Here is a 72,089-nt window from a genome sequence, read left to right on the forward strand (position 1 = left end):
TGGTTGTGGAGTTTATTCTGCCAGTCTCCAGTCATTTTCTGGGTTACTTACACTGATGTGAGTGTTACCTAGTTGTATCCACGGAGTAAGGTGAGCCTAGGGTCCTCCTACCCTGCCATTGTGCCTGGAAATCCAGTTTATGTAATATTCTAAATCCTTTGTTGTCATTTCAACAATCTTCACAGCATCTTTATTAGGAGTAGATCCCATCTCAAGAAACCACTTACTTTGCTCATTCATAAGAGGTAATCCTTCAAAGTTTTATCATGAGATTGCAGCAATTCAGTCATACCTTCAGGCTCCTTTTCTAGTTCTCTCACTCTTTTACCACATCTGCAGTTACTTCCTCTACTGAAGACTTGAACCCCTCAAAGTCATCCATAAGTGTTAGAATCAACCAACCAAAGAGTTCCAAACTCCTGTTTAATGTTGATATTTTTATCTCTTCCCATGTGTCAAGAACGTTCTTAATGACATCTGGTGAATCTTTCTTTTACAGAAAGTTTTCAGTTGACTTTGCCCAGATCCATGAGAGGAATCAGTATCTATGGCAGCTATAGCCTTATAAAATAAGACTTGAAAGTCAAAGTGACTGCTTGATCCATGGGTTGCAGAATGGATATTGTATTAGCAGGCATGAAACAACATTACTTTAATTGTACATCTTTATCAGAGCTCTTGGGTAACCTGCTGTATTTTCAATAAGCAGTAATATTTTGAAATTTTTTATGGGGGGGGGCGGGTCTCAACAGTGGCTTAACATATGTAGTAAAAGATGGGCTCTTATCCAGACTTTGTTGTTTAATTTATAGAGACAGAGTAATTTAGCATAATTGTCAAGGGTCCCTGCATTTTCAGAATGGTAAATGAGCATTGGCTTCAACTTAGTAACCTACTGCATTAGCCCTTAAGAGGATCAGCTTGTTCTTTGAAGCTTTGAAACCAGGAATTGACTTCTCCTCCCTAGCTGTGGAGTCCTAAATAGTATCATCTTCCAATATAAGGGCGTTCCAACTACATTGACAATTTTTAGTTTAACCTCCTTCCTTAATTATCTCCACTAGATCTTCTGGATAACTTGCTACAGCCTCCATATCAGTACTTGCTGCTTCACCTTTCCCTTTTAAGTTATGAAGATGGCTTTATTCCTTAAAGCTCAGGTACCAATCTCTGCTAGCTTCACACTTCTTGTGCAGCTTCCTCACCTCCTCTCTGAGCCTTCATAGAACTGAGTGAAGATAAAGCCTTACTCTGCAGTAGGCTTTGGTTTAAGGGAAAGTTGTGGCTGCTTTGATCTTCTATCCAGACTACTCAAACTTTCTTCATAGTAGCAATAAAGCTATTTCACTTTATTATTTGTTCGCTGGAGTAGTATTTTTAATTTCCTTCAACAACTGTTCCTTTACACTCACAACTTTGCCAACTTTCAGCCTCTCTTACCTTTTGACATGCCTTCCTCCCTAAGCTTATTTCTAGTTTTGTTTTTTTTATTTAAAGTAAGAGACATGCAACTCTTCCTTTCACTTAAATACTTAGAGGCTAACACCTGGCCTCTAGTTAGTTAACTGCCTGCCTTTAGCTCAGGTCATGATCCCAGGGCCCTGGCTTTGAGCCCCTCCCTCCAAGTAAATCCTTAAAATGGACTCTATTTTTTTAGTGTTATTAATGGGTCTGATCTCAATATTGTTGTGTTTCAGGCAATAGGGAAGCCCGAGGAGAGGGGAAGAGATAGGGGACTAGCCAATTGATGGAACATTCAGAACACACAACATTTATCAGTTAAGTTTGCTATCTTATATGGGCATATTTTTTGGCTTCCCAAAATAATGGCAATAGTAATAGCTAAAATCACTGATCATTGATCACCATGACAAAAATAATAAAATTCAAAAACGGGGAATTATCAAAATGTGACACAGAGACATTTTCACAATGATGCTGGAAATATGCTGATGAACCCTCAATGCAGTGTTGCCACAAACATTTTGTAAAAAATGCAATAAGGCAAAGCACAATAAAGTGGGGTATGCCTGTATCAATGTGTCTATATTTATATAAATCAATGATTGAATAAATAGATAGAGACAAATATCGCATGCAGAACAATCCCAAGTAATTAATGTAGATAGTCTACCCTCAAGGAGGGGATATACATAGTTACTTCTTTCTAAAGAACACAGTATGCAAAGGCTAAAAAGTCATAACTTTATAGAGACTGGACAAACATCTCATACTGATAGTATGTACCTTTGATACGATATGATGCAAGTAGCACTTTATGAGAAAAATATCAAATTTCAGTAGAGAGCCATTCTTCAAAACCTAACCAGTACTCCTTAAAACCATCAAAGTCTTCACGAACAAGGAAAGTCTAAGAAACTGTCACAGCCAAAAGGAGCCTAAGGAAACAGGACACCTAAATGTAATATGGTATCCTGAATGTGTTACTGGATTGAAAAATGACATTAGATAAAAACTTAAGAAATCTTATTAATGATAATGTATCAGTTTTGGTCCATTTGTTGTAACAAATGTATGATATTCATATAAGGTATTAACAGGGAAACTAGGGGGTATGAGGGAACTCCCTATACTGTTTTCTCAATTTTTCCGTAAATCTAAAACTGTTCTTGAAATTGTCCATGTAAAAAAAAAAAAGTAGGGGGCAGAAGTGTTTGAATAGCTGAGTTGGGCTGCAACAGGAACTATAGTGGGAAATCAAGGTGCAGGTTATACCATGGAAGCCATTAGATGACAGTGGAGCTTGGCTACACTAAAACCCATTCACAACCCACTTCTACTTTGCCCATTTCCACCTTAGAGGCTGGAAAATGAAACACTTCCCTGACTTAGGGAACGGATAAATGGCACAGTTATAATGAAAATTCTTCCAGGAAAAGGCATCTGGGAAAATTGTTTTCTTCAAATATGGGTTAGATTCATTACCACTTCTGCCTTCAATGCCTCGAATGTATACATGCTGCCCAGTTGTATTATCTTGTACTAAGCTAACATGGTAAGGGTGGTGAGGGTAGAGATAAAAGTTTTATCTTTGGGGCACCTGGGTGGCACAGTGGTTAAGTGTCTGCCTTTGGTTCAGGGCATGATCCTGGCGTTATGGGATCGAGCCCCACATCAGGCTCCTCCACTATGAGCCTGCTTCTTCCTCTCCCACTCCCCCTGCTTGTGTTCCCTCTCTCACTGGCTGTCTCTATCTCTGTCAAATAAATAAAATCTTTTTTTAAAAAATTTTATCTTTGATACACCTCTTAGCACCTACTGGGTAAAGACAGCTCTCCTCCAGGCTTCTTGTTATATGATCTAATGGAGTGTCTTTAGTATTTAAACTACTGATTGTGTTGTTAGTTGAATCTGAAAGTATCTCTAATAGAATGACTTTGAAGGCTAGAATGAAGAGAGAGGACTTCATGCACTAGACAGTGAGGAGCTCGTCGCAGCACTTTTATTCACTCATGGTTGCATGCATCTTTCATCATTGGGGCATTTAAGTTTTCTAGTTCAGCCAATGTATTAATAATCAACTTCTGCCAAGTGCAGTTCTGGTTTTAGGGAACTAAAAGAAATTTCTTATTCTCATCAAACTCAACGTAGTTTAGGGAGGCAGATAAAGCAATCAATTGAATTGGTTTTAAATGCTAAGAGAAAGATGAGTGTGTTTGAGATCAGTTGTTCAGGGAAGTCCTCATGATAAGTGTCCGTTTGACAAGAAACCATGGAGGTGGCCTAAGGGAAAAAAGATTCCAGGCTGAGGGAACAGCAAGGGCAGAAGGCTTAAAGTGCTTGAGTCACTCCTACGTTTGAGGAGCAGCAAAGGGGCAGTGGAGTCAGATCAGTGCAGTGAGAGGACAGGTGGCAGGACATTATGTCACACAAACTTGGCACGTGGTCATAGAGGGTCATATAGGCCATGGTGAGGACTTTTACTTTGATATACAAAGCCACTGGGGGATTTTCAGGAAATGAATGATAGAATATATAAAGGGGTATCAGGACTATGGCTATAGCAATAATCCAGGCAAAATATAATAGTGACTTCAACAAGAGCAATATGGTGGAGGTAAAAATAAGAAATCAGAATGAACAAGGAACCTATCTTAAACTTCATTCACCTCTTCTCTAGTCCTGGCACATTGACTATGGTCATTCAATAATCCTGAAAAGAATAGATTCTTATGGGGGGAAAATAGAGGAGGAGGACATGGAGGTTGGCTTGAAGGATGGTCAGGAAACCAGATATGGGCATTGCCAGGCCTTACACTTTTTTGAGCCCATCTGGCCAACCATTCATAAATAGATCCTGCATTCTGAGCCCAGCTCAGCCAGAACTGACTCTCTGCATGTTCCGTAAAGCTGTGCCTACAAGAGGGGCTGCCATCTCTAAGGCTAAGTGGAAGCAGCTTGGAAAAAATTTGTTTGAGAAGTGTCGGCAGATACAATCCCCCCAGCACTTAGTGATTCACAATTGCTTGAAAATGCGGCTGAGAAAATGTATGATCAATTTCCTGTAAGTGTGATTCGTGAGGGTTATTTAGGGCAATCAACATGTTTTTCTGCAAGGCTTCCTTCTGAGGCACAACTCCAATTTTGTTTGATGAGAGTTTTCCTGAAGGCCCTTGGAACATGATCTCTTATTATGTAGATAATCAGCAGAACCTGCTCATGCCTTAATACAAGCAACTGAGACCAAGAGCCATAACAGCTGAAATAAAATCATAGCTTTACTACGTAGCCCATTAACTGGGAGAAACTGCATCCTGAGGTCATAAATAGTTATTAGCCAGTTAATGACAACTATAGTCAAATCATTGCATTTACATCTGATGAATAAAAATGAGTCCTTCTTGGGCTTTTAGCACTCAATTTACTATAGTGTTTTAATACTCTGAACAGAATTTCCAAAATTAAGAAGACCAATCTTTTCCCCTACCTTGAAGAAATACAGTATATAGGTAAAGAATTACATGTTTCCTAGACTATTCCACCTTGTATTAACATCCATCATCTCTGTATTCCATCTCATTGGAGATAGAATTGAGGCTAAAACCAAGTCTCCTGACCACACAACTGTGTGACTCTGAGTGCATCATTTCATACTTCCAAGCGTCAGGTACTCCCCTGTTACTTACATAAGGAAATTGGACTAGCTCACCCCCAAGCTCTTACAGCTCCTCCATGCTATGCACACAAGACTTTATTCTGGGTGACAATAACGAATTAGCATTTAGCCTTTGTATGTTCTCTCTTGCACTGTTTTTTAAAAAGTAGTTTCATGGACTGTCCTATTCCCCTAAATGGTCTCTGAGATTGAGACATTTTTTTAAATATTTTTTTATTATGTTAGTCACCATATACAGTACATCCCTGGTTTCTGATGTAAAGTTCGATGATTCATTAGTTGCCTATAACACCCAGTGCACCATGCAATACGTGCCCTCCTTACTACCCATCACCAGTCTATCCCATTCCCCCACCCCCCTCCCCTCTGAAGCCCTCAGTTTGTTTCTCATAGTCCATAGTCTCTCATGCTTCATTCCCCCTCTGATTACCCCCCTTTCTTCCCCTACCGATCTTCCTAGGTCTTATGTTCCATAGATGAGAGAAATCATACGATAATTGTCTTTCTCTGCTGAGATTGAGAAATTTTAAAAAACATGTTAAATCTAGCAGTAATCCTTCTCCACTGGTAGACACAAATTAATCCACGGTATATTGTTTTTGGTTGATTTAGCATCCAAGGATATGTACTTTGAGCTTATTTTCCAGTTTGTTTAACTAAGGGCTTCTGCTTTAATTGGAGCTATTTGGACTAGGACATAATATTTGCTCAGGCAGGCTCCCTGATAAGTATAGAAAACAAAATATGATCCACAAATATCACTGAAAGGTTCCGAAGTCAGTGGTTAAGAAAAAAAAAATATTTTTGAAAACACTAGCTCTAGAAATAGATGGTTAAATATTACATTAAGAGTGACTTTGCAACTTCTCTTTCCTCATCAATAGTTATTTGCCCAAATTTGAACTTATGTGCATAGGCTGCGTGATAAAGTTTTACATGTGTATCACAACTAATAGGCATTTATCAAGGTTCATTTATCACTTGCTATGTGTCCAGGCCCCAAGAAGTGACAGATGATGTAAGGTGATGACAGTGTGATCATTGCCCTCAAGAATTCTGAGGTTTAGTTGAGACTACAAGACTAATTAGAGAAGAATAAAAGTGCATATATATAATATTTGTTTGTTGAGTTCTGACATTAAATGCTATTGGTGTTTTCTGAAGAGTTAGGGAAGGCTTTCTTGGCCTTAGGGGACCTTTAAAGAGGCACTAGCCTTGGAATAGGGATGGGGAGAGGAAAGGCAGGGAAGCCTCATCCCTAAATGTATACTTGAACCCCTTTAAAAAAACGTTTCCTTACAAAACAGTTATAAATAATGATAATCCTTTCTCCAAGTTACTTCCTGCTCTACTTTCTAGAATGAAAAGAAACAGGGTTAGACTGAGGGCCCCAGTTCTCATGGCCTGCTCATTTTAAGCCACCACAATTGTAAATGCCAGATGCTTGCTCCAGCATCACACCGACTCAAAATGACAACAGAGACCACTATAGGAGCACTGACCATTTACTAAACATTTCCCCTTACCCTCTTCCCCTTCCTACTTAGAACCAAAAGGACTTCTCAAGCAGTAGACCCAATAAAAGGATTCAACTCTGCATCAGTCAAAGCAAAGGGACACACAGAACACAATAATCCTTGTCTTCTTTCTTGCTAAGGTCATAACTGCCCCTCAAAGTTGGTAAACTAGTAGATCGTAGGGGATGAGGTGGTGAAAGAGGGGATAAGCACAGTGTTCTTTTTAATATAGGAAGATTCCCGTCTTACTGCTAATTTACCACCTCTGAAGCCTTCTAATGAGCTGCTTCCAGGGGCCACTTAGAGTGTGGTATGTGAGACCCTCACACAGTTATGTAATGTTTAGGGGTAGAGATGAGAAATCTCGTATGTGGATCAAGCTAATTTCCCTGAAATTTTAGTTGCACAAGTAAGGAAATGTTAATATCATACAATCTCTCTAAGCCTCACTGTGCCAAACAGGGACATGTAGATACCCAGCTCACAGGATGTCTATGAGGATAATGGAGGAAAAGCGCTGTTAGAGCACCTGGCACACGACACTTCACTACATGTTAGCAGTGGGTGTTGGCATTGTGCGGGAAAATGCAAACAATGTGGAATTTGGAATCACAAAACCCCTGCTTTGAGTCTCAACCTTGTCAATTACTACATGGAATGCGGTTAGCAACTATCTGTGTGAACACAATTTTTTAAAAACTGGAAAATAGATATATCTCCTTTTAGTCTTACCTCATAGATTTGTGTACAGTCTCAAATGAAATAATGAGCATGAATGTGCTTTGTAAACTGTGAAGTACTCTGAAATTGTACTCACTTTGTCCTCCACCACACACCGGCTAAGACTAGGCCCACACAGCACTGGCTGCTTCTCCATGAGCATTTCCTATTCCTTCTTTCTGGAAAGCTGCCACTGCCCAGGACCCCAAGAACTTCTCTGTGAAATGGCTGATTAAAAGTGCCCAGTGATTTGCTTGGCAGACCGCCTGCAGTATTGTATTTGGAAGGCGTGGAAATCTAATCAGATTTTCTGACTCGCGAGATTGAGCAGCTGCATATATGATTTTTTTTTTTTTTGAGCATCTCTCTGGAGTAACTGATGGGTCAGTGGTGAGAGGATGTCTGCCTGGCATCAAGAACAGGTGGGGGTAGTCAGGTGGAGCGGAGGAAAGAGCAATCAATGGGAAACCCAGGGAGCAAGGAAGGGCCTCTTTGTGGCCTGCTGGCTGCTTTTACAGTTTCCTGGGCTGTGTGATACTAACCTCCGAAAGGGACTCCTTCTGGAGGAAGGGTCAACATTCCACTCTGCTGGTAAGTTAGATATAATGGAATTTAAATCCTTTCTACACGGTAAGGATAAGGGAATCCAAATGTAATACACATTTCAGCAGATAATCTAATCATTCCAAAACCTGGCTCTTCTTGCCACCGTAGTGAGTAGAGAAGCCACTTTCTGTTCTGAGAAGGAAGGGGGCTGACAGATGTAAATTGCTTTGTCAGAGCACTGCTTTGTAGGATCAACTGCTTCGAAGTGATAGCAGGTTTCCCTCCACGTTAGTTTATGTGTGGAAATAAGTTTCCTAAGCTTGGCTTCAAACCCATGCATATTTTCAAATCAGGCACTGCTGTCAGACTCAAATTTATGTAACAAGAGAGAATACCTTCTAAAGCCTTAAGTTTTCTATTTCTAAACTTTCTAGTTTTTAAGAATAGGAGTTGCCTTCAAAGTGTATTGTGGACTGGAATGATGAGGCCACTTGTTTTACAACTAACCCACTTATATAACATTGACAGTGGCTATGCCATTCTGAGTTTTGGTACATTCCTCTTTATTTACCATGTCACTCAGAGGCTGAGAGTTCTACAGAAGTCTTCCAGAGCCACTGTACAGTGGGAAGAGAAGAAAAACGTCCAATAGAATGGGAAGCCTCTGACTCCCACTAATGTCCAGCACCCCCCCCCCTTTGTAATCACAGCAGCTCACCTTCTCTCTGTTCACTGTATTGTGGCTCCTTACCAGGTTTCCTGTAAAAAAGGATTCCACTTCAGGGTTGGGTAATTTTTTTGGTCTTGATACTAATAATTTTTGATAGTTTTTTTTTTTTGGTAGCATCTGTTGTGCTTTTTGTGTTTCGCCTGGGTCTAGCTCAATCATGGGATCATGGTGGCAGATTGGAAAGAACACTCTGCATAGGTAAAGAGGCAACCCAACTACTGGTTCTATTCCTGCCCCTGGTTATCAAGTCGCCTTGAAGAAATCCCTTCCCCTTTCTCCACCTGACTCTCCCCAACTGATCTCTAAGTGTCATTCTTCTATGGCTCTTGTTAGATGCAGGACTAAGGCATAGACAAGCATGGTTGTGATTTATGTATAATTCCTAGAATCTACTGTAAAACTATTCATGTCCGAAAAGTTACAAGTCCCTGGTATTCCCTCACCACTCAGGGTGTGAGCTGTTGGATAAGATCAATGGTTTTTTTTAACATTTTTTTATTATTAATAGCAGAAGCTATTTTTTAATGGAATATTACATGGATATCCTTATCTCTAGCATAAGAAGGTGAAGCCACTGTATTTGGAAGGAAGGTTAGAGAATCCCAAGTCTTTACTATTCTCTCTTCCCTTCTGATTCCCACAGTGACCCTTAATGGGGAACCAGGGGCAACCAGGAGCATGTTTTAAAAATGACTGGTGGATGGTTTCCAGGGACACTTCTGGCTCTGATGCTCTATGAATCTATGAGGCCATACCCTGGGATCAGCCAAGCATAATGCCATAGGATATCTGTATTAATCAAGATCTTATGGAAGGTGTGGCAGCTATGGAGGTATGTCCCCTGGGTCAGCCTTAAAAAAGAAGAACTTGCTGTACAGCTGCAAGAAATGTAAATAGCTGATTGATAATCTCCAGTCATTAGTTCCTTTGGGATCTGCCCCACCTTTCCAGCTGAGGCCATATTCCTCCCAGGCATCCCAGCCAATGATGGAGTATAATGGGGCTACCAGGATCTGGCTGTGTCTGCTCAATATGTGTCACTTCTTTGCTTTACATTTCCTCATTGGGTTGGTCAAGACTTGTTAGATCTGCTTAATCCTACTTCTTCTACATTTTCTCCTTCATGGGCATTAATCTCACCATCTCGACAAACCTCTTGCATTACTAATTCTCAGTATTTGCGAAGCTTTCAGATGATCATCAGAACTGTTCTGAAAAAATATCCTATATTAATTTATTGAAATAGAAATGAAACTCCTTTTCTACCACAAATAAGGAAACAAGGATCAGAGTGAGAAAACAGGGATGGGGAAGAGGAAAAGAGAATTCAGGCTATAATTGTAGTATCTTTTATGTGGTTAATGGGTGGTAAATATTTTTCTTTTTGTCTCGCTACCCAAGATTGGGGCCTACAGTTTGACTTTAGTACTTAGAAAAGAACAGTCTTTCTATTCCCAGCACTTACCTCCCTTATTCCTTTACTATAGAATCAGTTGTCAGTGAACTGATTCACGATCCTCCTTTCTTTCCTTTTACTTATACATCTATCCATCAAGAAAATGTCCTTCTGAGCTACAGTGTACAAAGTGGTATATTAACCCACATGGGGATAGAACACTCATTTGGACATTAATCTTGCCCTCAAGGAACTTAAAGACACAATAGACACCCACAAATTACATTCTGCCTTTTATTATAGTTATAAATACCAGTAAGAAGTTCAGATGATGAGCCTACCATTAGTACTCAGAGGAGAAAATTTTAAAAATGTAATTCCAACTTGCAGTATCAGGGATGACCTCCGGGGTGGGGGAAGTTACATCTGCAGTGGGGCTAAGAATTACCAAGTTACCTGTAGAAAGCTTATAAATAAGCCAATTTAATATAAATTGCCATATGAGTCAATTATCTTCTCCTACTCCCTCTTCCAAGGTGGCAGCAAGGAGAAAAGCACAGATCACAGACCTGAGAAAAGGCTCACTAGAACCTCTATGAAACCAAAGCAGATGCCAGAAAATGTCACCACTACACACATCTTTATCCTCACAGTTTTATCCTTTTTAGTTACACAGGGTTATCCTCACAGACCATCAGCACAGCCTTCAGACCACTGCGTTATTTCTGTAATCTGTCATGTATTATTTTTTCCCAGATGGTACTTTAAGAGGAATAGAATGAGGGTAGGAAAAATGAAAGAATAAATCTGGAGAGTGAGGCATTCTGGAAGAGAGATGAAAATAAAATTTTAAAAGAAAAGAAAGAACTTTCAAAGTGGTACCCTCACTATGAGGTGAACAGTTTAGTGGAGGAGTATCACTTGGATACACTGTCCTGGGTCTTCCCACATGACCCAAACATAGATAAGGGCAAGAGAGATCCCGCCTCCATTGCCTGTTCTGAAAGCCCCATGTAGGAATAGTTGGGGTTGGGATAGAATGTGAAGAATGGAGAAGGGGGTGACTCCTAGCTCCTTTTCTCAGTCTCAGAAGGAATTAAGAGAGGAAGGAGACTCAAGTGAGCCCCATATTACTTCCTCTAGAAATGAGCACCAAGAGTTCAAATGATCTTCCAAAGGCCACTTAAGAGACAGAATGAGTGGGTGAAAAGGTATGGAACTACTTCCTAAAGATGGGGTAGGAGAGAGAGGGAGATGAAGAGTGGGTTCAAAGAGATGGTAAATTCAGACAGAATGGACTAAATCACATCATAGTTTTTTTTTTCAGGGTTAAAGCTATTTTCCAGGTATGGTTACTAGTTTGAGAGCTGAACATGAAGACATATCTCACATTGAGATATTAATTTGCAGACTGAAAAACTAAAAATGAGAATCCCATATACTCTGGGTTCCTGATTTCCTTTACCATTATTTCTATCTTTCCATGTGTTTCAAAAACCTATGGCAGCCAATGGAGCTATAAACTCTCCTTATAGGTAGAAAAATATTTCAGTTCTCTAAACTGTACATTAAATGTCATGAATTTAACTTACATTTACTTTGGGGAAATGTGCTCCTCTGTCAGCTGTGGGTTTCCTTCTAATGTTGGGAAATGTGGCTCATTTGAACTGCCGAAGTTCAGCCCAGGAATACAATTTTGAAATGAGAAGTACAGAGCTAACCTCATAATTATGTAGAACAGAAGACTAGCTTCATGCTATGGTTTTGAGAGGAATCTGGATTAGGATTCCTTTGCTCTCCAGCCCGGGAAACTCACAATGGGATAATCCTAGATGTACAGGGTCCAGAGTAATGAAACCAGAATTGGAGGTCATTATGGAGCATGCTGTACATACTCCTTAATTTCGTTTTAGCCAGGGTCACAGTTGACCTGGAACATACACAGATGTCCAGTATTGCTTCTCTCCAACCTAGCCACAAATAATTAATCTCATTCCTCAGTATTACTTTACAGAGAAAAAGAAACTTCATTCTTTCCTGCCTCTGCTCATAACAGTGTTTCCCTAATTGCAGAGCACTTACAGTCAATTTTCCCAGTTAGGGTTAATATTGCTATTTCTGACTTCATCTTTTACTTTTTTGAGATGGAGTTGTCATAGTATAAAACTTAACCTTTAAAATATGTAATTCAGTGGCTTTTATAATATTTACAAAGTTGTATATCTAATACCACTATTTAATTCCAAAATATTTTCATCACTACAAAAGGAAACTTCTAGTCACTCCTCATTCCACCACTCCCCAGCCCCTGGAAGCCACTAATCTACTTTCTGTCCCTATGGATTTACCTATTTGGTATATTTAATACAAGTGGAATCATAAAATGGTCTAGCTTCTGGCTTCATTCACTTAGCACAATGTTTTCAAGGTTCATATTATAGTATGAATCAGTACTCCCTTCCTATATGTGGCTGAGTAATACTCCACTGTATCAATGTACCATATTTTGCTTAACCATTTGAGTTTCCACTTTTTGGCCATTATGAATGTTGCTCTAAGTCTGATCATAGAAAAACATCTACTATAATTCATCAATATAAAAAGGATCTGGTAGCTAGGTCTCTAATATGGAAATGAAAAATGTTTTTAGAGAAAACAGATTAGAGGATTGTAGTTGAGTTTGCATTTTTTCAGTCTTTTTTTTTTTTTTTTGGCTTAGCTCTAATCCTCAACTATTTTATATTGATATTTTCAGTCAATTAAAATAAGCACAGGAAAAAAAAAAACATGTACTAGACTTTGTGCCATTTGTTTTCATTTGTCATTGAGGAATCTATTGGGGAACTTCCAAACTGTTCTACAATGAGGCTGCATCATTTTACGTTCTCACCAGCAATGTATGAGTGTTTCAATTTCTCCATATCCATTCCAATCCATGTTATTGTTTTTTAAAATTGTTATTTATCCTAGTGAGTGTGAAGTGATATCTCATTGTGGTTTTGATTTGCATTTCCCTAGTGACTGATGATGATGAGCCCTTTTCATGGCTTATTGGCCATATGTGTATCTTCATGGGAGAAATGTCTTTCTTTTTTAATAGAATCATTTACAGCTATAAATGTCCCTGTAAGGACTATTGTAGTAACGTTCTTTTATTTTTTATGTTGTTATTTTGCTTACATTCATCTGGAAGTATTTTCTAAATTCCCTTTTGATTTCTTCCTTGGCTCATTTATTAGTATTTTTTATATTATATATATTTGTGTGTGTGTGTGTGTATATATATATGATTTATGAATTTTCAAAATTTCCTTCTGTTATTGATTTCTGATTTCATTCCATTGTGCCTGGAGAACATAGAGTTTTTTTTTTTTTTCCCAATCATCTCAAATTTATTGAAACTCGTTTTATGGCCTAACCTATGGGTGTCTTGTGGATAAGTGTCCACTCTTGATCTCAGCTCAGTTCTTGTTCTCAGGGTCGTGAGTTCAAGCATCACATTGGGCTCCAGGCATGGAGCCACTTAAAAAGTTACTCTTAGATATAATGTTCTATAGATGTCTTTTATATTGTTCAAATTTTCTATTTCCTTGTTGTTCTTCTGTTCAATCCATTACTTAAATTTTCTATTTCCTTGTTGTTCTTCTGTTCAATCCATTACTTAAACTGGAATATTGAAGTCTCTAATTCTATACATTTTACTTCATGTATTTTGGGGCCCTGTTGTTAGATGCATATATATTTATAATTGCTGTATATTCTGGATAAATTGACTCTTATTAAATATTGTTCTTTAATAACAATTTTTGTCCTAGAGTCAAAATATTAGTAGGGCCTGATAATAGTATGGCGATTTTAGCTCTCTTTTAGTTACTGTGTAGTGTTTCTTTTTATATCCTTTTACTTTTAAACTATTTGTGTTTGAATCTAAAGTATATGTCTTAGAGACAACATTTAGTTGGATCATGGTTCCCTTTTAATCCATTTTGCTATTCTCTGCCCCTTGAGAACTCAATAAATTTAAATTTGATGGGATTACAAATAAGGTGGAATTTATATTTGTTATTTTGCATATCCTCTGTCTCTCGTGTTCTCCTACTCCTTTTGTGTTAAATACATATTTCTAGTGTTCAGTGTTTCTTTGATTATATTATCAAGTTATTTCTTCATGGTTTTCCTGGTAATTAAAATTATCATGTTAGTTTAATTTCAATAGTATGTACAAATTATACTCATATAGAGCTTTGTTCCCCTCCTTTGTGCTATTGTTATGCAAATTACTTCTTTAGACGTTGTATGAACAGTATATGGATCAATAACTATTGCTTTATGCAGTTTTCCTTCAAATCAGATAGGAGAAAAAGAGTTACAAACAAAACTATGTATATACTTTCCTTTATATTAATCTATGTAGTTACCTTTACCAGTGCTCTTTAGAGTTACTTTCTAGTGTAGCTTCACTTCATGAAGGACCACTGAAGTATTTCTTATAGGTCAGGTAAAGGCGGTGATGAAGGATCTTGGTTTCTGCTCATCTGGAAATGTCTAAAGTTCTTACTTTTTGGAGGATGATTTGGCTGGATGTAAAATTCTTGGTTGACGGGTTTTTTTTTTTTTCATTTAGCACTTTGTGGGGTTTTTCTTATTTAAATTCAATTAGCCAACATATAATACATCATTAATTTTTGGTGTAGTGTTCAATGATCCATTAGTTGCATATAACACACAGTACTCTTCCCATCACATGCCCTCCTTAATGCCCATCACCCAGTTACCCCATCCCCTCACCCACCTCCCCATCAACAGCCCAGTTTGTTTCCCAGAGTCAAGAATCTGTCACGATTTGTCTCCCTCTGATTTCTTACCAGTTTCCCTCCATTCTCCTATGATCCTCTGCATTATTTCTTATGTTCCACATGACTGAAACCATATGATAATTGTCTTTCTCTAACTCATTTCACTTAGCATAATCTCCTCCAGTTTCATCCATGTCAATGTAAATGGTAGGTACTCATCCTTTCTGATGGCTGAGTCATATTCCGTTGTATATAAGAACCACATCTTTATCCATTCATCTGCTGAAGGACATCTCAGCTCCTTCCACATTGGCTATTGTGGACATTGCTGCTATGAACATTACGGTGCAGGTGCCCCTTCTTTTTCACTACATCTGTATCTTTGGGGTAAATAGTAGTGCAATTGCTGGGTCATAGGGCAGCTCTATTTTTAACTTCTTGAGGAACCTCCGTACTGTTTTGCAGAGTGGCTATACCAGCTTGCATTCCCACCAACAGTGTAAGAGGGTTCCCCTTTCTCCACATCTCATCATTTGTTGTTTCCTGTCTTGTTAATTTTAGCTATTCTAACTTTTTAACTTTGAATATGTCATCCCACTGCCTTCTATTTTTAATGATTTCTAATGACAAATTAGCTGTACTTCTTATTGAAGGTCCTTTGTGCATGATCAGTTTCTTTTACTTTTGACAGTTCAATTATGAGTTTGAGGTTGTATCTCTTTGTATTTATCCTTCTTGGAGTTAAGCGAACTTCTTAGATATTTGAAGAAATAATTGTTAAAAAAATAAGTCTGATGTCTTGGCTCAAGGACAATCTATATGGGCTACAGTTTCTTGTATCTCTGCACATTTTTTTAACTTAACATTTTAAATAATGTGGCAACTCTGGAAATCAGATTTTACTCCCTATGCAGACTTTATTGCCGTTTGTTTAGTGACTTTTATGAGCTAAGTCTTTATTGTGTAGCCACTCAGGTCCCTGCTCAGTTAGATTCGTTGTCAGCTAATGATTAAGTAGTAAAACTCCTAGTGGTTGCCAAAGAGCTCTGTCTGCATGTGGGGGCACACCTTTACCATTGTGCTAGGCAATTAATAATTCTGACATAGCCTCTGCTTCTCCTGAACCTCGAAGTAAGCCAGAAATAAGAGAATAAGGCTTTCCTGGGTGTTTCCTGAGCATATATGCAGCCCTGAGCATGAGCCACAGCTTTCTAGATCCCATGGAAGATCTCATATCAGCATTTTTCAAAGCCTTCTTTGGCCATTTCGTTCCCCAGATTTTCTTGTAAGCTTTTCAGTTACATTATTTGCCCCAGCTATTTGCTGCCTTTATTATGTCCCCAGTCTTTTACTTTTAATGTACTTCTAGGGCACCAATGAAACTAAGTGTACATACAATGATAATAGAATCTCCTCTACTGAGAGTAGGGACTTTAGATTACTATGCGCTCAACAAATTGATGAAGTCAGGTTACAAAGGCAAATGAGGTGGAGAGATAGGAGATGGTGGTTTGTGAATGAAATGATTGGAGAAATTGTGATTATTGCTGGTCATAAGGTTTAAGGAATGGGTAGGAGGAAGAGATTGACGAAGGGAAAGTTTAGGAATTGAAAGACCAAGGGGTTTAAAAATCCCCTATAGTGAATTTTCACTTCCCTAAAAATCCAAGAGAAAGGTTAAATAAGAAAGACAACAATCAAATTTTTTAAAGAATGAGGGGTAGTGACAGATTCATCTGGCAATAGCATTAAGGAGGGAGTAATATGTATTTGAGCCTAATAATAGGAGTTTAAGTGGGAGTTTTAGGGAGAAAAAGGGGTCTGGAAGTAGCAAGGACACTTTCCCTAGAAGACTCACCATGAGAAGGCTTCAGAGGAGATCCAGGTTTCTATTAGAGTAAGAAGGTGATGAACATTTCCTGAAGCCATTGAAGGTATGGGGAATTTGTGGGAGGAGCACACAGGACACAGTTAGATGGTTGCAGGATATGGGGGAGAGCTAGAAGCTGGGGCAGCAACAGTGATATACAGAGTCATGTGGGCATTAGTGTCTGGAGAAAAAGGAGTTCCCGAGGAGGCCTGGCTTTTTTGTGGTGACAGGTGTCACCAGGTAATGCATGCAGGGGATGGAGAGTGATTGTTTCCTGGGGGGTAGAAAGAGATCTAAGATTCAGGTTGTATGCTTGCTGAAGGCAGGGTCTGGCTGAAGCACCTCTTAATGAGTGTACAACTCTTGCCCTGTAATGATAGAAGCACCAAGCCCCCTATGCCCACAAATTCCTATTCCTGTATCTGGGTTTAGCACAAAGCCCAATGACAAAATCTTTAGATATAAGCTCTCCTATCTCTGAACTAGACTTGGAATCAGTATTTCTTTTTGTGCATTTTCTGCATGTAAGAACAGATCTCTTCAACAATGTGTCAGACTTCTGAAGTACAGAGGGCAGCCTTAACTAAGCAATTTCTTACACTTATTTATACCTCACCATCTGGTCTGGGAGGACTCAACCCTTTCTTCTGCTTCAATATATATATCACATGCTATTACAATGAATGACCATTTCCCATGGGTAAACCCGGATCTCGATGAAGCCTCAAAAACCGGTATAACCGTACGATCACACCTTGTAAGTGCTACAACAATTGGCACAAATATTAATTACCCAGCAGTAATCATCCCCTGCTAAAGATTGTTCTCGCATGGATACTGTCCATCAGTGGTGATTCTCAACATCCTAGCTGTGACTCTATCCCCTCCTCTCTCTGTTTAGAAAGTATATCACAGTAAGAGAGGCTTAATTCCAGTGATAATCCACTCTAATGTTTAAATCATTTTTCACATTTTAACACTGTGACCTGTCCTGGTTGTTACCAGTCATCTAAATCCTTTAGGCAGTGAATTGAACACATCTCATTACACCTTAGGAGCATCCAATGAAAATTGTTTCTTTTATTATAGTAGCTATGCAATTTCATCAGATTTGTATTCTGGTTTCACCACCACAGTTTCCACATCTTTAAAATGAGAATAATGGTATCTACAGGATAGCTTTATTGTGAGGCTTAAGTGAATTAACACATATAAAGTGCTCAGACTAGTGCCTAAATATTTTTATGCCTACAGGTTATCTTATGATATAATGGCACTAAGAGGTATTTTGTAAGGTACAGCTGCTTTAGTTAGAAATGGAAGGGTTTTCAGAGTTTTTCATAGTGTCCCTTTGATCTTTCCCCACCAGAATTATTGAGGTATAATTGACATGTGATGATTTGATACATGGATATATTACAAAATGTTTACCATAATAAGATTAGTTAATACATCCTTTACCTCACATAGTTACCATTTTGTTGTTGCTGCTGCTGTTATGGTGAGACTATTAAAGCTCTACTCTCATAGCAACTTCTGAATATACACTATAATATTATTAACTATAGTCACCATGCTATATCTTAGGTCCCTGCAACTTATACATGAAAGTTTATACCCTTTGGACTCTCTTGCTAATCAGAAGTGTGATTGTTATCTTCATCCTTATTGTTGTTATTATTAATGCCACTTGCATAGTGCTGGTTTAAGCCCTATAACAGGCACTCATCTAAAGTACTCTGTGTATATTGACTTATTGAATCTTTACAACAACCTTATCAAATAAATGATATTATTACCTTCATTTCATGGATGAAAAAAGAAATGAGGCCCAAAAGATGCATTAGGAACTTAACAAAGTGCCAGTAAGTGCCAGAGGTGGAATCCATACCCAAGTCTTCTGGCTTCAGAACTGCACACATAACCCCTACACTCTACTGCATCTCCCAAGTAAATGGAAATATTATAACCAATCAGGTTACAGCCACAGTTTCTAATACTAATCCAGACAGCACACAAACCCACTTAAAAGATGGATCTATAACTGCCATGTCATTTCCACCCCTCTCTGGTAACAATTACTAAGACTCATTCATTCATGCAACATAGTCACTTAGCAATGTTTGCAACACTGTTCTAAGTTCAGGGATATAATAGCAAAGAAAATAGACAAAACCACTGCCTTCAAATACTTAGCATTCTAGTTGAGGGGAGCAAACAGTAAACAAAACGCAGAAGTAAATTATGTAGTATGTTAAAGAACAATAAATGATTATGCATGAATACATGAGATGGTGTTCCATTTTAAATAAAGAAGTTAGAGAAGGCATCACTGAGAAGGAGCCATTTAAGCAAGGACCTAAAGGACAACATGGGAGCAAACCATATTTCCAAGCAGAAAGAACAGCCAGGAGGCCCATCAAGGAAGCCAATATGTCCAAATCAGAATGATTCAGAGATGAGATTGGGGGGTGGGTGGAGGATATGGGACATGTCCTTTAGATTCTTACAGACCTTTGTCAAGACTGTGTTTTAGGAGTTAGATGAGGGGCCACTGAAAGTGTTTTATGCAGAGGACTGACATAATATGCTGGCAAATTTTAAGTCTCATATGGCTGATGTATTGAGACTAGGATAGAGTGGGGCAAGGGTGGAGGCAACTGCAATGTTCCAGGTAAAATACGATGCTAACAGTGATCAGAGTGCCATCAGTGGAGGTGGTGAGTGGTAATAAGAGTATAGGTATAACTGAAGATGGAGCCAACAGGATTTTCTGAAAGAGCAGATGTGGGGTATGAGAGGAATCAAAGAGGACTTAATGGTTTGGGCTTGGGCAAGTGCCAGGATAGAGTTGTCATTAACCAAGATGTGGATGATTATAGATGGGTCATATTTGGCCAGGAATTATGGTGGTTAGGTATCACTAGATAAGACTGAGATATACTGAGTTGCAGATGGCTATTCAAAGGAAGCTATTACATAACAACAGGATATCAGGAGGGTTTCATGCTTGAGATACAAAATTCTAGAGGCATTGGCACAAGGGAGTGAGTGAAAGTCCTAGGAACCAGCCCTGTATTACTTCACCATGAAAATTTCAGGAGATGAAGGAAAGCCAAGAGTATGTGTTTTTGGCAGCCAAATATAGAAAACGTTTCAAGAAAGAGGGAGTAATAAAGTGTCGTAAGCTATAATGTCCAGGTTACCATTAGAGCAACAGGATCCAAAGTGGTGGGATGTAAATCTAATTAGAATGGGTCCAGGAGAGAATGGGAGACAGTGAGTATAAACAAGTCTTTAAGTAGTTTTTCTATAAGGGAGAGCGGAGAAGTGGGATAACTGGAAGGGAAAATGAGGTCAACAGAGGTTCTTTATCAACAGAGGTTCTTTAAAATGGGAGAAATGACAGTATTTATATATGCTGGCAAGAAAGATCCATTGTGAAAGGGAAATTAAATATCTCAGGAGAGAGTGGGGGAGAATTACTGGTTCTATGTTCTTATTAACAAGAGCAGATGTGGTCTAGTACAATGGTGAACGATGGAGGTGCAGATAGCTCACTTTGGGGAAGGCGGTCCAGGCTCCCAGGGTCAAATCTGAGTTCAGACATGCTCTCACCTGACACCTTTGAGCATGTTACTTAACCTCTCTAAACCTTTGTGGGGCTTAAAAAATACTCAGCACAGGGCTCCATGAGCTGTTGTAGAAGACAAAATAATGCTTAATTTTGCTAACGACAGAAGGGAAGCTTTCAGCAGACCTCCTGAATTGATCGTCTACAGCGCATTTTTCTAAAATTAATACTTCTCCCTCTTCCATATTTTTCAGTGGCACACACAGACTTGTGTGTTTTGCCACACTTTGCCTTGTACATGACATGGACTGTTCAGGAAGGTAATTATCCCAGCAAACTAAGCTGCGTGAAAAGATAAACTGCTTAGTGGATTAAAATTGCATATTTTATATAACCCAGTGGCACAAACATCCTCGTTCTGCTTATTGCATGTCTCATAAATCTACTGCTTTTGAACTTTTCCTTCATCACCTTCTTGTCTCTGGTGGTGGTGAAACAGACTCAGAAAACCTCTCCTCTGTCACCACTGTTCCCTGTCTCCAGGATAGAAGCTGCGATGAAACCCCCCTCTCACAGAGACACAAGGGTGGTGACAATTTAATAGACTAGAAAAATTGAGAGAGAAAAGCAACAATTCTTCCCTCCCTCTGGGGGAAGATGATGGGGCTTCATTAAGGGCTCAGATGCTTAGGAGCTGTTGGCTGTTATCACAAGGGCTTTCCACGGGCAACCTTCTTGGACCAGTGTTAACACAAAAGCCAAGTCGAATCAGGGCCACACACTACTGCAGCAACGTCTCTGGCTCAGCTGCACCTACACTATTGCTGCCTCCACACGGGCCCTTGCAGTTTTGCAACAGAAATGGGAGAATCATTTGATCAGATTGTCTATCTGACTGCCAGACAAAATAGGAGAAAACAGAACTAAGTGAGGCAAGAGAGATCATAAGTCAACCACAAAAAGTCTGTAGTCTGTCCACAGGGATCTTGCATTCCTCCGTTTCAGAGTTTTTCCTTGTGGAAGGCTGGGGATAGATGAGGGACCTAGAAAAAGTTCCTTTCAGTTTTAGGATTCTGTGTTCTAAACTTCTGACAACTGTGGTATTTCCCCTCCCCCAAGCCCATGACCCACCTTGGCCACCCCCCAGTGTACGCAGTAGGAACACCTGAAGTCTAAAAGATTTCACATTTTTACCCTTTTGTTCACTGTCTCCGTTGACCTGAGTTTGCTGTATTTCCTTACTACCTTATTTCACTTCAGCACCTACGGTGACGAGCTTAATGTGGGTACCTAGTACGTACTGGCTGAATGCTGAAGTCTTGACACAAACTCAGTAACTTTGTTACAAAAACCAACACTTGCAAAAGCCCAAAACCCCACCAAGAGTTCACATAATCAATTCCCTACTATCTAGACTGGAAATTTCCATGACTCTAATCTCCATAAGTACAGTATCTATACTCCCCATACTCAGAACAGAACCTTGTACATCACAGGTACCAAGGGAGTACTGATTGGCCAAGTGACTTCTACAAAAGTTCTGGAGGGACCAGAGTATGCAAATAAGAAGCAAGAGCCCAAGAGAGTCTCAGCACATGAAAGCCTGTCTCCAGACTTTGTCAATGTGCTTGCATTCCAAACATGTTATCGGCACTGTCTAAAATGCCAGACCTTTCCTCAGGCAGAGCACCTCTCCATCCCTCCCTCCCTTCTCCCTTGCATTAGCTCTGACCCACACACACAGCACTTCCATCTGCTCATCACCGCACCGACCTCCATAAAACAAACTTTGACAAAGTATATGGAGAAGAGGGCATCCAAGGTCACTCCAGATTTGAAAGCTGACCAGAAGAGTGATGATGGAGGGCCTGGGGTACTGGCACTGGAAATGGTGTTCCTAGGGCTGCCAGGAAGGCTACACTTGTCAGTGGGAAAAGAAAACTGAATGATTTGTTCTGGTCCGGGAGGAAGAGATAAGCAAAACTTACAAGAATACAAATCTTAGTTTAACTGAACAAACTGGCAGAAATTTAAAGCTGCTATGCAATATAGTGAATTCTTCTAATGAATTGTCAGACAAGGTCTAGGTGACCATCAAGAATATCAGAAAAAGGAATTCTGAGTTGGGGGAGTGATCAGTTAAGACCTTTAAGATTCTTTTAAACTTGAAAAAACAAGCATGTAAGAAATACACAAATCTATGATAATTAGAAATATTATAATAGTTATATGTATGTGTGTGTGTGTATATATATATATATACACACACATATGTATATATATGTACTTAAGATGTGCCAGGAACTATGCTAGCTTTTTACATTAATTAACATCATCCTTCTAACAGCCTTATGAGGTAGGCACTATTCTTATACCCATTTTAAAGATGAGAAGAGTAAGTTCAGGAAACTTTTACCAGGTCACGTAGTAAAAAGTATCAGGGCTGAAATTCAAACCCAGGCAGTCTAACTCCAGAGACTGTAAACCGCTATACTTACCGCCTCTTCTTATGAAAGAAAATAATTAGTTCCTATGAACCTCAAGTGAAGCTCTTACTTTTAAATTAGGAAAATCAAAAGGCTTGCATGAGTGGATATTTTAGCTGCCACCTGGAGAGCAGAAGCTAGATAGTTGTGGAGGGGAAGTAAAAGCCTTCTAGGAACAGGGAATATCACATGACACTGGAAGAGTATAGCGCTTCCACATAGCCAGGAGACGGCTGTCATAGGAGCAAATTTAGGAAGAGAGAATGAGATTCACAATAAGACCAGAGTTCTGGGCAGGGGTGAAGTTACACAGGCTATGCTTAAGGACCATGGATTATAACCAGTATAATGGGAAAGTCTATGAAGTAGGAAGGGTAGTATCATTGGCCTGTTTTATTAGATGGAGGAGAAAGCCCAGTGAAGGCAACAAATTTGCCAGGATCCTTAGAAGGCTATGTGAGAGTCAAAACCAGATTGAGAAGCTTCCTGTTATTACTGTAAGCCCTTGTGATGGGGGGGTTGTTTGTCATTGTGGTATAACCAAGCAAAAACAGTACTGGCAGCAGTACTTACTGGCAGTAGAGTTACAGAAGAGCTGGGAGGGTGTAAGAGGCTGAAAGGAATGGTATTTGCGAAGGCCCTGAGGCAGTAAAGGGGATGATAGGATGCAGATCCCAGAAGGCTGAGGTTTCCTATCAGAGGAGCAAGTGGTACAAGAGGAAACACAAAATGCAGCTGGGGCCCATTCGTGCAGGGCCCTGTAGGTATGCTAAGAATTTTAGATTTAATCCTAAAGGTATCAGAAAGCCAGGGGTCAACAAGATAATGTTTGTGAAGATGACAGCTTTACTTTGCAAAGCTGTAAAGTATTAACAAACATATTTTGCGTTAAAAATAAAAGAAACCTTCTTACCCTGGAACACTGAAAGGTGCAGTCGTCACAACATCTCCCTCCTAGCTTGTCCAGCATAAGTAAAAAAAGATCTTCTAAGTAGGCACAACACCATTATCACATTTAACAAAATTAACAATACTTAATGTCTGGAAATTTTTATAATTTTTTTTTGGAATGAATAAAAGACTGAGCTTCACAGAAAAGAGAGTTCTAACACACACAAAAAAAATTTTTTAAGCCCTATTCATTTGATAAGAAACACTTTCATTTAACCAAAACATATCAGAGCTTAAAGTTTCACAGAAATCATGTAATTTTAAAGCCTTCATTCTTGGTGAGGAGACATAAATATGTCACAAGCTATTGATTTACCATTTACAAAGATGGTCTTAGAAATGCTGTTTCTGACCTCTACCTCAGTCCAATACCATTGCTCTAAGTGCCACTGGGAAAGCTTAGGGATCCTCCCTTGTCTTAAGGGCAACTAGGGAATCAACACAGACCAAGTTCTACCAAAAATCACTGCCTCTCCAACTAATCCTTTTTTAAAATATCAGTCTGAAGCATAGCACTCCATCAACATGTTTCATCTCTGTCAACATTCTGGAGAGCTTCAGATGGCATGGTTAATTCCCTAGCATCCATCTTACCTCTATAACAAGTGGCTAAGCCCAGACATAATCTAGGGTCCTGGACCTAGTCATGAGGCACTGTTTGAAGCTGGTATTTTATCCATAGACCCAATGGGAATATTGCTTATGACAGTTTAATACAACTGCAGTATTATAGCAATTTATTTTTAGACACCTGTACCAATGCCCTCTTTCCACTTCCCTAAATGCCACAGTGAGATATGTTTATATGAGCCCTGAGAAAGGACCATGGTACATGAGAGAGAAGACGAGGACAATCAACCATTGCTATATTACCTACAAGCTGCAGTAAATGTCAGTTTAACGTAATAATAAATGTATATGCATTTCAAAATATACATTGGCTTAGAGCTTCCCTGCCTTCCAATAGCCCAGAGAATATATTCAAAACAACTTAATCAGGAATTTTAGACCTTCCATCATCTGTCCTTGTGCGCTCTCTATTCATTAGCTCTTTTGAATTCCAGACCTGTATTTCTAACCCCTCATGGACCAACACCCAGCACTTGTGTTGGAAGGTGGTTCATTGGACATCTCCCCACTGTGAATGTTCTATAAGCTGATCAAATTCAGTAGGTTTTGAGTTCAATAATTGATTGCCACCCTCCCCATCAAGTTCAGAACCAATGGGGAAAAACTGGGGGAAGAAGATGAGGCCCAAAATATTAGCACATTCCTACTAAAGTTGGATAGGAGAAGGAGCCCTAGGGCTGATTCCAAAGTGGGATTTCTAACCCCCTCACACATCCCAAATTATATTTAACTACCCAGTCCCATGCCAAGTAGCACAAACACTGCCAGCTGCTTCAACAGCTCTAATATGCTTGGGTGAAAGTCAAGCCTAAGCCTGCCATAGGAGAAGTATCACATTGAGAACAAGCAATCGTGTGTGTGTGTGGGAGAGAGAGAGAGAGATGCACATCTCAAAACAACAAATCAGAAAGGGAGTTGAGTATGCATTTTCCAATTGTCTTTTTACTATCTCAACAAGATGATTTTCTTTTTGAAGGGAAAAAAATACAGAGGAAGGAAAGAAGGACAGGAACTTTTCCCCTGGACACATCCTAAGTTCCTATGTTAAAAGCCAGCAGAAGAAATGGAGAAAATGGCTCTCTTTTACAGCCCCAAACTAGCCCCAATTCACATATTTCTTCTCTGGTTAATATCATCACTCCTTACCCAGACATCAAGGGCTAGAAACCTGAGAGTTCATTTCAACCCTCTCCTCTCCTTCAGTCCAAACATTCAGTGAATTTCTGGGTTTTAGAAACTTTTACCTGTGAAATTTTCTTGATATCCTTCCTTTATGACTCCATCACTTACAGCCCTCACCCTTTCCCTTCTGGCCCCCTGAATCCATCCCCCTGGCACGATCAGAACATGAGCTGTGAATCAGATTCCATGAGGTCAGAGCCCAGCTCCATTATTTACCAGCTGGGTGACCTGACCTTAGGAACATTATCTAACCTCTCTGACATTCCCATCAGAAAGGTTGGCTTCTTGACTTTCATGTCTTGATATGTCCTTGTCAGGTTCTGGTATGCGGACTACATAAAACAATATATACACAAAACCTAACTCAAGATGCACCAGATACCTAAATGTGGGAGCTGCAAACATAAAACTTCTAATGAAAGCCTACGAGAAACTCTGTGCTTAAATATGACACCAAAAATATAGCCATTAAAGAAAAAGAAGTTGAACTGGATTTTATAAAAACAGAAATATTTTGTTCTTCAAAACAGCTCAGCTCAGTAAGTAAATAAAAATTAAAACTACACAGTAGAAAAATAGCCACAGGCTATTTGCAAGTTATATATCTAATAAATAACTTTTATTCAGAATATATAAAGATTCTTACAACTCAGTAAGATGACTAAATTATTTTAATGGGCAAAAGTTTAGAAATTCCATCAAAGAAAACACACAAATGGCTAATAAGCACAAGAAAAAGCGTCCATTAGCATTAATCGTGAGGGAAATGCAAATTAAAATACAAGAAATGCTACATCCTCACTAATATGGCTATAATCAAAGAGATTGACAATACCGAATATTGACGAGGATTTATAGAAATTAAACCCTCACATAGTGCTGGTGGGAATGTAAAGTGCTATAGCCCATGTTGTAAAGAGATTGGAAGTTTCTTAAAATGTTCAAGACATACTTAACGTAAGTTTTCACAAAGACTCGTGCAGGGGAGTTCTTGCAGTATTATTCATAATAGCCAAAAAAGTGAAAGCAACACAGATGTGCATCAACTGATGAATGGATAAACAAAACCCACACAACAGAATGTTATTCAACCATTAAAAAAATAATCAGTACGTGTTAAATATGGTTAAACCACAAAAGCATCACACTGAGAGAAGCTGGATACAAGAGAACATATAGAGTGTAATTACATTTTATAAAATTTCCAGACATGGCCAATCTATACAGACAGAGCAAAGCTGAGTGGTTGTCTGGTGTTGGGAGTGGAAATAAAGGTGGGGATTAACTGGAAGCAAGCAGAGGGGATTTTTTAGGATGACAAATATATTCTGAAACTGGATTATGGCAAGGCCTGCACAATTCTATAAATTCACTATAAACCACGAAGTGTATACTTTGGTGGTCACCAGGGGCCATGTAATCTAGAGGCCCCCATCATACTTTCCCCCTCTGGAGAGGTCTATGAGGCCCTGCATGGGGAGACTTGAAGCAGCGTGTTATGAGCTGCTGGTAGGCATCCCACGCACCAGGCGAACAAGAGATGAGCATTCCAGGTGTAAATAATTAGAGCTGCTAGTTAAATTTGCTATGTAAATTGTACCTTAGGAAATGGTTAAAAAAAAAAAAAAGCCCCACCAAATCATATCCACCAGTTCAAAACAGGCAAAATTAATTTAAGGTGACAGAATTAGGAGAGTGGTTTTCCTAGAGAAAGTCGTGTTGACTGGAAGTAACAGAAGGAAAGTTTCTGGGGTGCTGGGAATGTCTCATTCCTTGATCTGACTGGCAATTACATGGGTTTATTCACTTGGTAAAAAATATTCAAATGGCTACTAAGTTAATACTTCCCAAAATAAACAAAAACAAGAAACTGTGGCCCATTTTAGAAGAGGGAATCCTGTTGTGGTCTATTCCTGGAATTTCCCCAAACTACAAGCTTGCTTTCATTTAAGGATCTTTATTTAAAAGATTAATGACAATAACAGGTTAAAAACAAATCTGGCCAGCTCATTCTTTAAAACTTAGTGGGCTTTCTCATGCACCAGAGAGATACATCAATTTCAAACATTTGGTTTCTAAGTAAAACCTAAACTTCTACATTATGAAGACATACAGGATAGGTCTGTTAAGGGTACCCATTCAGTATTTTCCCTCTTTTAGAATACTATTAAATTAATACTGGCATGCTTTTCACAATGACATTTTAGAAATTCCAGTTCTATAGAGCACTTTAAAATGCCCTTGTCCTCTATAGCACCATGAAGTGAGCACAGGTCAAGTGGCAGTAGCAGTCATTGGGGATAATGAAAATAATACCAGATTATGATTTGCAATGATAGGTCCCAGTTACGAGCTTGCTGTGGGCCTGAACATGTCACAGATTTTCAATGCTGCTTGCACTGTCCCCCAAACTGGAAGTCATTAGTCTAACTTTACCTAAGTCATCAGTGTTGTGAAGGTCAGATGAGATGAAGTGTTTCAAGATGCTTTCCCATGCATTTAGTGTCATCCAAGGCCACTTCTTGGTATTATTAACAGCAGCAAATATACAAGTTAGAAAATTTAACTTGCTTTCAGTTGTGCAGCTTTTAAAATTGAGGTTATAATGAGTTCCTTGAAAAGTGCCTTATCGGCAAATATTGTTTCTCCATTTGGTATAGAAATGGGTTCTCTAATGATCTGCATACCAAGCTTGAATTTGATATGATCCCAGTGGCAGTGCAATTCTGCAGAAGGAGACTAGATATAAATGTGGAAGTCCACCCCCACCGCACCTAAGGTGGATAAAACACACCACGGCTTGCTGATGATATCCCACAGGCTGAGTGGGTGGTTGGGGGCAGGGGATGGTAAGAGCACTTCTTTCCTATTGCACTTGACCTGATGTTTTGGGGTTAAGGAATTAGTGGTTTGCAGCCCGCCCCCCTAGGGAGGAGGCACCTCACTAGGAACAACAATAATGATATTGATGAAAACAGCTAATATTTCTCAGTTACTACAAGCCGTACATTGTACTAAACATTCTGTTTGCATTTATTCCTAATTAGTCTTCTAAAGAGAAATTAAAAAGATTGTTTTGTAAGTTAGATCATGTCACTCCAGTGCTTAAAACCTTCTCATAGATTGCCTTAGCCTATCGAGTAAAATCCTCCTATACCTCACTCTGTCTACGAGGCTCTTGTGTGGTCTAGTCTCATTTATCTCTCTGACCTAGCATGGGCACTCTTCCTGTGGCTCATTTGCTCATGCTGACTCAAAGTTTTTGCCTTTGTGGTTTCTTTTTCCAGGAATGCCTTCACTTGTGCTTATCACGGAGTGAGCTTCCTCTGTTCCCAGCTCAATGACATCTGTACAGAAAGGCCTTTCCTAAACATCCCCTCTGAGATACACTCAAAAGGATTAAGTCATTTGCCCATGGATGCACAGGGGCAAAGCGACAATTTGAATCTTAGACCTTCCAAAGTAGCAATCAAAAGTAGGTATCACTGAAAGAATCAGAGTAGAGGTTTTATCTTTATCCTAAGAAGACAATTTAAATGGAAACTCTCAACATTGCATCAAAAACTGGGGATGTACTGTATGGTGACTAATATAACAAAATAAAAATTTTAAAAAATAAATAAATAAATGGAAAACTCTCAGATTCAAGTTGAAGCAAAAATTCTTCAGTCTGGGTTGGGTGTCTTTTTCTATTTAGTCCAGAAAGAACTAAAATTCATTAAATAGGGTCACATTTTAGAGTGACAGAAAGGGAGAAAGTTATAAAGGAGATGAAAATGAAGGAGAATTTAGATCTGGTACCTGCCTTTAGGATAGCTTCATTATTTCTCCTCATTAAAGTAATTGTTGGTTTAATGCCAGATCTCTCCATCAAACAGGTCCAATGAGACATTGGAAACTGAATAAACACACTGCCTAATAACAAGTGATGGAGGCAAAAGGTGAAATTCCCACTTAGAAATAGCTATTACTTGTTGAAATTTCCCAGGGGCAAAGGGTCACCTAGCAGAGATAATTGCTAATTAAGATTGGACAGTCCAGGCAAGAAGCCAGACCAGTACCCTAATGTTACAAAGGGTCAGCCATTGATTGGATTCCTGGCTCTTGATTAAATGTCACAGAATGATTAACTGATTAATCCTCAGGCCTTTCTGGAAGGGACCCTAGTTCAGCATAACTAAGCTACAGCCCAGTAATTCTATGGGTCTTCTCTTTGGCACAGAATCCTTTTTGGAAAAAGTTCCATGACTCACTCTATTTTACTTTCTCCCTTGCAGGCTTGTTCAGCTTCTGTTTTACATGGTAATGACTAATGATTGTGTTCCCTTCTTTGCTAAAGGTATGGCTTGCTTAATTTAGTATTTCCCTCTGTATCCTTACCTATCTGTAGGACCAGTCAGGTGAGAATGCCTTGGACCAAGAAAGCATAAAGCAAATGTTAAATACCTGCCTATGGACTATCTGGGGAGGCAGTATACTCCAACTACCTGAGTTCACAGCCCAGCTTTACTACTTAGCACCTATGTCACCTTGGTAAAAGTACTTAACCTCTCTAACTTTCAGATCTCTTATATATAAAAGTAGGAAAATACTATTATTTCAAAAAGTTCTTAAAAATTAAATGAAATAATGTACATAAACAGTTGGACATACACTGAATCTTTAAAAAAAATATTTCTAGAATGAGCTTAAAAAGGAACTAGGAACATTGGACTACAAACATTAGCTTCTTTCCACATCTGACTACTCCCAGAGGAATGACTAGGAATATTCTCATTCTCCTAGAGTTCAAAAGAAGCAGAAGCAGATTCCACTAGCCTGAAATAGACTAAATCTGATAATAAACCCCATATGATCTTGGAAAATGTGTGTTTATATCAAGTGATAGAAGAATAATAGCAACTACCAATTACTGAGTTTTTTCTATGTGCCAGGCACTGATCTGTATACTTTATATATGTGGAAACATTTAATCCTCCTAAAACCCAACAGAGTTAGTACCAAGAGTGGCAGAGACAGTAGGCAAACTCAGGCCACTGCCATGTGACTCCAGAGTGAGGTAATGTGAGCCTTCCCTTATATACTTTGAATTCTTATCTAGTTAATCCTTATACTTGTGGCCTGAATGCACAAAATTCTGGTGTTATGTCCTTGTAAAGATAGAAGATGGTGGCATTCTCTAATACATCATCAAAGGGTTTTTTTTCCTCCTCTCTACTGGATCTTTCCCATCAGATTATAAATATGACATTATTTCTTCCATCTTAAAAAGCAACAGCAGAACAACAAAACAATTCACTTTATTCTCCAGCTGCCTCCCCATTTCTCTGTTCTTTACAACATAATCCCTAGAAGGTCTTCTATGACATTCTTTCCAAAGCTTCTCCTCCAATTTTCTTGAGCCCACTCTCATTAGACTTTCACCCGTCCTTCTAACTTTTTTGTAAGATCACCATTGCTCTATCATGTTGCTAAATCCAGTGTCCCATTCTCCTTTCTAATCTTACTTGACCTATCAGTAGCATTAGATATAAAATCAGATCTGCCTTGATAAACTCCCTTTACTTGGTTTCCAGGATACCACACTGTCCTGGTTTTGCTTCTATCCCTTCTATCTTAATCACCTATACTATTTTTTCCTCTTCTCCCTAACCTCTAAATGTTGGAGCAAGCCATGGACTAATCCTTGGTTTTCTTTTCTTATCTATTCTCATTTTCTTGCTGATTTTACCTCTTTTTGGTATATACATACCACCTCTATATTGATGACTATCAAATGTATATCTCCTGTCCAGAACACTTTCCAAAATGTAAACTTGATTAAATAAATGCAGGTCTTAAAAGGTTGGCATGCCACCTTCTGACATTGTTTCTTCTTTTACTTTCAAAATGCTTACAATCTCTTATTATGCACCCCACACTGATGGGTTCCAGAGCAAGGCAAATTTCTTATGCAACTCACTGTATTATGCTAGAAATGCTCGTATGCCAGTTCTCTATGGTTTTTAAGCTCATACATAAACTATTCATATAGTAATTGTAAATATCTATATACTCAACATTGGAGAACCTAAATACATACAGCAAACAATAAAAAACAAATAAATTGACAGTAATACAAAAATAGTAGGTAACTTGAATACCTAATAGCAATGGATAGATCATCCAGACAGAAAATCAGTAAGGAAAGTGTCTTTGAATGACACTTAGACCAGTTAGACTTGACTTAGCAGATATATACAATTCAGTTTCCATTCCAAAACAATAGAATACATATTATTTTCAAGGGCACATGGAACATCCTCCAGGATAGGTCACGTGTTAGGCCATGTAAACAAGTCTCAATAAATTTAAGATTGAAATCATATCATGAATCTTTTCCAACCACAATGATATGAAACTAGGCATCAATTACAAGAAAAACCACAAACATGGAGGCTAAACAGCACACTACTAACCAAATAATGGGTCAATGAAGATATCAAAGAGAAAATTTTTTAAAATTACATTTAAAAATATATGTATATATGTGTGTATATGTATCCATCTATCTATCTATGGAGACAAATGAAAATACCATGGTCCAAAACCTTTCAGACATAGCAAAAGCATTCTAAGAGGGGTATTTATAGCAATACAAACATACCTCAAGAAACAAAAAAATCTCAACCAACCTAAGCTTACACCTAAAGGAACTAGAAAAAAAAAAAAAGCCCACAGTTAGAAGGGAGCAAGTAATAGAGATCAGAAGAGAAATAAAATAGAGACCAAAAAAAAAAAATCAAAAAGATTAATGAAAACAAGAGCTGGTTCTTTGAAAAGATAAAATCTATAAATCTTTAGCCAGATTCACCAAGAAAAAAAGAAAGGACCTAAATAAATAAAATCACAAATGAAAAACAAAAAGTAACATCTGACACTGAGTAATATAAAGGATTATAAGAGAATACTACAGACAACCCAGAAAAAAATGGATAAGTTCCTAGAAACACAATCTTCCAAAACTGGAACACGAAAAAAAAATCTTAACAGACCAATTACTAGTAACGATATTGAATCAGTAATTAAACAACTCCAAAGAAAAGTTCAAGACCAGATAGATTTAAAGGTGAGTTCTACAAAACATTTAAAGAAGAGTTAATACCTATTCTCCACAAACTATTCCAAAAAATGTAAGAGGAAGAAAATCTTCCATATATGTTCTTGAAGCATTTCTGATACCCAAAAAAACTTTCCAAAAAATAAAGAAAATTACTTATGCCAATATCCCTGATAAACAAATGCAAAAATTCTCAGCAAAGTATTAGCAAACTCCATTTAACAATATATTAAAAAGATCATTGACCACAATCTAGTGAGATTTATTCCTGGGATACAAGGATGATTCCATATTCACAAGCCAATTAACGTTATATACCAAATGACCAAAATGAAGGGTAAAAAATCCTATGATCATCTCAATCAATGCCAAAAAGCATTTGACAAATCCACATCTACTCATGATAACTCTCAACAAAGTAGGTTTAGAGGGAACATACCTCAACATAATAAAAGCCGTATATGAAAAACCCACAGTTAACATCATATCGGAGATGAAAAATGAGTGATTTTTCTCTATGATCAGGAACAAGACAAAGCTACCCACTCTTGCTACAAAGGAGACAAGAATATACAATGGGGAAAAGACAGTCTCTTCAATAAATGATTTAGGGAAAACTGGATAGCTACATGCAAAAGAATGAAACTACACCTCTTTCTTATACCATACAAAAATTATCTCAAAATGGATGTAAGACCTAAATGTGAGAATTAACCATGTAACTCCTAGTAGAAAACATAGGAAGTAATAGCTTTGACATTAACAGTAGAAACATTTTTATAGATATGTCTGTCTCCTGAGGCAAGGAAACTATTGGAACGGAAGCCATCAATAAAATGAAAAGGCAACCTAATGAATGGGAGAAGATGTTTGCAAATGATATATCCAATAAGGGATTAATATCTAAAATATAGAAAGAATTCATATGACTCAACACCAAAAAAAAATTCAACTAAAAAAAATGAGAGAGGACCTAAATAGATGTTTTTCTAAAGACATCCAGATGGCCAACAGACACATAAAAAGATGCAACATCATGAATCATCAGGGAAATGCAAATCAAAAACACAACGAGATATTATATCTGTCAGAATGACTAGAATAAAAAAGACAAAAAATAATAAATGTTGGTGAGGATGTGGAGAATAAAGAACTGTCATGCAGTGTTGGTGGGAATCTAAGTTGGTACAGTTCCTACGGAAAATAGTATGGAGGTTCCTCAAAAAATTAAAAATAAAAATACCATACAATTCAGAAATTCCACTACTATTTACCCAAAGAAAATGAAAACACTAATTTGAAAAGATATATGCATCCCTATGTTTATTGTAGCATTTACAATAGCCAAGATATAGAAGCAATCTAAGTGTCTATTGATAGATAAATGGATAAAGAGGATGTGGTGTACGTGTATAATAGAATATTATTCAACCATAAAAGAAGAATGGTATATCTTGCCATTTGTGACAACATGGGATGAACATCAAGGGTATAATGCTAAGTGAAATAAGTCAGAGAAAGACATACAGTATGATTTCACTTATATGTGGAATCTAAAAACCAAAACAAATTGACAAACCAAATAAACAAAAGCAAAAACAGACCCATAAGGGCAGAGATCAAACTGATGGTTGCCTAGGATAGGGGGAAAGACAGGAAAAATGGGTGAAGGAAAGTAGGATCTATAGTTATGAAATGAGTCATAGAAATGAAAAAGACAGCATAGGGAATATAGTCAGTGATACTGTAAAAGAGTTATATGGTTACAGATGGTAGCTACACTTGAGATAAACATAACATACAGAGTCATACAATCACTAAGCTATACACCTGAAACCAATGTTACATTTTGTGCCAACTACACTTCAACTAAAAAAAAAGAGACCATTCATGAGAGAAGAGGTTAAAGAAATCCTACCCTAGTGAAGAGGAAGAGAAAACCTGACTTTAACCTAGGACAAAAGGGTTTGATCATGGTATTATTAAAATTTAATCATCTGTTTGCTCAGTTTCATACCCTTCTTTTTTTTACCCCTTTCATATTAATGGTTCCATTATATCTACTAAGGAGGGTGAAGCAGTGAAAGGAATATTCAGAGAAACCAATCCTTACTATCTGCAGCAAAAGACCTATTAGCATTGAAACACTTCATCATCTTTGTATTATAATGATGCCATATTGTTTTAATGATTTTTTTCATTTAATAGTCATTACTGTTTCCCTACTTTAGAAGAAGAGAATGACAACCACTATGTAAAAACTGGTTGAGGGGCACCTGGGTGGCTTAGTCTGTTGGGTATCTGACTCCTGGTTTTGACTCAGGTTCTGATCCTGGGGTCCTGGGATCGAGCCCCACATCCAGCTCTGTGTTCAGAGTGGAGTTGGCTTGAGGATTTCTCTCCCTCTTCCTCTGCCCCTCCCCCAGCTCATGTGTGCTCTCTCTCCAAAATAAATAAGTCCTTAAAAAATAAAAAAATAAAAAAATACTCTAGTTGATGAAATTAGAGCAGCCTCAGGTGTAAAATGGGAAAATCCTACTTTCAAAGCATAAGGTAAAAATTGTCTAAAAAATTATATTACTTATTAAAGTGTTATATAAAAAAGATTTATAATTACAATATATATAAAATCCCATTTTTCACAAGGGACCATGAAATAGTCCAGCATGTAGTCTGAAACAGTATCTATAGAATTTTGACTACAGTTGACAATTGGGCTGTCTCATTTCAGAACAAAGCTAAAACAGCCTCTCAAATCTCAATTTACATCAAGAGGATTCACTTCCAGAAGGCAATCTCTTTACTTAACATAGTGTATATGCACATGAACTCGAGTCTTCTACAATTAAAAAGATGGTTCTGTTTCCTTTTGATAGCTTCTTTTAGTCTCCCCACCCCCTTAAGTTTAAAAAAAATGAGAACAATTTTGTTGCCTCATAAGGCTGAGGATAAATTCCTCATGGCTTCCACAACATGTGTCCTTTTTCTTTCTCTTGGAAGTTCATGTGCCTTGAAAATTGAGGTCAAAGAATGAATGTACAGACAACTGCTATAGTTATTTTAACCTCTGCAGGATGATGAAGGCTTCAAATATTAGACGGGTTATTTTGCAGTGGTTGGCAACCAATTTCCTTCTAGGCATGAAACCAGAGGAATAAAGCTAAATACCTAGACAAAGCACATCTGGGATGTGTAGATTATGAAATAATAAAAATGATTTACTTGAGGGGTTATGGATTTGGCTTCTCTGGGAGTCACCACCTATCATTATTAATGTATGATTTAGACCATTTCTTGAATACCAGGCAATGGGCCTGGTATTGCACTAGAAGCTGATACAACAATTTAAATCTTCTCAGCAATTATTTTTGGTAGTTTAGTAGATCCAAGCTGTATGCCCATTTTATGTAATGGCTAAGGGAGCTGGAGTATCTTGCCTAATATAATAAAAAAAAAATTCCAAACTCCTCATAGGGCAAAAAAAATATTCTCTATTGAAATGATCAAGTGTTTTTCTGACTGGAGAAAAAAAAAGATAAAAATTATCTTTAAACTAATAGAAAGAATATATGTCTTAAATATGAGATTTAAACAAAGGAACATCTAGGAAATGGAAAGATGTGACCTGGCAGGATTTTATGCATAATGAAAATTGAAACAATTTGGCATGCAATTGAGATTATGAAAATTGTGAGATGTAGAATCCATATTAGAAGAGTGAGTGGTTTGTCTGGGTGCCATCCTTAAAGGAAGATTTTATTGTGCCCTGCCAGTATTTTAGGAGGAAAATTGCCAAGAAGAAAAAAGATCTTAAAATTAGGTCCCATGGAAAAGAGCTGAACAACCTAAGTTATTTGGGAAGTATAGATCCTAAGTCCCTTAAAATCCTCATTGAATTAAAGGTAGGAGAGATTCATCATATACCTTGTGACAGCAAGAATTAAATTTCTGGAAGTTGCAAGGAGTCAAAATGTGTTTTTTATATTGGATTTAAATAGAACAGTTCAAGCTGTCCACATCCAGATGAGAATAAACAGCCTTGAAATGTAACAAGTCCCCTACTGTCTGAGGTATGTAATCAGAGAGAGGGTTTGTGTAGGGAAAATTCAAGCTCTGTATTTAGATTGGAGTATATACAGTCCCAAACTTACAATGGTTTGACTTATGATTTTTCAACTTCATAATGGTGCAAAAGCTATATGCATTAATTAGAAACAATACTTCAAATTTGGAATTTTGATCTTTTCCCAGGCTAGTGATATGTTTTTCCATACTCTCCTGCGATATTGGGTAGTTGCAGCAAGCAGCAGCTCCCAGTCAGCCATTGCAATCACTAGGGTGAACAACCGATACACAAATATTCTGTACCCATACAACCATTCTGCTTTTTACTTTCAGCACAGTATTCAATAAATTCCATGATATATTCAATACCTTATGAAATATGATTTGTTAGATGATTTTGCCCAACTACAGGCTACTGTAAACGTTCTGAGCACATTTAAAGTAATCCAGGCTAAGCTATGATGTTTAGTAGGTTACGCATATTAAATGCATTTTTTACTTATGATATTTCACTTATAAAAATAAAATCAGGATATCAGTTTGTATCAGGAAGCAAGTTGAGGAAGATCTGTAGATTACTCTGAAGCTCTCCTGAGAATATTCAGGATCTTTGATGTCATTTCTTCTGATTCTGAAATTTTGAAATAAATTTGTATGATACAGCCTTTAAGAATTACCTAGACTTCTAGTACTTTAATTACAAAAGTGAAAAGTTAACCATTAGTTGAATAGCCCATGGGGTATATATGTTGCTCTGATTTTAAGGTCAGCAAATTTATTGTTTTTCTTTTTCACTATTCCTCTCAGAATGCCCAGGATACTGTATCTGGTTCTAAGTTATTTCCCAAAATACATTTAATAAGGTTTTCCTTCTCAAAATTTTATATATATATTATATCTATTTAAATATATATATAATTATATACACACACATATATGTATAGATAAATATTATATATAAGAAGGGTCACAGCCCTTATATAATAAAGGTAACAACCAACTTCAAGATTTTTCATGATTCATGACTATGTTTTAAGTAGGTTGACTCTAACTTGAACACTCAACGTATGCTTACCAATGCTGTCTTGCACAAATAAAAACTTTCCTAAACTTTGAGACTTAAACAGTTTTATTTTCCATTATATAGGTCATGAAACTGAGCCTTAGAAAAGTTAAATATCTTGCCAAATGTCTCGCAGATAGTAAAGTGACACAGTTATGTGCCCATTTCAGATCTGAATGAGTTGGACTTCCTAATTGGGTTAGGAGTAAAGAGTCAACCATGTTAGGACTGCACCTGGCCTGCCAAGTGACATCTACCACACCACAGCAGGAAGCATGTAACTCCATTTGAGTTAACTTAGCAAAAACTCAGAAATCAGAAGAAAACACTGCCTGATGCCTTGAAAAATAACCATCTCAGAAGGATTGGCTAGATGGCCTCTTTGCCTTAGAGTTTAGCTTGAAGGAAAGCATTGATATGACATAAATTCCCTTTGAGCAGAATTTTGAAGCATATCTCTCCCCCTACGTCTAATCTAAGAGGTGTTTTCTGATGGAGGTTGGGGGTGGGAAGGAAGTGCTGTAAAGCAGAAGCATCCTCTAGGAGCTTCCCTGGATGGGTCAGGATGCTCCATTTCAGCAAGTAAGCATTAGGCAATGTTTGCGCAGACTTCATTCACAGTGGGAATGTCAACCTTGTCCATAGTTATCCAGTAAACCACCACCCACATCTGGGTCATACCCTTGTGCTTATTTGTTAACTTACTGATTTAATATATTCCTTTTTATTTACATACAAGGGAAACCCTAAAAGGCTATTAGCAGATTTTTTGGCAGACACTTTACAGGACAGTAGGGAGTTGCATGATATATTAAAAGTGCTGAAAGGGAAAAATCAGCAGCCAAGAATACTCTATCTTGCAAGGCGATCAATCAGAATAGAAGAATAAAGAGTTTCCCACACAAAAAAAAAACTAAAAGAGTTCATGATCACAATCAACCCTACCAGAAATATTAAAGGGGACTCTGAGTGCAAAGGAAAGACCATAGGGGCACTTTGGTGGCTCAGATGGTTGAGCATCCGACTCTTGATTTTGGCTCAGCTCATGATCTCAGGGTTGTGGGATCGAGCCCTGCATCAGGCTCCATGCTCAGTGGGGAGTCTACTTGGAATTCTCTCTCTCCCTCTCTCCATCCCCCTCTTTCTCCCTCTGCCGCTCCCCCTAAGTAAATAAATCTGTTAAAAAAAGACCGTGAGAGTATGAAAAATTAAAAAACAAAAACCAAAACAAAATTTAAAAACCCATAAAAGTAGTAAATATGATTTTCTGCAAAAATCAGTCAAGGGATTCATAAAATAAAGATTTGTGACACCATATACCTAAAATGGGGGAAGAGAGGAGAGTAAAGAATGCATTCAAACTTAAGTGACTGTCAACTTAATACAGACTAATACATGCAGAAGGTGTTATATACAAACCTAATGGTAATCACAAATCAAAAACAAGTAACAGATATGAATGTAATAAAGGGAAAAGAATCCAAGTATGTCACTAAAGAAAGCCAATAAACCATGAAAGAGAGCAAAAGAAGAAAGGATTATAAAAAATCTATAGAAACAACCACAAAACAAGTAACAAAATGGCATTAATCTTATCTGTCAATAATTACTTTGAATGTAAATGGACTAAATACTCCAATCAAAGGACATAGAGTGATAAGAGTAGATAAAAATAAACAAAAAGCACAAAACCCATCTATATGCTGCCTACAAGAGACTCATTCAAGACTGCAAGGAGGAGATGGGGAAACATTTATCATACAAATGGATGTCTAAAGAAAACCAGGGTAGCAATACTTTAAACAAAAACTAAGAAGAGACAAAGAAGGACACTAGATAATAATAAAGGGGACAGTCCAATGAGGGGACATAATAATTGTAAATATTTATGCACCCAACATGGGCACACCCAAATACTTAAAGCAGTTAATAACAAACAAAAGAAGTAACTGGTAGTAATACAATAGTAAGAGAGGACTTTAACATCCAATTTGCATCAATGGACAGATCATCCAAATAGCAAATCAAAAAGGACACAGTGGCTTTGAATGACACACTGGACCAGATGGATTTAACAGACATATTCAGAACATTCCATCCTAAAACAGAATACACATGCTTTTCAAGTGCACATGGAACATTCTCCAGATCACATATTAGGCCACAAAACAAGTCTCAACAAATTCAAAAAGATCAAAGTCATATCATGTATCTTTTCTGACAACAACACTATGAAACTAAAAATCAACCACAAGAAATCAATGAATGGGTCAACCTAAAAATCAAGGAAGAAATTTTAAAAGTACATGGAAACAAATGAAAATACAATGGTCCAAAATCTTTAAGATGCAGCAAAATTTGTTCTAAGGGAGAAGTTTATAGCATTACCTACCTCAAGTTTATAGTTCTAACTTAAGAAAGAAGAATATCTCAAATGAACAACCTAATCTTATACCTAAAGGAGCAAGAAAAAGAACAAAATATAAACCCAGCAAAAGGAAGGAACTAATAAAGATTAAAGCAGAAATAAGATATACAGAAGTTAAAAAAATAGACCAATGAAACCAGATGCTGATTCTTTGGAAAGATCACCAAAATAGATAAAACTGTAGCCAGACTCATCAAAAACAACAACAAAGAGGACCAAAATCAACAAAATCACTAATGAAAAATAACCACCAATACTACAGAAATACAAACCACTGTAACCGAATATTATGAAAACCTATAAGGAAACAAAATGAACAACCAAGAAGAAATGGATAAATTCCTAAAAACACATAACCTATCAAAAATAAGCAGGAAGAAATAGAAAATTTGAACAGACCAATTACTAGAAATGAAATTGGATCAGTAATCAAAAGATTCCCACCTAACAAGAGTCTAGGACCACACAGCTTCACAGGTAAATTCTACCAAATAAGTAAAACAGAGTTAATATCCATTTTCTCAAACTTTTCCAAAAAAACAGAAGAAATAAAACTTCCAAATCCATTCTATGAGGCCAGAATAACCCTGTAGGAAAACCAGATAAATACAGCACAAGAAGAGAACTATAGGCCAGTATCTCTCATGGATATAGATGCAAAAATCCTCAATAGAATATTAGCAAACTGAATGCAACAGTACATTTAAAAAAATCATACACCAAAATCAGGTGTTATTTATGCTTGGGATGAAAGGGTGGTTCAATATTTGCAGAACAGTCAACGTGATAGGTCATATCAAAAAAGAAAGGATAAAAACCATATAATTTTAATAGATACAGAAAAAGCATCCAGCAAATTATAAAAACATATTCGTGATAAAAAAAAAAAAGTCTGCAAAGTAGGTGTAGAGGGAACATACCTCAACATAATAAAGGACTTCTATGAAAAACCCACAACCCACATCATACTCAATGGGGAAGAACTGAGAACTTTTGTGCTAAGATCAGGAACAAGACAAGGATGTCCACTCTTACAAATTTATCCAATGTAATACTGGAAGTCATAGCCATAGCAATTAGACAACATAAAGAAATAAAAGCCATTCAAATTGATAAGGAAGAAGTAAAACTTTCATGATTTGCAGAGGACATGATACATATATAGAAAACCCTAAAGATTCCACCAAAAAACTACTAGAACTGATAAATTCAGTGACGTTGCAGGATTCAAAATCAAGGCACAGAAATCCTTTGCATTTCTATATACTAATAATGAAGCAGCAGAAAGATAAATTAAGAAAACAACCCCATTTGCATTTGCACCAAAAACAACAAAATATCAAGGAATATTTTTTTTTAATCGAGGAATAAACCTAACCAAAGAGGTGAAAGACCTGTACTCAGAAAACTATAAAACACTGATGAAAGAAATTCAAAGGGACATAAAGAAATGGAAAGACATTCCATGCTCATGGGTTAGAAAACAAATATTGTTAAAATGTCTATAGTATCCAAAGCAATCTACAGATTTAATGCAATCCCTATCAAAATACCAAAATCCTTTCTTACAGAATTACAACAATCCTAAAATTTGTATGGAACCACAAAATTCCCCTAATAGACAAAATAATCTTAAAAAAGAAGAAAAAACTGGATGTATCACAATTCCAGATTTCAAGTTACATTACAAAGCTCTAGTAATCAAAACAGTATGATACTAGCAAAAAAATGGACACATTGATTCCTAGAACAAGATAAAAAGGTCAGAAACAAACCCATGATTATATGGTAAATTAATGTTTGACAAAAAAGGGCAAGACTATGAAATGGGAAAAAGTTTCTTCAAAAAATGGTATTGGGAAAACTGGACAGCTATGTGCAAAAGAATGAAACTGGACCACTTTCTTTTTTTTTTTTTAAAGATTTTATTTATTTATTTGACAGAGATAGAGACAGCCAGCGAGAGAGGGAACAGGAGCAGGGGGAATGGGAGAGGAAGAAGCAGACTCTCAGCGGAGGAGCCCGACATGGGGCTCGATCCCAGGACTCCGGGATCACGCCCTGAGCCGAAGGCAGACGTTCAACGACTGAGCCACCCAGGCGCCCTGAAACTGGACCACTTTCTCACACCATACACAAAAATAAACTCAAATGGATTAAAACCCTATATGTGAGACCTGAAACCATCAAGATCCTAAAGGAGAACATAGACAGTAACCTTTGACTTTGGCCATAGCAGGTGGCTGTCTGGTTTCTGCAACACCATTTGTTGAAGAGACTCTCCAAATTATTCTTTTCTTATTATTCTGCTGAAAACTTGACTCTACTTTGATCAATACTCCTCCTATGGCTTCTCAGCTGTTCCTGTCACGGTGTCGGCTTGCTTTTTCTCTAACTTTTCTTATAACTTTGCAATTTGATCACACTCGTTCTTTCCTTTGGAATTTTCGAAGATCTGTATTTAGAGTGTCTTCTCACCCCAAACTAGGGGAAGCATTTTGCTTTTCAGAACAAGTGTGAACAAGCTAAAGGGGTAAGTAAAAAGAAACTAGGATTTTAACTTAAAAAATAAAGAAACTTACCTGTATATGTTTAGTTTCATAGCCTTTGAAATCCCAGGGTTCAGACAGAAATATCACTCACCAAATGTAACCTGCCTCTTTCCTATAAACAGTGGGGGTCATGATTATATTATTGGGTCAGAGAGGAAACAATGAGTCATGCAGGGACTAGGTGTGGACTGTGGTTGACAGGAAAGGGCTTGTATCTCTAATTGCCTGGCTTGAGGGAAAGCAACAGAATGAAAGATGGCAGATTTTGTAGTCTGACAGACGATGCCCTTGCATCGTTCCTCTGCCACTTTCCACCTGAGCTTTATTATTAATACCCACTGAAGATTTACTTCCATCAGTGCCTTACATGCATTATCTCATTTCATCCTCAGAACAGTAAATTAGCTACCGTTGCTACCAATTTTATGGATGAGGAAACAGAGGTATAAAAGCAGTTGAGGGGCGCCTGGGTGGCTCAGTCATTAAGCCTCTGCCTTCAACTCAGGGCGTGATCCCAGAGTCCTGGGATCGAGCCCCACATCAGGCTTCTCTGCTGGGAGCCTGCTTCTTCCTCTCCCACTGCCCTTGCTTGTGTTCCCTCTCTTGCTGGCTGTCTGTCAAATAAATAAACAAAATCTTTAAAAAAATAAAAAATAAAAATAAAAGCAGTTGAAAGGACTTATCCAAAGTCACATAGCTTGAAACTAGTAGGCTTATAATTTGATCCGAAGTTTCCTAATCTGTAAAGTTTGTCCTCTACATTTACTATTTTTAGTTTCTAAATGAGAAAGTCTTAGGGAACTTGGACTTAATTTTTAGGTATTGTCAGATAACATATTTGCTATGTATTGTTCACTCAAAAAAGCTGACATAGGATCTCCTGCAATGTGAGGACTGAAATTCCCAGCATATATTATTATTCATCTAGAATCACTGAGAGGCAAATGCATTAATAGCCATTCTAGAATGTCCAAGTAGAAATAACAGATCTCAAGTGGGAAGAAGAAACTGCTGGGACTCCAGATGAGCTCTCCTCAGACTTTGAGTCACTGAAGTGTCCCTGCATGACTGGGGGAAGGACAGGGCCCTGGTCATTTAGAAAAGGTGAATTAGAGAGGAAGGAGTACAGAGATGGACACAGCACAACGAAAAGAGCTCTGGAATTGTAGATAAAGGAGGCAAGGGAAGAGTTAAGGCTCAAACCAAAGCCTTTTAAGTCCCTGAGCTGAATTCTCATATTTATGTAAGAGAACTAATCATTATTGTCTGTGAGTTGTCCTAGGGTATCAAATGCACATAAATAGACTGCTCAGAGGACAAGGCCAATCTGGCCTGTAGATACTGGGTGTGGTCTGAAAGAGCAGGACTTCAAAAAGAAAAGAAAAGATGATGATGATGATAGAGAATAAGAATGATTTTAGGCAGGGTATGCAGTCCTCTGTTCACCATAGACTCCACCAGTCCCAGGTGCTTTATATTTTTGCTACCTGTCTCCTTTGCAGGTATTTGTGTTTTTTCCTTCTCCTAAATATTAACCATCCTTTATGACCAAGATGGGATACAATGAACTTCACTTGGGTCACCAATTGACCCAACCTTCTATAAAACACTAATAGAGCAGAAGGCCTACACTATGAGGTAAAGGAGTAGAGATTTGGGAAAATGAGTCTCCCAACCACATGTTCAATTCAAAGGACAAAGAGCAGTGGAGCAAAGAGCATGGTTTTATAGGATCTTGCCTCATACTCCAGAGCAGCTGTCAGTCTCCTAGCTCTTGAAATGATGTTGTTAAGATGAGGAAGAAGGTGAGGACAGGATCTTACCATTGACAATTCCCTTTTCTATAGGTATTCTGAGCATCCAGGAATCTATGGAGTAACAGATGCTATACCAGCTAGGAGAACAAGAAAAACCAAGTGCACAGTAGAGGAGGAAAGATATGAAAGAAGAAAGTGAATTTTGGCATCCGAAAGGGCTGATCATTAAGCAGTAGTAAGAATTTAAAAGCCAATCTCTGAAAGGCCTCAAACAAGTGCCTCTGGAGTGTTCTGGCAGGCTAATGAAGAGGACAAATTCAGGAATCGCAATTCACATAGCAACTGGCCATTCATCCTGAAAATAAATCTACTCTGGTCATTATTTACCCACCAGTTATCTTTGATTGCTAAATGAATCTGTGATATCTAATGTTTGTTCCCCAATTCTTTGATGTCTGGTGTCAACCAGGCATTTAATAAATGTCAACTGAGATACTGTATTTAAGGGAATATATTCAGTGAGAGATTAAATTAGGCACTGCAGCCTGACCACCTACTGCAAAGTATTCTGTGCTAGAAAATAACATTACCATCATAAGGATAAAAAGAATTTCAAATAAGAGACTTGGGATTTTCCTCCCCAAAATACAAGGTGCGAGTTTTCATCCTCAAACTAGGATATGTGTGGCTTAGCCTAGTTTCAGATGCCCTCGTTGTGTATCCCTTGTCTATCATGGCGTTTGAGACTCATTTCCGCCCAGGTATTTTCCCTGATTAGCCCCATCACACTCCTATTATTCTTTGTATCCCAACTCCTCTGGTCAAAACATTCAGGCAGAATAGAAAGAAAACTGTACTTATAGTCTGAACCCCAGACCTTCACTAATAATTTCCTTCCTCTCTACCATGTGACCAGTGGACCTCAGATCACCCATCATTACAACGGCTGTTATACAAGTGCATGTGTTATCAGAGCTATAGCATGTTCAACATTGCCTTCTAATAGTTGCACCATTGTTTCAATATGTCTGGCTTATTAAAAGTTGATTGGCCTATTAGAGGACTACTAGAAAGAGTAGAGTTAAGATAAAGAAATATAGTAAACATATTATGTGTTCAAGTCCATGTAAGATGAAAACAGATTCCAGACATGCAGAGAAAAATGCAAAATAGAGTTTTGGCAGTTATGGGTTAAATAAGAATAGCTGTAGTGGACAGCTGTAGTGGACAGCTGTAGTGGGCAGCTGTGGAATTCTGCTCCAGGCAGATTATAGTTGTGCCCTCTTTGCACTACCAGCTTGAAGTTGGTAGTCCTCGACCAAAAGTAATCAGAGTCAGAAAGTCAGGGAGCTAAAGTTGAATCCACAGTGTGACTTATTTCTGTAGACCTCCATAAACTTTAGGACACTGTTGTCATCAAATCTGGCCTAGTGAAAAAAATACCAAGAGCTATTGAAAAAAAAATCACAGCTATAAATATTCAGAAAGCCACACCCCTGCTTGTAGTAAGTGGCTTTCATACAATTTGATTCCCTCTCATACCTGAAAGAAACATTGCATTCTTAGAAACATGGTTGTTAAAACTGAAAAAAATCAGTATTATTTTATTTTTCCCTTATTTTTGGTTCATCTACTCTCTTCATTTCCATTGATTGTATTAAAAATAGCTAAGATATCAAACATTATATAGCAATATCTTGTTTAATTCTCATAACTGATCTTTTACAGATGAGACAACGGATACCTAGAGATGAAGTACCAGGTACAAAATCTAAGAATAATTGATAAAGTGAGAATATGAACCAAGTTCTGTCTGATTTAGTCAGGAGAGTCTTTATGACCTGAGTGATTTTGTCTCTGGCCTTGCTTTTACCTCTTACAGAAAGAGAACTTCTACCAACAAGGAGAGATCAAGCAGAGTGGCTGTGGCCGATCTTTGGCTTCTTCACCCAGCATCTGAAGGTACCTCTCTGGATTTTTTACAACCTTCAATCCATTCCACCTATTTCTTGGTCCTCCTCTCACCATGGAAACCACCTACAAAGATCTTGAGCTGTACTGGTTAATCTGACTTGTGCTCACTTCCTCAGCCTAGTGCCATCTATTTTATTTGCCCCATTTCTTAGGGAGTTTACACTCACTTATTGGGAAAATTTTCAAAGCTACTAAGATCTTATTATCAATAAGCCACATGACTTGATCCAAAAGCCAGAAAATACGTGCAATACCATGAATTCCAGTAACATGTCTGTCTTCAAGCCTGTATTTCTTAACGATAGAATGTGGTCTATCAGACCAGTTAGGTATTTTCTAAGTGGGAAATTTCCCTAACTAGGGAAATTATGATTTTATGTGAGTACTTTTTGAATGCAAATGTTTAGAGCTGTTATAATTTAGCTATAATAATTTAGTTTTGCTGAAGAAAACAAACATTTTGGCTACAGACCTAAATATCCCTTATACGCTGTTAAGATAACCAAGCCTTTTATACATTTTTTTTCTTTGCATTGGGAAATTCCTTCTTAAATAAGAACACTGAAAGCATGTATCCTGAAAGCTTTTGTTATTCAGACAGTGTAAATTTTTTTAATTTAAATTAAAGATGGGTAGACATTAATGAAGGAACTATGTTAAAGACCTGAACTTCACTGAAGGCTAATTTTTTTTTCCCCACTAAAATCCACACCTGCTCATCACTTGACATTTTACCCCTACCCTGTTAATTCTTGTCGTCTCTGAGTTTCTGTAATTGGCCTCTCAGATTTCCTATTTAGTGAAGGGTCTGAGGTATCCAGTATCCAAATTTGTGGCACGTCTGAAATGCTCAGTTTGGCTGCTTCAAAGAACCATCTGGATTGATTCAGCTGTGATGCATCTGGTTAGATTGGTTATGGGCCAGATTTAAAAAAAAAATACACTGGATGCAGTTGCCTTTCAAGAGTCTGATTATTTTTGCTTTAAATGCTTGGCCATAAAATCATAACGTTAGGAAATAGTCTCAATGGGTAGAAACCCTTTCAAAGAGTCACCTATTCTAGTCTTCACTTACTATTTGGGAAATTCTTTTTCACATTTAACCAAACGTTTTCTTTCTACAATTAACAAAAAGCCACATCGCTTTGTTTAGCTTCAGCCTAGAGAATGAAGTCTTCCAGGCAATCCTGCGATAAAACTATGATCACAAAGATGAGTTTAGATTAACTGGAGATTTCAGGTAACGCACTGATTGCTGGCTAAAAAACCCCTTCAGATCAATGATTATTTGTGTTGGTAATTTTTCTCCCAAATGTCTGATTTCACTTTTTTGGTATAGTAATTTTACTCCTCTGTTTTTTAATGGTCTAGTCTTTGTAAGTATTTGGGTTGTGTTTCACTGAACCATCTCAAGTGTTAGCACCGAATTTCTAAAATGGAAAGGCTTAAGAAAGCAAACATTATTCCACAGAGCATCCAGTACTAGGTGATTTATATTCTGCCTAGCATCTCAGGTGACTTTTTAAGACATGTTCTTATTCATTCAGCCTCTTCTTAACAAGGATTGGCCCAAACAGAACACTGGACTGAATGGAATTCATCCAAGTAGATTAGGAATTCAGAATGGCACCTCTCCTTACAGATGACCCATCACAGGGTACCCAGTCATCTCCTAACCTTTAGGCACCCAAACCACACTTACTTGCTCCTTCCTCATCTCAGAAAATGTCACCACTTCCATCCATTCCTCAAGCCAAACCAGAGCAATTTTTAATTACTTTTTACCTCTTGTACAACAGCCCATTCATCAGGAAACCCAAACCCCTCTAACCCCAAATTGTATCTTCAGTATATCAACTTTTTTTTATTTTAATGTTTTTATTATGTTAGTCACCATACAGTACATCCCCGGTTTCCGATGTAAAGTTCGATGATTCATTAGTTGCCTATAACACCCAGTGCACCACGCAATACGTACCCTCCTTACTACCCATCACCAGTCTGTCCCATTCCCCACCCCCTCCCCTCTGAAGCCCTCAGTTTGTTTCTCAGAGTCCATAGTCTCTCATGCTTCATTCCCCCTTCTGATTACCCCCTTCTTTATCCCTTTCTTACCCTACCGATCTTCCTAGTTCTTATGTTCCATACATGAGAGAAATCATATAATTGTCTTTCTCTGCTTGACTTATTTCACTTAGCATTATCTCCTCCAGTGCCATCCATGTTGCAGCAAATGTTGAGAACTCGTTCTTTCTGATAGCTGAGTAATATTCCATTGTATATATGGACCACAACTTCTTAATCCAGTCATCTGTTGAAGGGCATCTCGGCTCCTTCCACGATTTAGCTATTGTGGACAATGCTGCTGTGAACATTGGGGTGCATATGGCCCTTCTCTTCACTATGTCTGTATCTTTGGGGTAAATACCCAGTAGTGCAATGGCTGGGTCATAGGGTAGCTCAATTTTTAACTTTTTAAGAGAACTCCACACTGTTTTCCAGAGCGGCTATACCAACTTGCATTCCCACCAACAATGTAGGAGGGATCCCCTTTCTCCACATCCTCTCCAGCAATTGTTGTTTCTTGCCTTGTCAATTTTTGCCATTCTAACTGGCATAAGGTGGTATCTTAGTGTGGTTTTGATTTGAATTTCCCTGATGGTAATGATTTTGAACATTTTTTCACGTGTCTGTTAGCCATTTGTATGTCTTCATTGGAAAAGTGTCTGTTCATATCTTCTGCCCATTTTATGATTTATTTGTTTCTCGTGTATTGAGTTTGAGAAGTTCTTTGTAGATCTTGGATACCAGTCCTTTATCTGTAGTGTCATTTGCAAATATCTTCTCCCATTCCGTGGGCTGCCTCTTAGTTTTTCTGACTGTTTCCTTGGATGTGCAGAAACTTTTAATCTTGATGAAGTCCCATAAATTCATTTTATCTTTTGTTTCTCTTGCCTTTGGGGATGTGTCATGAAAAAGGTTGCTTTGGCCGATGTCGTAGAGGTTGTTGCCTATGTTCTCCTCTAGAATTTTGATGGATTCCTGTCTCACATCGAGGTCTTTCATCCATTTGGAGTTTATTTTTGTGTATGGTGTGAGATAGTGGTCAAGTTTCATTCTTTTGCATGTAGCTGTCCAATTTTCCCAGCACCATTTATTGAAGAGACTGTCTTTTTCCCACCGGATGTTTTTTCCTGCTTTATCAAATATTAGTTGCCCAAAGAGCCGAGGGTCCATTTCTGGGCTCTCTATTCTGTTCCATTGGTCTATGTGTCTGTTTTTGTGCCAGTACCATGCTGTCTTTGTGATCACAGCTTTGTAGTACAGCTCGAAATCCGGCATTGTTATGCCCCCAGCTTTGTTTTTCCTTTTCAACAGTTCCTTGGAGATTCGGGGCCTTTTCTGGTTCCATACAAGTTTAAGGACTGTTTGTTCCAGTTCTTTGAAAAATGTCATCGGTATTTTGATCGGGATAGCATTGAAAGTATAGATTGCTCTGGGTAGCATGGACATTTTAACTATGTTAATTCTTCTGATCCATGAGCACGGAATATTTTTCCATCTTTTTGTGTCTTCTTCAATGTCTTTCAAGAGTGATTTATAGTTTCTAGAATATAGGTCCTTTACGTCTCTGGTTAAGTTAATTCCAAGGTAACGTATGGTTTTTGGTGCTATTGTAAATCGGATGGATTCCCTAATTTCTCTTTCTTCAGTCTCATTATTCATGTATAGAATACATGATTCATGCAACTGATTTCTGAGCATTGATTTTATATCCCGCCACATTACTGAATTGCTCAATAACTTCTAATAGTTTGGGAGTGGATTCTTTTGGGTTTTCCATATAGAGTATCATGTCATCTGTGAAGAGAGACAGTTTGACTTCTTCTTTGCTGATTTGGATACGTTTTATCCCTTTTTGTTGTCTGATTGCTGTTGCAAGGACTTCTAGTACATGTTGAATAATAATGGCGAGAGTGGGCATCCTTGTCGTGCTCCTGATCTTAAGGGAAAGGCTTCCAGCTTTTCCCCATTGAGAATGATATTTGCTGTAGGCTTTTCATAGATGGTTCTAATGAAATTGAGGAATGTACCCTCTATCCCTATACTCTGAAGGGTTTTAATCAGGAAAGGATGCTGTATTTTGTCAAATGCTTTTTATGCATCTATTGAGAGAATCATATGATTGTTGAATTTTTCTTGCTGGATAAAATCTAAGACACTGATGGATTTGCAAATGTTGAACCACGCTTGCATCCCAGGGATGAATCCCACTTGGTCATGATGGATAATCCTTTTAATGTACCGTTGGATTCTATTAGCCAGGATCTTGTTGAGGATTTTGGTGTCCATATTCATTAGGGAAATCGGTCTGTAATTCTCCTTTTTGAGGGGGTCTTTGCCTGGTTTGGGGATCAAGGTAATATTGGCCTCATAGAATGAGTTTGGTGATAAAAGTTCTAATAATCCTTCCAATTTCATTGGTGTTGGTTGTGACCTCTCCTTTTTCATTCATAATGTTATTAATTTGGGTCCTTTCTCTATTCTCTTGGATAAGTCTTGCCAGCGGTCTGTCAATTTTATTTACTCCTTCAAAGAACCAGCTTCCAGTTCTGTTGATCTGCTCTCCTGTACTCCTGGTTTCTAATTCATTGATTTCTGCTCTAATCTTGGTCAACTGCTTCCTCGTGCGTGGATTAGGCCTGTCCCTCTGTTGCTGTTCCAGCTTCTTGAGGTGAGAATATAAAAACTGCATTTTAGATTTTTCTATTCTTTTGAGTGAGGCTTGGATGGCTATGTATTTCCCCCTTAGGACCGCCTTTGCAGTATCCCATAGGTTTTGGACTGTTGTACTGTCAATTTTATTTACTCCTTCAAAGAACCAGCTTCCAGTTCTGTTGATCTGCTCTCCTGTACTCCTGGTTTCTAATTCATTGATTTCTGCTCTAATCTTGGTCAACTGCTTCCTCGTGCGTGGTTTAGGCCTGTCCCTCTGTTGCTGTTCCAGCTTCTTGAGGTGAGAATATAAAAACTGCATTTTAGATTTTTCTATTCTTTTGAGTGAGGCTTGGATGGCTATGTATTTCCCCCTTAGGACCGCCTTTGCAGTATCCCATAGGTTTTGGACTGTTGTATTTTCATTCTCATTGGTCTCCATAAATTGTTTAATTTGATTTTTGATTTCCTGGTTTATCGAGTCATTCCTGAGCAGGATGGTTCTTAGTCTCCAAGTGTTTGAGTTTCTTCCAAATTTTTCCTTGTGGTTGAGTTCCAATTTCAGAGCGTTGTGGTCTGAGAATATGCAGGGGATAATTTCAATCTTTTGGTATCGGTTGAGACCTGTTTTGTGTCCCAGAACATGGTCTATTCTTGAGAATGTTCCATGGGCATTAGAATAGAATGAGTATTCTTTGGTTCTGGGGTGTAGTGTTCTATATATATCTATGAGGTCCAACTCGTCGAGTATGGCATTCAAAGCCTTTGATTCTTTGCTTAGTTTTTGCCAGGGTGTTCTGTCTATTTCTGAGAGTGGAGTGTTGAGGTCCCCTACTATTAATGTATTTTTATCTATATGTCTCTTTATTCTGGTTAAGAGTTGGCTTGTGTATCTTGCTGCTCCCCTGTTGGGGGCATATATATTTATAATTGTCATATCCACTTGTTGAATACTTCCCTTAAGAATAATATAGTGCCCTTCTGCATCTCTAACTATAGTCTGTAGTTTAAAATCCAATTTATCTGATATGAGAATTGCTACCCCAGCTTTCTTTTGAGGTCCATTTGCGTGAAAGATGGTACTCCATCCCCTTACTCTCAGTCTGAATGCATCTTTGGGTTCGAAATGAGTCTCTTGTAGACAGCAAATGGATGGGTCATTTCTTTTTATCCAATCTGCAACCCTGTGGCGTGTTATGGGATGGTTCAAACCATTTACATTAAGACTGATTACTGAGAGATATGCTTTTAATGCTGCCATGTTGTCAGTAAAGTCTTTGTTTGTATTGGCTGTGACTTTCTGTTCTGTATCACTCTTGGGGCCTTTTTACTTTTATAGAACCCCCCGTAATATCTCCTGTAGGGCTGGTTTCGTGGTTACAAAATTGGTTAGTGACTGGCGATTCTGAAATGTCTTTATTTCTCCATCAATTCTGAATGACAGCCTTGCTGGATAAAGGATCCTTGGCTGCATGTTTTTCTCTGAAAGAGCTTTAAATATGCTCCCCCAACCCTTTCTCTCATTCCAGGTCTGTGTAGACAGGTCTGACGTAATTCTGATGCTTTTGCCTTGGTACGTGAGAAATTTCTTTGCCCTGGCCGCTTTCAATACTGTATCCTTGGATCTAATATTTGCGAATTGCACTATGACGTGATGTGGCATAGGTTTGTCGTGGTTGAGCTTGGGAGGGGTCCTCTCTGCCTTTTGGACACGAATGTTTGTTTCCCTTGCTTGATTAGGGAAGTTTTCAGCTACGATTTGTTCAAATATCTCTTCTAGACCTCTGTTTTTCTCCACCCCCTCGGGGATGCCGATGATTCTAACATTGGATCGGTTCATTGAGTCAGTAATCTCCCGTAACCTACATTCATGGGCGTGGATTTTTTTAAGACCATCTTCCATTTTCATTTTTTCCTCTATTAACCCATCCTCCAATTCACTAACCCGTACCTCTGCTTCTGCGACCCTGGACGTCAGAGCCTCTAGTTTTGCCTGCATTTGGCTCATAGAATTTTTAATTTCTGTCAGATTCGCTCTCATTTCTGTCCTTAGGGATTCTATATTCTCAGTAACCTTTTCGTTAATAGTTTTTTCAATTCTACTCACCATTTTGACCATCGTTACTCTGAATTCCGTTTCTGATAATTTGGTTACATCCATATCCATTATTTCTGTGGCAGAGGCCACAGACTCACTGTCTTTTCTTTGCTGGGGGGGGCTTCTCCTTGGGACCCTGGCCATGCGCCCTTGTTTTATAGGGATCTTAGGGATGTGGGCTTCTTGATTTTTCAGCCTGCCTTCTGGGGGAGGGGCCTGCCCTGCCGATACTCAGGCAACCCTGTTTGGTTAGAGTTGCCCCATCCCCTGCGAGGGGGGATGGGGATGGACACACTGTGAGCCGGTATTTCCAGGCTTTTGTTCTCTGGCGGCTTTCCCTGGCAGTTTGCTGTGCCTCTTCTGAGAGTCAGAGCAGCAGCGGCCGAATCTCAGCCTCTGTCTCAGAACAGAGGGATCACGGACTGTTCTCCACTGATGTTCTGGCCACTTTAACTCTGATTCTGTTGGTGCTGTTCAACTCTGCAGCATCCCAGGATGTGCACCCCACACCTGGCGTCCCAGCCCTCACTTCCAGGGCCGGCGCGTCTCTGTCCTTTGTGTTTCTAACACCGCCAGCCGCCAGCCGCCCCCACGCGCTCCGGAGCTCCCAGTCTCAGTCTGGTTCCAGTGAGCACACCGGAGCTCCGTGAGAAGTCTGGTGGCACGCATTCCCCGGCTCAAAGGTCTCAGTCTGTTTTCTCGCAGGTGCCAGTACACGAGTCCGCCCATGACCCCGTGCAGGTGGCTACCGCTTCCCGACGCCTGAACGCGGCAGCTCCCTCCCCCTTCGGTTTATTTTCCGATATCTGTGCACGGTTTCATGGCTCCCGGCTTCATACCTCAATACTCAGCGCTGGAGATGTTCATTTGTAGAGATCCAGATGTATCTTCCTGCATCTGAGGCTGATTCCGTGGATGTTCAAGCTGGTCTGGTACCTATCCAGCTCGACTCAGGGGACCAGCTGAAAAAGGGGTCCCCTACTCCTCCATCTTAACTCCCCTCTCCAGTATATCAGCTTCTTACCAACTCCACTGTAATCAGCCTTTAAAAGTGACCATTATTTCTCATATCTAAGCAGTTTCCTACCTGGACTCCCAGTTTTTACTTTTGTCTCTGTATCTTCCATTACTTTTAGGCAAATGAAACCATAATAATCTTACATTCAGAGGTCATCGCCAAAGTTAACACATCTTAGTATATATGTGTCTGTGGATCTCTTTCTATGCATGTATGTATACAAGTATATTTTGATTTTTAACCAAAATGAGAACATAGTGTACCTATTTTTAACTTGTTTCTAGATAATACCACCTCTATAGTTCAATAATTTTAAAAATTTCTCTAATAATCCTGAAATGTTTTTACAGCTATTTTTCCTGCTCCAGGATCATACTTTAATTATACTCTTAATATAGCATAGTCCCTTTTTTATGTTTCTGACTTATTGAAAAGACTGGACCAATTTTCTTAATATCTTTTTTTTTTTTTGAGAAGTCTGACTTCTTGTAAATGTAAATCAGATCAGTTGACTCTCTTTCTTAAACATATTAATGACTTCTCACTGCATGTAGAATGAAACCCAAATTCCTGTTGCCTACAAGGCCTTATGATCTGCCTCTGCCCAACCTCACTGGCTTGGTCTTCTAATCACTCCTTCTTACTCACAAAATACCAACCATACTGACCTAATCTCAGATCCTCAAAAACTCCAAGCTTTTCTTGCTTCAGCACTTTTGTAACTGCCCTCTTCTCTCTGATCTTATAGCTTTCATGTTTCAGTTCAAACAGCACTGCTTCTAAGAAGTTTTGCCTGTTTTCCAATATATAGTAGTCATCTTCCGCTATGTTCAATGACCACAATGAACCACGGCCCTGTTTTCATGCACTTGTGGAATTCCCTCCCACACTGACTCTGGGCTTGCCCCCTGGACTTGATTCAGCCCGTAGGACATTGAAAACACGACAGCCACATATACTTGAGGAACACTTGCCCATGGGGGTGTGTGCGCTTAATATCCAGCTCTCGTTCTATAAAAAAAGTTTGGGAGGAATGCAAAATAATGATGAGGTAAAGAGACCCTAAAGAATGGGAGGTCATCTTGAATGTTCCAGCCCCAAATGTCCTCCCAGGTGAATGTGGTTGTGTGAATAATTTTGGCTGTCGCATGGAAGAAGAGAATAACTTGGTTGAGTCCAGTCAACCTACAGATTCATGAGTGTCAATAAATCATTGTTGCTGTAAGATAATACATTTTCAGTGGTTTTTATACAGTAATCGACAATGATACAGTTCCTCTTCGTTATAGTGTACTTCATAGCATTGTCACCACCTGAAATAATCAGACATTCCTGTCTCCCTGATTAGAGTCCATCTCCTGCCATTGTAAGCTCCATGAAAACAAAAATTTTTCTGGATTGTTTACTATTTTATGAGCCTTTGGTGCCTATGACAGAGCCTACCACCTAGTAGACACTCAGTAACATGTGTTTAATGAATGAATAAAGAGCTGCAAGACTTAAGTTTTGGGAAAATGTATAAAAGACAAGCTAGAGCAGATTCGAAGCTCATCCAAGCCGATCTTTCTTGTTATTAGTGGGGAAATAGTAGCCCAGAGAAGAACTTTTAGAACAAGGCCTAAATAATAGGAAAGAAACTGCAAATTGAATTTTCTGGAAAGCAAACCACTCATAGATTATATGCAAATAATGAATCATGGAACACCACATCAGAAACTAAGGATATACTGTATGATGACTAACATAATAAAAATTATTATTAAAAAAAAAGAATCCCAGATCCAAGAATATAAAAAGCTCTATAAGTACTGAAAATGTTATCTCCAAAAAATGATTTCAGACTGAAAGCATCTGGATTTGGAGCTGTTCTCCTGAACTCTGTCTGGAGTAGAGCTCTATGGTGCTTGAGAAGGTATTCTTGGCCTTATCACTACTTTTTGTGCAAACTCTGGGCTGTCACAATTGTACATCTGGACTCCAACTGCTTGGTGGTGATTTAGACCCCCACAGAAGGCTGGTCTCGTAACCCCTACTATAGCACTTTCCCATGCCAACATTCTGCCCCTGAGCTGTGGTGGTGTTTTTTTAAACCATGGTATCACATAGATTTACTCTGTGACACTAATCCAAGAAACTACATGGACAAACTTACCAGCCTCTCTTCATTATTTACATTACATCAGGCCCTCTGTTAAGTGGTTTTTATGCATTCTTTCATCTAATGTTCACCGCATCTCTTAGAAGTAAATACTATTTTAGTTCCCATGTACTTGTGAATAAACTGTGCCTCAAAAAATTTAGGTAACATGTCAAAGATTAACAGCTAAAATAAGTGAAGCAGTCTTGCTTCAGCTCTCTATCCGCATATCTGCAAATCTTAAACCTATTGCCTTTTCTCTGTGATGCCTCAACCCTCATGGGCCTGCATGTGCCAACATCAGTCCAGTTCTCAACCCTGGATATCTCTTCACTGGGAGCTGCCTCATCTCTTTGAGTTCCAATCACTGTCATGCTTAAGCTCAGAATTTGTGAATGTTTAGTTGATATGTCAAATCTCCCAAGTGGCTCAGGAATAGTTCATGCCTTAACTCCCCCTAAAGTATCTAATCTTGCATCTTTCAAACCTGCTGGCAGCCTAGTGAGGGGTGTATTTTGGGACAGAGGAGCTCTAAGAGCTTGGCTATGTGAAAGAGAACTTCCCCCATATCTGTATTCTGGCATATTCTGCCCTGTGTAAATATTTAGTTATGTTTAAGAGTGGGAAACAGTCATTTTATTTAGAACCTTAAGCTTAAAGAAACCCAAACAGCATTTATTCCAGGATTTTTAGTAAAATATCGTTTTCTTCCCATCTTTTCATGCAAATACAGTACATAAGAGATCAGAATCCTGTTTCTCTGATTTAAGGAGGTATGTGTATGTGGTATCTGTAGTAGTAAAGATGGGGAGAAGTTAGCAATATCCGGCTCCCTGGCTTTTGCTTTTGCCAGAGAACCTGAGGCTGGAGAAAGTCACTACTCAAGGTCGCACAGTTTTCCAGATGATAATATAGTTATCAGTAATTGTTGACATCTAGTACTTCAGTGCTAAAATGCACAACTGAATTCACTGTACACACCACCTCTTTACCTGGGTAGTAGGCAGTGCCTTTTCTTCTCCTGCCTCTATGAGAAAAGAATTGCTTCCCCCTATTTTCCAGGCCCACCTCCCTCATTTCCCTCATGGTACACACTGGTTGCTGCCTTCAGACTGGGTTGCCTAGCAACCAAGCTCTGCAGGCTTACTAATAGACAAAGGCTTTTCCTTCCAGTCCAACTGCTGTACTAATGCTCATTGTTGACAAGGGAACAACTCCCTGCTGAACATACTCCGTAATCTGGAGGCAGATTTAGGGACATGGTGCCAGGAGCTATGGACATCTCTCCTAAACAGGGAGGGGAATAGAAGTTTGAAGGCCAATTCATTTTACTACATGGACTATTTCATGCATTGATAAATGACTATGCACGCATTTCTACTTGGTCACTCACCAGAAAATATTATAGAAGGCATTTTGTCAAAGTGGAATCTGAATTGAGAGAACCATTCATGTCACCATCTTCTTGACCCATACAACCCACAAAGAAATCATCTGATATTGCAAGGTATGCACAACCACACAGTTTGAAATTATTTCCTTCCTATCTGGTAAGTGTCTCAGATGTAAACCCCATCTAACTAGAAGCCCTTGAATTCATAGAGTACTTTCCAATCCATCTCACTGGATCCTAACATTAGGCCACGATCAAGGTAAGCAGAACACAGAATGATATTCTCACTTAACCGAAGATGAGGTGACTCACCCAAAGGTGGATAGGGAGAAGGAGAGAAAGATTACTCTTTGAACCAGTTCTTCAAAGTCCTCTGGCTCCAGGTACTTTTTCAGCTCTGGGACAGATGCATCTTCATATGAAAAATTATTTGATATGTGTAGCTTGCCTGTGGTGAAAGGAATGCAAAGGGTCATTTTCTAAATTAGTAAATAAGCTTGGAGAAATTTAACAACTTATTCTGCATTATTCAGCAAAGCTGTGACCCTCTCATCTTTCTGAATCAAGGCACTCAGCCATTAAACACTATATCACTGATGTCTCCATTGCTTTATTCTGAGATAGCATGTGAATGCATTTATAAAGCTATGAAAGCAACTAAATTTTAAACATAGATGAATGACCAAATACAATTAATACACTCCACTATTGAATGTGGCAGAATTTCATAAGCTTTTTTTTTTCCTAAGAAAAAACAAGATAATAAACTTAATGATTGTAGCCATTGTGTCTGTCTTCCTTGCCTTTCTGTCTTCTATATGCCTGCACAGAGCCTGGCATATAGAAGTTATACCTTAAATATTTATAGAACTAAAGAATAAAGAAAAAATAAGGAACCAGGATGTTACCCATTATAGCAGAAAGATCTTATATTTCAATTCCTACCTCATATCATCCAGCTAGACCATAGATTCAAAATGAGGAAGATTTTTCTTGCATTTTAGTATTGCTCAAATCTTGCAATGTTTTCCAGAGGAAAAATAAAAGATCTTTCCTTGGAAACAAGACTAGACACCCAACTGTAAGTCCAGAGCCTACGTAATTCATATAGAAAACAGGTAGATTCAAGCAAATCTGAATTGCCCTTCTTGCCCTCAGTATTTTAACTCTTCTTCTTCCACTATTATTCCATCCATGAACATAATGATCGTCCAAGATGTTGTGCTTTCCTGGTTCCATAATCCATTATTTTTAAGGCAAATTTATCATAGAACATACAGCATAGTAATCAAAAGTATAAAATTTGGACTCAGAATGACCTAGGTAAAAAGCCTCTCCTCCTAGTGACAGTGTGACCCTTAGGTATCTTTGAACCAGTTTCCTTATGAGCAAAATGAGAATTATAGCACCTATGTCAGTGCAGTGGTAGACATTTAATAAGATACAGCATGTAAAGCTTTTAACTCAGATCTGGCATAAAAGGCTCAATAAATGTTAGTCATTATAAGTAATAATCTAAATAAGTAAATATTTGGCTTTATACTTTTTTTTTGAGGGGTCCACATTCTTTCATCAAGGCCCAAAATATCTCAAACTCTTCAATCAACACATAGAAAGAGTTCCCAGTACATTTCCAAGAAACACGTTCAAACAGCGTTTAACAAAATTTAGTACTGTTCTAGGTCTGGGGAGGAATTCTAGAGAAGCAGCAGGCTAGAGCTTTTCCATGAAGGAGTTTGCTGTTGGTACCCTACTATCTCCCTCTCTTCCCACCTCCACCACCTGGAAGGAGGAATTATTCAGTACACACTGTTCCTGTTCCTCCCTATGCTGGATAGGAATACACCATGTTTTTCCATCACATGCTAGATTTTTCTGACACCATCTGTTCTCCTAAGCCCACGGCACACAGTTTGCCTTGCTGTCACAACTCTATTTGAAAATGTCGAGAAGAAATGTGATGAATGATTCTGGGGAATATTGTTTACCTACCCACCATCAACCGTTGAGTGGTAGGGATTTGGGGCTGGATAAAATACTGAGATTCTATGATTACCCTACTTAATAAATCACACAGTTTGAATGAAAGAGACAAGGGCTGATTCCAAAGATTTTCAACCCAGTAAGGACCTGTTGCTACGGATCAGACCTTAGCTCATATTTACTAAGTTCTTAGTTTCCACTAGGCAGTGTCACCTACCTTCCACACATAACACAATCCTCAACACCCCAACAAGAAGGAAGTTTCTGGTATCACCCACTCACACAGTTGAGAAACTAGAGATTTGGGAGGGTGAGTTAATCTTCTCATACTCATACAGCTAGTAAATGGCAGAGTTGAAATATGAATCCAAGTTCTCTGTCTCTAAACTCTCTGTCCTTGACCCATACAATGCCTTCCACAAGAACAGTAAACTAAGAACAAATTGGCTTGCACTCTCTGCTTCCACTATTAAGAAGATTTCATCTCCTAGAGTTGTAGTTCTATTTTGCTATTATTGTAATGCTAAACTGTAAGGAAGTTCATTAAGAGAAGAGACCATGAAATACCTATATTCACACATACACACACATTTATACCACCTTTGATCATGCACAATAGGTGCTCAGTAAATATCACTGATCACTGATTTATCAAAGGAGACTCTCACCAGGGTGAGCAAATAATTTATCACCCAATTCAGGGTATGTTTGAGAAGGAAAGGGGTCCTTTTCCAACAATAGCTATAAATTGAGATGATCCTGGACATATTAGACCATGTGTTTATTCTAGTTATAACCTCTATTAATCTATTCAATGTTTTGAGTCCCCTCAGAGATGAAGGTTAGAGACAACCTTTGAAACAGTTAAATTGGAACACCAAAAAAGTGGAGCCATCTATCTTAAACACAAACCCAGAAACAGACTATAAAAAAGACAACCTGGATGTCACCCTGATTTTGTTTTCCCTTTAATAAATGTGTTTGTGATTTTTTTCCCCACTCCTCAGCAGATGCTACCTGATTTGTGCTCTGGCTAATGTCACTCACGTCAAGAGCATTGCCAAATGCAATGAGGTGCGACTGACACCAGGAAAGATGATGAGCAAGGAGAATGGCAGCTGGCTGCATTTCCTTCTTGTAGAATTTTAATGAATCAAGGAGCATCCTGATAGAGTACATCTGTACATGCTAAAAGCAAAGCAGAATGCTCTTGTCCCAAACTCTGAGATCTGAAAACCCTCCAGTAGGCTCCACCCTCATGACAGGGCTGGATGGGTCCTGAATAGAGCATGAGGACTGAGGAATATATGCAGCCGCTGCAGAACTACAGGAAAAACTGCAGAGGAGTGATTACAAAACTGAAGTTCTCACTCACTCTGTGCCACGCTCTAACTTTGTGACTTCGGCAAACTATTTGTCCTAACTGCAAGCTACTTTAAGCAAAGGCAATAAAACAATTAGTTTATCTCAAGGATCCACAGGTATTTCATGGAAGCCAAAGGCAGGTACACCACAGGGTCTCAGAAGCAACTGCAGATCTAGGAAGGGATCTCGGTTCTTCTTTCGTTATTGCTGTTTCCTGTGAATTTGCTTCTCTTTTCTGTCAAACATTCTCCCCCTTCTGCCCCCAATTTTCTGATGGAAGACAAAATAACCCAAGTTTTCATAGTATCAGTCTAGCCACTAGGAAAGACTGATTCTCAATTCTCATTCTCTTTTCCATGTCTGATTCCCGCCTAAGATCTGACTGGCTGAGCTAGTGTCAGATGTCTTCCCCAGGCTCAAAAGCATGAAAAGAGTAGATACCAATTTTAGATACCATGCCTGAGATCCATTTCTCTGACTCAGTAGATGGTGGATTCATCCTCATTGCAGAGGAACTGTTTGTGAGGCTGAGATACTTTCAAAGGTGTCCATTCACATGTGTACCTGTATTCCCTCAAAAGTAAAATCCAACTTCTCTCCCCTTTTGTGGTTGTAAGCCTTAAGGGATATTGTGCACAGGGGAAAAAATGTAGAATGCAAAGGGCTTTTCATCTGTCAGGCAAATATTAGTGACCCAGTGAGATGCAAAGCAATTATATGTAGGCCTATAGACTCCAGATTCCCAAGTTGTAGTCCTCTTTCTACAGATACCTGGTAGGTCAGTGTCATTGCCAGAAAAAAAGAAAAAACTTTCTTCATATGAATGTTGTAGGCTTAGAGTTCACTGACAAGTCAGAATCCTCTCTAGGTTTGTAATTAATTCCCTTATTTGCATTATGTAAATAGTACCTTGTATAAATTCATATTCATAGTTGTTATCATTAATAAACTCAGTTGTTATTTCTCTAACAGAGCTCTGATGCTTAATTATTAGAACTGTAAACAGAACATAAGGGGTGCAGAAAGCATGAATATTTAGTAATACTGACAGATTTTGTTCATGACCTTCCATGATTATTAATATTACTATTAATTTTGCCCAGACAGGTTGTCAGCATGGGTACTAAGTATGAAGCAAGGGGACTCCTGTACCCAGAACCAAATTCTCCAAGAAATGCCACTAAAAAAGAACAGCACACACATCTCACTCAAGCTTTGAGATAAGAGTCAGTCCATCAACCCATCTTCACTAAGGCCTGTGATGAGTCAAGACTCAATAGTGTTGGGGGTTAGGAAAAGTGTAGGATGTGAAATATTATTTTGACATATTTATTCATAGAACCTCTACATATATCTGATCTAGAAACTCTTTCCTCCCCAACCCTCGAATCATGGAACATTACATCAAAAATTAAGGATATACTGTATGGTGACTAACATAATAAAAAATTATTTAAAAAATCATCCATAATCCACCCCCCCCAAAAAAACACAGAAATGATTTGATGAAAAAACATTAGGTTTTAATTCTGACTCTATAACTTACGGGTTTCAAATTCCTTACCATTATAGGGGGCATAATTAAAATATCTGCCCTAACTGGAACTGGCAGAGAGGGAATATTTTGTCAAAGAGCAGCAGAGAAGAGCTGATAGTCAAGGTTTCAGGCATGGTTTACCTAAGAAAGCCAGAAGTGATTCATGTCCTGGGTAAACACAAGAGCCATCCTACACAGAACCACTGAGAAACAAGAGCCATCATGTGACACTCTTTATAGGTAAAAATACAAGGAGGTTCTCACTTCTAAGAGAAAGATGGAAAGGTATAGATGTAGAGTATCTATAGAGTAGTGATGCCATCTGAGAGGGTAAAACTTGAGATGAAGGAAAATGGACAGAGACTAGAAAAGATGGAGCTAACGGGAGAAAGAAAACAAAAGATAGCACTCAGGCAGAGCTTAAAAAAATGTATGAACATGAGGAGTAGTTGTTCCTTATACTCTCAAGGGTGCACATATGCAAACTTGCATATACAGACACACATAGTTATATATTTCCTCTACCCACAGACACTACATATATACACAATCTCCTCATATTCCTCATTATATACGAATCATGTGTCTGTGCACACAAATATACTCCCACGAATCGCACATACATACACACACACACACACACACACTCCCCCACCTTGCATATTTCCTCTCACCCAAGAGAGTATCAACAGAATTTCAGCAAAGCTGTCTGAAACAAATGCAGAAATGAAGCACACAAATACATTAAAGACAGACATAGGGACAGAAGCTGTCTGATCAAGAGTCAATCAGAAAAAAAAGGAAGACCTAACCAAATGTCAACGGAAAGGTCAGCACGACCAACTCCTGTTTCCTTAAAGCAGTTGGTAATTTTTCTGTATTTCTGTAAATAGAATTAAAGATGGAAGAAATTCAGGTTAATGGCTGAGTACTATCATTAATCAGATTGGTGTCCATTTTGGAAAGAATATTTTAGTGACATGTTTACTCAAATTCTAACAGAAGTACAAAGTTATAAAAACATAAATCACTATACTTCTTGATCCATATCCCCAAATGCACATCAGAATTAATTGAGACACAAACATACACATACACACCTGAATATCTTTAATTATCAAATATATCATTCCAAATGCCCAAATGCAGCTTTGGGTTATTAAGTAAGTAAGTAAGTATGTATATATGTATGTAGGTAGGTATTTATTTTAAAGATTGCATTTATTTTTGAGATAGAGAGAGAGAGGGAGGGAGGGAAGCACATGAGCAGAGGACAAAAGGAAAGGGAGAAGCAGACTCCCTGCTGAGCAGGGAGCCTGACATGGGGCTGCACCCCAGGACTCTGGGATCATGACATGAGCCAAAGGCAGACGCTTAACTGACTGAGCCCCCCAGGCGCCCTGTTAAGTAAGCTTTTAGTTGTGTACATAAAGGTGGTGTTGCATAAAGGAAACGGCAACTGAGTTCACTCGAGAGCTACCATTTATTAAGAACTAACTATGTGTAGACACTTCCAAAATCCTTCACATTACCTTATTAAATCCTGACAATTTTTCTATGGAGTAGGTACTATTATCTCCATTTCGTGAATGAGGAAACAGGCACAGAGGAATTATGCTGAAGAAGAGGCAGAGCTTGAATGTGAACCCATTACCATGCCAACCATGAACTCATAATAACTGTCTGTAATGCCACATGAGTACTTTTGACTCTATCTGGACTTGTAAAGAATCTGGACTTGTAAAGAAGGAGTGCTATAGTTAATGGATGAAACGTGCCATGGGTAGAAAGGTGAGTAGAGTATGCATAGTGAGTATATGCAACACTGATCTGGGTTCCAGAGGATGAACAACCTGCCCAAAAGGTCAGGAGAAAAGTGAAGAAATCAGACAGTATCACGAGCTTAGCAACATTATTATGGGTTTGAACACCATGAGAACCTCTTAGCACAATGCCAGATGGCTAGAACGGCCTAACCTCCTGAGATCTTAGATCATTATTTTCTAGTTTAGAATATGATTTCACAACTATAACCTTTGTTTCTTAAACTCCACCCATCTCCACATTTATTACTAAAAATAACAAAATTCAATCAGCAAAAAGGTTCTTCCATGTGCTTACAATACAGTGAGGATTTAAATGCACGTCCACAAGTCAAATGACAGTTAAAGAAAGGAACTTTGCATGCTTAAAAAAGTTCAGTGGAGAAGAAAATAAAGGGTAGTTGAAATTCTAACACTTAAACAACACTCAAAAGGCTTAGTACTAGCAGTGCAAAAACGTATTAACATGCTCGCCTTCCTGAAAGAATATGATGCTTAACACTGAAGACTGATATGGGTAAGAACACACTCAATGTAATCTTTACAACTTTGGAAGCTCTGTTTGAAAACTTATCCAAGGTTACCCAGCCATTTTGAGCAGTTCTGAACTATTACCCAAACTTCTAAAGCCAGCTTATTTTTTCTTCTGTGGCCTCAAGCTTGCCATTTGGGGAATGGGTGAAAGCATGTCTCTATCTCTCTTACAACCGAGAGTCTATGGGCTGGTGACTGCAGGAAAGAGGGCTATGGACTGTGACTATGGGACAGCCTAGCACTCGGTATGGCTTCCTTTGAATCATACTCTCGAGTGACAGAATTAACCAGCCACGGAGATGGAGTTCACTGAACAGGAAAAATGGGGCTGGAAAAAAAAAAAAGTTAATGCAATCTAGGGCTGTGTTAAATAGAACAAAAGCCGTTTATTTTTTCCCTACCCTCCTTCAAGAAAGATTTAATGGGACAATAAACAATAGTGGTCACAAGCAAGTAGATGAAAATTTCACTCCACTTTTGGTTTCCATGTGACACATTGAAGAGAGTCCTAAATTCCATAAAAAAAAAAAAATACCTTACAGGTCTTTTGAGAAACTGGAGTTCATGTATTTAGTGTGACCAGGATACATGGCATGTACTGATGCCTGAAGAAAATGAGGGTATTTACTCTAACAGAAAGACTTTGAAAACAGTTAAATTTTAACTAACACTTAAAAGGTCTGTCATATTGAAGAGTTTGGACTTTTTTGCTGTTTTAGAGAACCGAGTAAGACTGATAAGTAGAAGTTCCAAAACCTGTCCAAAAATGAAAAACGATACCTATGAAGTAGTGGTTGCCACTAATATCAGGGCTATTCAACTAGAAGCACATTTATAAATCTCTCTACAAAGGCTTAATGTCAGGTGGCTGGGAGGGACTTTTAAAACCAACTCAGAATCATGTACATTCTAAGATATCTTTTCATCTTTACTAGACACTGGTGTGAAAATTTGGTATGCTTTATTTGCTAAACACAAGAAGTAACTTGGGCTAGGAAGAAGAATGAGGATTTTTCTATAAAAAGCCTGAGAATGTTTATCAAAATTAAATAGAGAGGAAGCATGTCACATTACTGAATGGACCAAGATATCTGGGGTGAGATATCATTTACTTCCATCATCATAGGATTTATGCTTTTATTTTCCCCACATAAGAGCAAAAAATGTCCCATCCGCACAGACTTCTGAGCTTCTGAGCTTTAGATTATACTGGTAGCCATTCAGGAAAATTGGACAATAGCAAATCATTTATCACTGGTGGGTAGCATTAGCCCAGCTCCTTTGAACTGAAAGGGGCTTCAGGAGCAATCCCAATATCCCATTCTTTTCTCTCTTTATGAATTCTACTAAGTCATTATCCTTGCAAGAATCAGCCAACCTGATCAAGCTATTTGTAATGCAGTTAGTGACCTCATCATCCCACCCCAGTGGAATACCTTATTATACATCAAAAGAAAAGAATGAAAGTATTTTTTCATCTGTTCTGCAATTTCTAGTTTAAAAAAAAATAAATCTCTCTGCATTTTCAGAAGGTGTTATATCAGATTTTCTTTACTTGCTTTGCTGATACAGCAGTAGATACAATAGCTGTATGGGGCAATTTTCTAGCCAACTTGCTGCAACTGAGCAATGCGGGATGAGTGATTGTATTCAGAATTCACTATCATAGTTCTGTCTGTCTTTCCAGATGAGTGAGATCTGACTTCCATTCATAAAAGAGGAAAACAAAAATAACAACGGCAATAATAGAAAAATAAAAACCTTTTCCTTATAGATGCTAAATATATTTAGAACAAAAGACCATAAATAACACCATAAATATAAAGTCTAATATTTTAAAGGCCCAGATGAGGTAAATATGTAAAAAGGCTGGTTACAAAGCAATAGAAAGCATAGTGTTGGCATCCAGTTGGAAATTCTGTGCCCTAAGCATCAACAACAAAATGTGATTTGACCAAGTATTTGAAGGTCCCCAGCTTGAAGACTCCCATTTGAGCTGGAAACCATCAGATTGAGTGGTATTCAATTCTGACACCATATTCAAATTCCTGGACAACTTTCAAAAAAAAACAAAAACAAAAACCATTCATGCCTAGGCCCCATACTAGGTCAATTAGATAAGCGTCTCTGTCGGTGGGAACCACCATCAGTGTGATTTTAAAATCTCACCAGGTGATTCTCATGTACAGCTAAACATGAGAAACAAGATGAGAAAACTAAAGCTGAAAAAAGTAAAGGGGTTTGTTCAAGATCATATTAATTATCACTTGGTAGGCAGCAAGTGCTGCCTTAATTATCAATGATTACCTTCTTAGGTTCCAAGCCAGAAGATGCCCAGAAGCAAATACATAGTGGAAGTAATACAAGGGTAATATGCAAAAGTTGTTAAGATTATTATTTGAGTCTATCAAGTATTTAACCAGTTAGGGACTTAGCTACATTAATGATATGATGCACCTCCTTTAGTGCCTATCTTTAAACGTTATAACAATCCATTGAAGACATTGATGCACAGGGAGACAAATTACGTTGCCAAGTGCACAAAGCTAGTAAATTTCCAAGGACAGATTTAAACCTATTTGTGGTAAAATTTACATGAAGGAAATGTGCAGATTTAAGCTTTTGATTCCATGAGTTTGGCAAATGTATACACCCATGTAACCAACCCTGCAATTAATACACAGGACATTCCCATTACCCTAGAAAATTCTTTCATGCCCCTTCCAGTCATTCCACCCTCCATATGATTCTCATTTCTATCACAATGAACTAGAACTTCATATAAATAAAATCTTGCAGTGTGTTCTGATTTGGTTCTTACTGGGCTGCTCAACATACTTTTTGAGATTCATCCATATTGTTCCATGTATCAGTACTTTGTTACTTATGTAGCTGAGGAATATTCCATTATATGATTATACCACAATTTGTTCACCCATTGTGCTGATGCTGGTCATTTTGCTATTGTTAATAAAGGTTTTTGACCTTTTATTAGTAAAGTTGCTATAAACACTCCTGTTCAAGCCTTTTTTGTAGAAATATATTTTTATTTCTCTTGGATAAATACTTAGAGGTGGAATTTCTGGGTCAGTAGACATAGTTGCATGTTTAACTTTATGAGAAACTACCAAACTTTTCTAAAGTAGATGCTCTATGACGTAACATACATCCCTGAACAAAGAGTTCCAGTTCTTCCACATCCTCCACGTTTGTTGTTGCCACAATGAAGCGGTATTACATTGTGGTTTCAATTTGCAGTTCTCTAATAACTAATGTTAAGTACTTTCTCAAGTTCACATTCACTACTCACATATCCTTTCTTGTGACAAAGTGTCCAAAACTTTGCAAAGTAAAACAAAAAACCTGTTTATCTTTTTATTATTGGTTTGTTCTTTATTTATTCTGGATCAAGTTCTTTGTCAAATATATATTACAAATATTTTCTCCCATATTATACCTAAATTTTTTTTCTTTCAATGAAAAAAGTTTGGTTTTGTTTGGTTGGTTTCGTCACTTTTTTGTAGTTTAGTCCTTTCCTTTCCTAAGGAAATTTTGCCTACCCCAAGATCATTAATATATTCTTCTATGTTTATTTTAAAAAGCTTTAGTTTAAAAAAAATTTGATTTTTAAGTAATCTCTATACCCAATGTGGAGCTTGAACCCACAACCCCAAGATCAAGAGTGGCATACTCTACTGACTGAGCCAGCCAGGTACCCCCCAAAAGTTTTAGTTTTAGTTTTTATGATTAGATCTATAATTTATCTAAAATAATTAGTTGCAGTTGAGATTCATTTTTTCCCTGTGTTTATCCAGTTATTCTAGGACCATTTGTTTAAAAAACTTGCCTTTTCTCATTGAATTGCCTTTGAGCTTTTACTGAAATTGACTATATGTGTATGGATCTATTTCTGAACTCTACTTTGTCCCATTGATCAACTTATATCCCTATGCTAATACTGTCTTGATTACTATGGTTTATAGGAAGTCTTGATATCAAGGATTATAACTCATCTGACTTTGTTATTTTTCAAGATGGCTGCAAATGTTGTAAACTCTGCATTTTCATATATTTTTTTTTCATATTTTTATTTAAATTCCAGTTAGTTAATATACAGTGTAATATTAATTTCAGGTGTACAATATAGGGATTCCACACTTCCATACAACACCCAGTACCCCTCACTCCACGTGCCTTCCTTAATCCCTATCACCTATTCATCCCCTCACCTACCTCCCCTTTGATAACCATCAGTTTGTTCTCTATAGTTAAGAGTCTGCTTCTTGGTTTTCCTCCCCCCACTATGTTCATTTGTTATTATTACTCAGCCATAAAAAAGAATGAAATCTTGCCCTTTGCAATGATGTGGATGGAGCCAGAGAGTATAATCCAAGTGAAATCAGTCCGCAAAAGACAAATACCCTAGATTTCACGCATATGTGGAATTTAAGAAACAAATGAGCATTTTCATATAAATTTTTTAAAGTTGTTTCCATAAAAAAGTTGAAATTTTGCTTGACATTGTGTTTAATCAAAACAGTATTCAACCTTCCAGTTCATTAATATGCTATCTCTATCAATTTAGGTCGTCTTTAAATCTCTAAGGAATATTTTAAAGTTTTTAGTAGAGAGTTCTCATATCTTTTTGTTAAATTTATCTCTGAATTTTATGGGTATCTTTTATGCTATTGTAAATGTTATATTTAAATTTCTTTTTTCCAAATGTTCGCAGCTAGTATATGGAAATACAACTTATTATTTTATATTGATATCAATCACTACCCACTGAGTAATTATAATATGCCAGAAACCACACTAAACATCCTCTATGAAAATCTTTACAACAATCTATTAAGAGACAAGGCAACTGTGGCAGAGATAAATTAGTTGTATAGACAATGACATAAAGCTAATAAAGTCCCAAAGTTGAATTAAAACCTAAGTCTGTGTAAAGTTAAACTCTTATGTCCAAACCACTGTGCTTTGCTTAAGTCATAATATGGGGGTCTTGACTATCGTAACCTTGAGGGTTTAATACTACCAGTCAGTGGGTTTTCATGGTAGATTCTTGAGTGAGGAAATAACATTTTGAAAGAGATGTTCTAAGGAGCCTATCCAGATGGAGGTGGGAAGAATGAAATGGATGGAGTGACGAGAAACAGACTACATAGTGTCAAACATCCCACTCACTGCCTCTCCTAACTTGACTCTTTTTCTTTACATTCACCAAGCATTAAGTTTCATGCCACCACTTTGGCAAGCAGTCTGATAGTTCTTTAAATGATTAAATGGTCACTATATGACCTAGCAATTCTACAACTAGTTATGTACCCAAGAGAAATGAAAACCTATATCAACACAAAAACTTGTAAGCACATGTTATAGCAGTATTATTCATAGCAGCCAAAAGGTGGCAACAACCCAAATGTCCATCAACTGAGGAATGGATTAAGTGAAATGTGATATATCCAAATAATTGAATATTTTGGCCATGAAAAGGAATGAAGTACTGATATACACTATAACATAGCTGGACCTTGGAAACATTAGGCTAAGTAAAAGCAGTCAATCACAAGACTCATAATATGATTCTATTCATATGAAATGTCCAGAGAAGAAAAATCTATTAAATAGAAAGCAGATGAGTGATTACTTAGGGCTAGGAGGGGGAGGAGACAGGAGACAATATCTAACTGGTATGGGATTTCTTTTTGAGGTGATATTATAAAATTGACTTTGGTGATAGTTGCAAATATTGGCAAATATACTCAAAACCATTGAACTGTACACCTTATATGTGCGAATTGTATATTATGTGACTTATATCTCAGTAAAACTATTAAAAATAGAAGAATGAAGTTCCTGTTCTTTTTCACAGCACAAGGCCTGATACCTAATAGGTGTGCAACAAATATTTGTTGGAAAGGTAAAAAAGAATAAATTCACTACTCTTAGGACCCTGTTGTGTCCAAGTACTGGGCTGCAATGAGGAGAAATGTTGCAACAATATAAAAAATTAACTCTCTTTCCCTTATTTATTCAACCATTTAATAAATCACCTGTAATAAAACCATAAAAATCAACCATGTAATAAAAATAAAATCAACCATGTAATAAAACACCACTTACTGTTCTAGGCTTCATTTAACTAAATCCTTTACTTATTTTGGGGCTCTTTCTGGAGTACTGTTGTCATCCATTATTACTGGCATTTTCAGCAATGCCTTGCAGCATGAACTTTGGTAGGTCACTTTACTTTTCCTAGCTTGTTTCTAAAAGAATTCTTGAAAGTAACCTTGAGAAGATGACTAATGAAAAGAGCCAGGGAAGCAGAAAAGGATATGGCTAGAAACTGTAATGAGCCATAAGATCACTAAATACAATAAGCAATCTTGTATCCCTTGGCATTTTCACCTCTGTAATTTTCCACTAACAAAAAAAGAATCTTTTGACAATATCAGTAGAGATACATACATCACAGATATGGGTCATACTTCTTTTTTTCTCAGAAAGAATAAAGTATCAATATCACTAAAGCTGCTTTGTTTTGTTTCTTATTTTTCTCTCTTAAGTCCTTTTAGTCCTGAAAAGTTCAAATAGAAAGGTACCTTAGAGATTAGTCCAATGCTGTCCAAAATTTAATGTGAACCATCTGAAGATTTTGATAAAATGCAGAATCTGATGCAGTGGCCTGGAAAGAGGCCCACAATTATAGAAAGCTCCTAGATGGTATGAATGTTGCTGTTTCATGGACTACTTTGAGTAGCAAAGTTCAATTCCAATCTCTTCATGTTACAAATGAAGAAATCAACAGAACAAGAAAAGGAAATACATCCAAAGTCACAAAGTGTTGCAGTAGGAAGATCAAGAGCAGATACGAAAACTCTAAAATCCTAACTAAGGTTCCTTTCCACTATATACCATACATCAGAAACCCAAAAAAACATTTCCTCTTCATTTATAGTCATTAAATCTTGAAATGTTCTGAGATTAACATACCTAACAAGCAAAA

This window comes from Ursus maritimus, unplaced genomic scaffold (genome assembly GCF_017311325.1).
Source record: "Ursus maritimus isolate PB19 unplaced genomic scaffold, ASM1731132v1 scaffold_15, whole genome shotgun sequence".
In the NCBI taxonomy this organism is placed as follows: domain Eukaryota; kingdom Metazoa; phylum Chordata; class Mammalia; order Carnivora; family Ursidae; genus Ursus; species Ursus maritimus.